At 43.0% G+C, this 71,225-nt stretch overlaps 6 protein-coding genes, 1 long non-coding RNA gene and 1 pseudogene across 15 annotated transcripts in view; 5 read left to right on the forward strand and 3 right to left on the reverse strand.

The window, feature by feature from the left end:
* On the reverse strand, window positions 2,363-9,139 carry LOC8083044 (putative disease resistance protein RGA3). Of its 8 annotated transcripts, none has more exons than XR_002453338.1 (6): window positions 8,809-9,131; window positions 7,882-8,684; window positions 7,673-7,723; window positions 7,408-7,451; window positions 3,135-7,150; window positions 2,363-2,958 (listed from the first exon to the last, which is right to left on the reverse strand). XR_002453338.1 is itself a non-coding variant. In XM_021461252.1 (4 exons), exons 3-4 carry the CDS (start codon window positions 7,115-7,117, stop codon window positions 5,053-5,055), a joined length of 1,956 nt encoding a protein of 651 aa, XP_021316927.1. In that variant the 5' UTR covers window positions 7,118-7,801; window positions 7,882-8,684; window positions 8,809-9,139; the 3' UTR covers window positions 4,911-5,052. The 8 variants fall into 8 exon arrangements, 1 of the variants encoding a protein (XP_021316927.1); XR_002453339.1 differs by having other exon boundaries at window positions 7,715-7,801; XR_002453336.1 differs by having other exon boundaries at window positions 7,673-7,801.
* On the forward strand, window positions 16,449-18,768 carry LOC8083046 (annotated as a pseudogene).
* On the reverse strand, window positions 21,526-22,332 carry LOC8068750 (40S ribosomal protein S16). Its single transcript, XM_002450144.2, has one exon. The coding sequence runs from the start codon at window positions 22,232-22,234 to the stop codon at window positions 21,788-21,790; it is 447 nt and encodes a 148-aa protein (XP_002450189.1). The 5' UTR covers window positions 22,235-22,332; the 3' UTR covers window positions 21,526-21,787.
* On the reverse strand, window positions 25,143-29,349 carry LOC110436032. The gene is made up of 6 exons (XR_002453728.1): window positions 29,039-29,349; window positions 28,844-28,906; window positions 28,573-28,669; window positions 28,345-28,401; window positions 26,601-26,648; window positions 25,143-25,496 (listed from the first exon to the last, which is right to left on the reverse strand). It is a non-coding gene; the product is annotated as an uncharacterized LOC110436032 (long non-coding RNA).
* LOC8083047 (mini zinc finger protein 1) lies at window positions 39,923-40,722 on the forward strand. The gene is made up of 2 exons (XM_002448880.2): window positions 39,923-40,502; window positions 40,575-40,722. The coding sequence occupies exon 1, from the start codon at window positions 40,160-40,162 to the stop codon at window positions 40,454-40,456; it is 297 nt and encodes a 98-aa protein (XP_002448925.1). The 5' UTR covers window positions 39,923-40,159; the 3' UTR covers window positions 40,457-40,502; window positions 40,575-40,722.
* LOC8069253 lies at window positions 46,361-49,560 on the forward strand. The gene is made up of 3 exons (XM_021461373.1): window positions 46,361-48,028; window positions 48,137-48,395; window positions 49,474-49,560. Exons 1-3 carry the CDS (start codon window positions 46,361-46,363, stop codon window positions 49,476-49,478), a joined length of 1,932 nt encoding a protein of 643 aa, XP_021317048.1. The 3' UTR covers window positions 49,479-49,560.
* Window positions 62,398-67,682, forward strand: LOC8069254 (pentatricopeptide repeat-containing protein At4g14820). Of its 2 annotated transcripts, none has more exons than XM_002448882.2 (5): window positions 62,398-62,819; window positions 63,576-64,090; window positions 64,639-66,048; window positions 66,490-66,957; window positions 67,042-67,682. In XM_002448882.2, exons 2-3 carry the CDS (start codon window positions 63,657-63,659, stop codon window positions 65,921-65,923), a joined length of 1,719 nt encoding a protein of 572 aa, XP_002448927.1. In that variant the 5' UTR covers window positions 62,398-62,819; window positions 63,576-63,656; the 3' UTR covers window positions 65,924-66,048; window positions 66,490-66,957; window positions 67,042-67,682. The 2 variants fall into 2 exon arrangements, with proteins under 2 accessions (XP_002448927.1, XP_021316397.1); XM_021460722.1 differs by having other exon boundaries at window positions 66,523-66,957.
* The window catches only part of LOC8069255 (cell division control protein 45 homolog), a 2,314-nt gene continuing 1,337 nt past the window's right edge, over window positions 70,249-71,225 (forward strand). The window contains exon 1 of the mRNA XM_002448883.2: window positions 70,249-71,225. This exon is cut by the window's right edge and continues 1,337 nt beyond it. Within this exon, the coding sequence (XP_002448928.1) occupies window positions 70,258-71,225 (968 nt within the window). The 5' untranslated portion in view covers window positions 70,249-70,257.

Below are 71,225 nucleotides of genomic sequence, written 5' to 3' on the forward strand. Positions count from 1 at the left end.
TCTTCTGTCATTGCGAAGGAGGCCTCAGCTCTTGTGTTGGGCACTCGGCAGGCACTGCCCTTGCTTCATCTCTGCAGCAAGCATCGATTAGCCTTGCCCTGCTCACCTGCAGAGGCTGGAGGGCCTGCAGCAACGAGAGCACCGATACCTGATCGGACCCTGTGCGCTGGCTGTCATGTCTCTCCCTCCCTCCGACGAGATCGATGGGGACGAGAATATTATCAGGAGTTCCCTCTGTTCCGGCTTCAAGCTGCAGAGGAGTGTACCGGAACGGAAAGTTCCCTCGTCCCTACTCACCGGAGACTGCATCGAATTTATATATTTTTACTTTTAGGTGCCCAACTCAACTCATGTAACTTCTGTGCCTTGTGACAAACCTGTACTGTAAAATGTGGCATTAAAGCATGCATTCGATCTCCACCATAGGACATATATAGCAGCAAGCAAGATGCAGTGCACAACACCATCATGAGAAGCGTCCTCCAGCACAAGAAATTTTACGGTTTCAAACCGTCACAAATGCTTTTCAAAATCATCACATCTGTGCATCTGCCTGCCTTCTTATTCTTATGCCCAGTACAAGCAGCCATGGTGCTGAAACTCTCTCTACCTTGTGGTGACTGGTGAGTCACACACACACAAACACACACCTGTATTCTGATTAGGACAGGCCATGCAACTAGCAAACCACAGTCAGTATATATCAAACAATTTTCCATCTTTTTTTTGAGAGAACTGGAGGGGCTTTCGCCCCTACAGGTAATTTATTAAAAGGAAAAGACAGTACAACTATAGAAACACATACGTACAATAAAAACAGAGAAAACAACAGGATCCACTCAGGGAACCTTAAAAGAAACAAAAAAACACAGCAGAAAGAGACTACCAGCTAACCAGCTACCAGCTAAGCAACAGAGAAAAGCCATTGAAGAAACGAATGTTCAGATCTTGAATTTACTCTGAACTTGAGCACTTTGAGCTCCTTGATAAAGCTGGTCCTGCTAGAAGAGACTTGGGGCTGAATGTTGTCAAAAATGAAAGCATTCCTGGTAGTCCAAATTGCCCAGCATAAGAGAATTATAGACTCCATGAAGAACCGAGAACCAATTGCATCTTTTAGGAAGTGCATACTAGAAGGCATTTCTGCAACTGCTGGAATATCCACACCTATTGACTGCCAACATTGCTTGGCAAATTCGCACTGAAGGAACAGGTGATGGACTGTTCCTTCGATACCCAGATTACATAGAACACAACTGTATGATTGTAAAAGTTGTATGATTGTAAAGCCATGTTTTTCTGTCTCAAAATATTCCTTGTGCTGAGCCTATCTTTCAAGAGCAGCCAAAAGAAAACCTTATGCTTTGGCTGACAAAAGCAGTTCCATATCCACTGTATGGACTGATGGTGGTGGGACTGTCCCTTGATGAACTTGTATGCCCTTGACGAAGAGAAGTGCTGGCCCCACTGATATTTCCATTTGTCGTTATTCTCATTCAGGTTGAAGAAATCCCTCTCTTGATGAAGTGCTTGTAACTGATTAAAAGCTATTTCTGACAGAGGCAAGTTTAACAGATGTGTGAAGTCCTCTTGTACCCATGCTTTTGCCACTGATATTGCCTTTGTTTTTGCAAAGGAGCATAATTCTGGGAATCTTATTTCCAAGCTCTGTTGATTCCAACTATCCACCCAGAACAGACATGTCTCACCGGAGTTTACTTGAATTTGAACCACCTATTTGTAATGCTGTAAGTTTTTCTGGTTGTCTCTCCACAAAAATGATCCTTTCTTGGAAACACCTGGTAATTTGCCATTTGGATAGTGCTTCTCCCAAACAATCTGTACCCAAGGTATGTCTTCCTTATTGAAAAATTTATGCAGATTTTTCATTAGAAGTGCTTTGTTTTGTTTCTCAATGTCTATTACTCCTAGTCCTCCTTCCTGTTTTCCAATACAGACCATTTCCCAAGCTGCTTTTGGCTTCCCTCTTCCATTGATGTCTGATCCCCTCCAAAGGCAATTTTTTCTATATTTATCAATTTGCTTGATTACTGTTTTTGGGAGTTCCAACGAGCACATGTAGAATGTGGGTAGAGCTGAAAAAACTGCATTTGTTAGCTCTAACCTTCCAGCCTGAGTTAGAAAATTGGATACACTTAACAATCTTCTCTCACATTTACTGACCAGAGGTGGTTAAACCCAAAGGCAAACCCAAATAAGTGAATGGTAAAGTCCCCTTGGAGCAGCCAAAAGTTCTAGATAAGTGATCAAGTCTTTCCTCAGACAAGTTGACTGGTAACATCATGGATTTTCTATAGTTTACCTTCAGGCCAGTACAATTGGCAAAGGTGTTAAGCAGAGATTTAAGAAACATTAACTGTCTTGAGTCTGTCTCCATGATTATCAAGGTATCATCAGCGTATTGCACTATGGGGAAGTCCAGATTAGAATTTAAGGGAAAGGGCAATCTTAGCAGACCTAAATCCTTCCCTTTATTGACCAAAGACTGAAGGAAATCTGCTGCCAGGACAAATAATAAGGGGGATAAGGGATCCCCTTGTCTGACTCCCCTTTTGCAATTAAAAGTCTTCCCTGGCACCCCATTCAGTAAAACTGCAGAAGTATCGGACTCAAAGATTTTTCTCATCCATTTTATCCATAACTGGCCAAACCCCTTGGCCTGCATTAGGATTATCATTGCTTCATGTTCTATTTTGATATACACACAACGAAATTGCATAGACACAGACGAGCGTCATGTGAATTGTGACTGACGAGATGACGAGCTGGCCCATCATGTTGATTGAACAACAGACCACAAACGTCTGTTCTTCTGGAATCTGAAATTCCATACTCCTATGTGACAAAGATCAAAGCATTGCACTACACAGGCGCGCAGAGAATTCTTCATATCATTTGAAGCCAATTGAGGACACCTAGCTCCCAGGTGCAGTGGGCCTACAATGCAATAATAGGGAAATCCATAAATGTCAAAACTACATTCTCATCCAAAGTATTCAAGAAATCAAACCGAATTTTAAACAATAATAAGGAAATTGGCTCTCTAGTGAATGTACACATGAAAACAGGGGGACTGCCCATAGCTACAGCTACAAATAGCACAACAAACTCACCCGATTAAGCGGCAGCTTGCAATCGCTGGCCAAATCCTCCCCACACGGCCACACCCCGTTCATCCGTCTGATTCTGAACCAATGAAGATATCAGGGATGTGGGAGATGAGGTGCCAGTCCTCCCCTGTTCCTCTCTTGCAGCGCCTCTCCAGGTCGGGGCAGAACAAGATCGCCAATAGATTCAGAGACGTGAGGTCCTTTATCCCCTCCGGCAAGGATTTGATGCCCGGGCATGCGTAGATTCTGAGCTCTTGAAGAGAGGTGGTGAGGCGGCAGATGGATTGTGGAAGGCAGGTCAGCTCTCGCAAGTCTGTAATCTCGAGTTTGCGTAGAGAGCAGAGTTCTCCGAGGCAGTCGGGCAACTGTTGAACTGCATCGCAATATCCTATCTCGAGCAACTGGAGGGATGTGAGTTGACCCATTGTTTGGGGGAGGCTGGTCAGGCTATGGCAGTGATTGATTTTCAACTCTTGCAGACACCGGAGTTCCCCTAGCGACTCGGGTAACTGGTGAAGTGCTTCGCATGATTGTATTACGAGCTTCTGGAGGGATGTGAGTTGACCCATTGTTTGGGGGAGGCTGGTCAGTCTATCGCACCTGTCGATGATCAACTCTTGCAGAGACCGGAGTTCCCCTAGCGACTCGGGTAGCTCGCAGATATCATCCCAGTCATGCAGGCTCAGGGACCTCAGGGATGTGAGGCTCCACAAGCTCGCAGGCACCTCGGTGTGCACTCCAGAGAATCTAAAAATCTTCAATGACTCGAGTGCCGTCATGTGGTGCAACAGCTTCCACCCACCCATTCCTGTCACATTCCGTAGTTCAAACTCCTTCAGATTGTTAAAACTGGGGGAGGAAGAAGGCCCCTGGCATTGGCCTGGCAACTGCAGCAGCTGCTCACTTCCCTGCAAAACTAAATGCTGCAGTGACGGAGGAAGGTGCGGCATCACCTCCAACTTAGGACAATCCTCAATCTTTAACTCTGTTAAGCGGCTACCAACTCGGACTTGTTCGAAATGAGGTGTTAAATTGTAGTTGTAGCAGCCTCCCTCATTTTCTACATCGGGCATGGTCCTCTCTGGTACTATCCACACCCGTCCCAAACGAGGCAGTTTACACATCTTCAACTTCACCAGTGAAGGAAATGGGCCTCCACATATGCTCTCAACAGAAGGCATCCATAGGAGCCCAAGCTCCTCCAAACAAGGTAGTTCGACAAGCACATCTAGATGCTTCAACTTCGGGAGATCAAACAGCCACATCACCCTCAAAAATGGGAAGGGAGCAGGGCCCTGTACTCCACCACCAACTTGACTCTGCATCCACCCTGCAAATTGCCTACCTAAATACCCACTAATGTACAGCTCTTTAATACCAGGTGGTGGTTCTAGGCCATCAAGCACATCTTGCTGCAACTCAGTGTTTACCTCTTCCATGTTCTTCAACATCCAATTTAGTTCCAACCTCTGTAAGTTTATCTTCTGTTTCAAGCATGCCACATGTGCATCATTCGTATCCATCACATGTTGAATATCTATGATTGTTAGTTCCTCACCCAACCTAGATACATTTGCAAGCTCTGATATTCCAGCAAACTTTTCTCCCTTACCAATAGCAAATAAGCCCAACTTTTGAAGTCGACTGAGCTGTCCAATACCTACAGGCATTCCTCCCAATTTTGTACAACTTGTTAAGTTCAAAACTTGAAGCTTATCCAAGTTGCCGATGCCTTCAGGCAGCTCTACTAGCGAACGACAGTCATGAAGGTCCAAACACTCTAGATTTTCCAGTTTTGTCATACTTGATGGTAGCCTCTGAACTTTGGTGAAACCTAGTCTCAACAATCTTAGCATTTTGTTTCTGCCAATGGAATCTGGCAAGCATTTCAGCTCTCGACACCATGATAGGTTCAATGTTCTTAACTTCTGCAACTTGCAAATTGAGTCTGGCAACACTGTAAGCTGAATGCAACTGCAAAGATCAATACTTGAAATCATATGACAATCACCAATAGAATCTGGCAAACTCTTTAGCGCTATAGAGCCCGACAAGTTTAGTGTTCTTAACATTTTCATCTTACCAATGGATTTGGGTATCTCGACAAGTGAATTGCTGTGTGTTACATGAAGTGCTTGCAGGCTCCAAACATCTGAGATACCCTCAGGAAGCGTTTTACATCTTTGTAATAATGACATGGAAAGATATTTCAGATATTTAACCTGAGATATGATGTTGGCTCCTTCTTCATCTAGATAGCCCACCATGACACTACGCAAGTGCTTTGCATGCTTCAGTGCCATGACATTTGTATAATCTCCAGACCAAGGCATATATACAGCACGTGCCTTTCTAAAAATATTTTTGGGTGCCAGATTTTCTGGCCGTTCAATCAAAGAGAAGTATCTGCAGCCCTTGGCGGAACTGGTTGCCTCCTTTGGCACAGCAGGTGAAATTTTGTCATCCAAAATGGACAAGGCAAGATCATGAACCAAATCGTGCATCCTGCATTTGACTCTTCCATTCCAGTCTTCAGCCACATCTTGAAGAAAAGACATTTGCACAAGAGAATTGAAGTACTTGTCACCAATATCCAAGAACTCAACACCAGCTTGTGGAGTTATCATATCATGAGCAATCCATTGGTCAATCAAATGTTCTTTATCTATCATGTAACCTTTAGGAAGAACTGAACATATTGTGAAACATTGTTTCATATGGGAAGGCAAATGGAAATAGCTCAACATCAAGCATGCAGATACTGATACACTAGCTTCTTCACCCTCAACATCGAGTAAATTGCTGTCTCTCATGGCCTGCCACTCTCCAATGAGTTCCTTGCCACGGAGGACGCCTGCAATAACTTTAATTGCAAGTGGCACACCACCACATTTATTCACGATTTCTTTTCCAACCTCTACAAATTCAGACTCCAGATGTTTCACATGCATTCCTAAGCTTTGTTGGAACAGTTGCCAACTGTCAGCCAGAGATAAGAATGGCAAGCTAAATTGGTATGTTGATCCTACTGTTCCCGCTACATCACTACTACGCATAGTGAGTAAAATTGCACTTCCAGGTGTGCCACTCTTCAGATGCACCATGAACTGGTCCCACAGAAATTGGTTCTTAGTCCAAACATCATCTAGTACAAGTAGATACCTCTTTCCGGTCAGTTCGTCTGATATTTTTTTGCTCATTTGCTGCAAAGGATATTGTTCACACTTCTCACCAGCAATAGCTTCAAACAACTTCCCAACAAGCTTTGCAACATCAAACTCCTGTGATACATGAACCCATAATTTAATTTCAAAATGCTTGTTTATAATGCTGCCATCGTTGAAAACCAGTTTAGCCAAGGTGGTTTTCCCTGAGCCACCAAGTCCAACGATGGAAACTATGTTGATTGTCTGTTGGCCTTTCACTTCTACAAGTTTAGATATTAACTCACCCTTATCTTTGTCTCTTCCAAGTACAGATGCTGCATCAATGTTTGGCAATAATGGCATCTCCCCAACTGTCATGTTCACATGATGAACAGGGTGACCAGCTGGTAAACTATTTGTTATTATGCTAAAATCCTTTCTTTGTTTCACAATTCCAGCAAATTCCTTCTTGATTGCCTTGATCTTGCTAGCAGCTTTGCACTGAAATATAATTGATTTTGGTTTATTACATAGATATTTGGACACAATACCACCACTAGCAGTAGCTTCATGTTTTTCAGCCTTCAGCTGGAATTCATCGACAATATCATCAACATCGTAAGCAATATTTTTCAATTGTTTGAGCCAAGAAAACGATGGATCATTCCCCACAGCTTTATCTCCTACACTTTCCAACCAACTGTTGATCTCTACAACTTGACCATGGAGCTCTTGGAGATCTTTTTTCGCTCCCACTATGGAGCTGTACTCCTTCATTAGCAGTGGAACTAACTTGTTGCCAACAATCTTCAATATTCCAGATGCTACAGCAGCTTCCATAGTTTAAGGCGTCTCTTTTGCCCAAATTAAACCCTAATATAACGAAATTTACTGTGACCAGTTAGAACAACAGAAATTATGGAAAAGTAGACTGCTGAACAATGGTATATACATTTTTTTTATTAGATTCAATGTAGCTACAAGTTTCAATTGATTGGATCTACCCTTGCTGACCATATTATTTGTTTTATTCTTTTTGCTGTCCTGAAGTATGACTAATTGAAACAGTTACATGAAAGCATCGGATTAATCAGTAGTCGATAGCTGTGGTAAACAGTCAATCCAACGACCTCTGCTGCCTCTTTGCAGATAGATTTAACCAGCCTTCTGGTTCCTAACATAATGAAGCAAAAAAGAAGAAAATATTTGATTGGGAATCATGAATATATATTTTATATGCTGCATACGAAAAATGGAAAATAAATATTGTTTTCCTTCAAATCCATGATAAGCCTCTAATTAAGCAAACACTTTATACTCGAAGTGCAGCAAAATGGAATAGATAACATAACATGAAAGGGGACAAACTATGTAATGATGTTAAGGTTAGCATACCAGAGTCAAGCACTAAAGCGATTGTCTTTCTAGTTGGTATACCTTCAGTTCCTGAGAGGCCAAAGGCTAAGTTATTGTCCAGAACTCCAAATGATTACCGTTGACAGTAGAAAGCGTAGAAGACATAATCTAAATGGACAAACATAGCAGGAGCAATGAACAAAACAATATAATACCATATTCTTGGTAAAGGAAACAATATAAAATACCTGGAACTCGGACAAATAAAGTTTTCTTCAGTATAGTTTCCAATGCCAAGTACTGGGCAGATCAGATCTTTGTGGAGCTCAGATGTAGTGCACACCAGAGCTTGAGCCTAGATCTAGATAGCCAGGGATGAGAGCACTTGGGATTGGGAGATTCTGCTAGCTTTTGAGTTGTGACCTTCCTGGTGAGCTAATCAACTGAGACCAAGGAAAGCAACGTAACAACTAGCAAGGACACAAGGAGTAATGCAAATCTGTTTGGCCAACTGTCCGAGGGCCCCCATGGACCATAGTCATAATTTAGAGGACTGGGACAGCACGCTGAATGGAGCAATTTTTAACTTGGTCCCTCGTGTTAGAATCAATTCGAGTATGTCACGTAACATTATGCTTTCAACTTTCAAGCACTGTGAATTTGTCATGGATGGGCAGATACAGTGTTTTGGACCTTTTACATCTCCGTGATCTCAATGGCTCAACCTAGCATTTTACTTTACCGTTGCTCGATACACATGGCTCATGTCCTCAGATTAGAAAGCAAGATTTATTGAGTTTAACCTTGTATAAACATGTCTGAGTGTCTGACCTTACAGCTTGTATGTAAGGGCCTAAGGGAAAGGATTTATAAGGCTTCTAGGATTCTGCAATTCTTCCATAGTAATGTGTTGTCATTGCAAACGTTGAGGACAGGAGAGAATCAGCCAAGGGTGATTGACCGGCTCTGAGTCTTGACATCAAGTGGCAAAGAAATTGATGAAGCTTGCCAGAATTTTCGCAGAGAGAAAGGCCTGCCTCCATGATTGATGCTACACAATTGAAAGATGGAGGGACCCAAACAAAGCAATCATGGATTCGCACTCTTCTTCAAAAAAGAAAAATGACATGTCGAAAAATATCAGGGAAGATGCCGTGGAGTTGTGGCACACGTACCATGGCGACTGCTGACAAGCCAACTAACCAAGTCCAAGTTCACACTTCACTTCACTTCACTCGGCGCTTTGTTTGACGTTGAAGCAGCAAGGCACCGTACCACCGGTGGGCGATGGCGCATTTCGTCGAACAGGAGGCGCGCACTCCCGGCTGGTTTGAGTGCCTACGCGGCCTCTCCCTCCGTAGGACAACGCTTTCCCCACCAAAGGCAAAGGGTTAAGGGTGGGCAGGCAGGTATAGGCAGGCTCGCGATTCCACGTGCGTGCGCAGGGGCCGCGCGTGACCAAGGATGCAGGCAGGCGTAGTCCATGCCCGTGCGGGCGTGCCATTGAAAGAGTCCGTAGTCGGCGACGACTCAACGAGACTGCCGACCAAAAAATAAAAACAAATAAAGCAAAATTAGATCCATACCATTAAAAGAATCAATATACTAGGTTGTGGTGTGGGACTCCTATGGATAGGTTGAAACGGCTTAGGCTTTGTTTACTTTAAAAAATTTTACAAAATAGGAATAGTAGCATTTTCATTTGTATTCGACAAATATTATCTAATTATAGACTAACTAGGCTCAAAAGATTCGTCTCGTCATTCCGATCAAACTGTGTAATTAATTTTTATTTTTATCTATATTTAATACTCTATGCATACGTCTAAAGATTCGATGTGACGGCTGAAAAATTTTGCAAAACTTTTGGAGAACTAAACAAGGCCTTAGATCAAGCGGGTTGGAGCAGTTTGCTTTTTTTTTTTTTGGTATGCGTGGGTTAAACTGCTGTGCTTTTTGACCTGTGGCCATATAAAACATTAAGGCCTTGTTTAGATCTAAAAAGTTTTTGGATTTTGGCACTATAGTACTTTCGTTTTTATTTGACAAATATTGTCCAATCATGAAGTAACTAGGCTTAAAAGATCCATTTCGCGATTTACATGCAAACTGTGCAATTAGTTTTTGTTTTCATCTATATTTAATGTTCCATGCATGTGCCGTAAGATTCCATGTAATAGGAAATCTTGAAAAGATTTTGATTTTTGGGTGAACTGAACAACGCCTAAATCACCCTGTTCTATCTTGATCCAAGAAACATCAACATAAGAACAACATTTATCTAGCAGGTGATCTCCTCATTACCAGACTAATTTCAGTCTTTTCAGTATGCAATATTATGGCCTTGTTTAGATCCAAAAAGTTTTTAGATTTTGATACTGTAGCACTTTCATTTTTATTTGATAAATATTATCCAATCATGGAGTAACTAGCCTTAAAAGATTCGTCTCGTGATTTACAGGTAAACTGTACAATTAATTTTTGTTTTTATCTATATTTAATGCTCATGCATGTGCCGTAACATTCGATGTGATAAAGACTTCAAGATTTTGGTTTTGGGGTGAACTAAACAAGGCCAGCATGGAGTAGTTACGATGATGAGCCACCGGTGAATCTCTGGTTCCGCCATGCTGTCATGTGCAGAGTTCGAGTGCTCAAGCTCCGTATGTTTTCCATGCGCTATCTTGAGCTAGATGACCTGTCTTTCGTTTCTCAGCACCTGACGAGGCTGGACCTAGTACTCGATGTTACGAGTGGAATGTCAAAGTAAGAACAGAGAAGAATAGAATGAACTCAGTGTTTCTTTATTCATTGATCACGGGTATTTATACAAGTCGGGGGGAGAGGAAACTCTCGCCCCAAGTAAACTCGAGCCCACGATGAGTCGTGGGTGATATCACGGAGGTGGAACCGGTCTCCACGGGTACGTGCGTAGTCGTGGGTGATATCCCGTAGGCGGTCGTGGAGGATGTCGTAGTTAGGATAGATCTCCCGTAAGGGGATCCGAGGAGATGAGATCACCCCGGATAAAATATCCGTAACACTCCCCCTTGATCGAATCACTTGTTGAGATCAATGAATCGTATTGCTCCTCCAAAAATTCCTGTAGGATAAAAACGAGGAAAAATACGTGTGTATATGTGCTATAGTAAAACTCCTTAAAACTGCTTGGGAAAAGAAGGAGAAAGTTATAGCACTTAATGATTACCTCATTGTAAACTAATATGAGAAAACCTTTGCAGGAGAAAAACTCACGTTGTAGTTTAGAGGACAATGTGTGTCTTTGATACCCCTTTAAAAACCCCTGTGGGGAAAACAAGGAATATGACACTCTTGTGTTAATATTATCTCATTAAAAACTCCTTATGAGAAACCTTGTGAGGAAAAACTCATAGAGAGAAAAGAGTATAATATGATGGTGTAGACAGGCCAATGTCTAGGAGATTTCTCCCCCTGAACTTTGCAAATCCCTAAGTCGTCGCATACCAATTTCTTTGACACATTTTTCAAATGATGAAGCTGGTAGGGACTTAGTGAATAGATCAGCGAGATTGTCGCATGATTTGGTTTTCAAGATATCAATCTCTCCTTTTTGTTGTAATTCATGAGGATAGAACAACTTTGGAGAGATGTGTTTGTTGATATTGCTCTTGATATAGCCTGTCTCCATCTGTGTAACACAAGCAACATTATCTTCATAGATAATGGTTGGAGCTGTGATAGCTTTAAGACCACACGACTGCTGTATGTGGTTGATCATTCTGCGAAGCCAAACGCATTCACGTGAGGCCTCATATAATGCGACTATTTCAGAATGATTCATGAATGTTGTTGCCAAGGTTTGCTTGGATGATGTCCATGATATGGCGGTTCCGTTTTGTAAGAATACGAAACCGGTTTGTGATCTGCCATTATGGGGGTCTGATTGATATCTAGCATCGGTGTATCCTATCATCTCAGGATTTGTTCCTCTTTGGAAGAATAATCCGAGATCCCTTGTGCCATTAACATATCTGAGGATCTGTTTTACTCCTGTCCAATGTCTCTTGATAGGAGCGGCACTGTGCCTTGCTAGCAAATTCACTGCGAAAGCGATGTCAGGCCTGGTGCTATTGGCAAGGTACATCAGTGCTCCGACGGCACTAAGGTATGGGACATGAGGTCCTAGGATTTCCTCCCCCTCATCTTGTGGTCTGAATGGATCAGTGTTTAGTCCTAAAGACCGAACGACCATAGGGGTTTTGGAAGGATATGCTTTGTCCATATTGAATCTCTCCAATACTTTTTGGACATATGCAGATTGATGCACAAAGATTCCAGTTGAAAGATGCTCAAGCTGTAGGCCTAAGCAGAATTTGGTTTTACCCAAATCCTTCAACTCGAACTTCGTCTTAAGATGTTTGCATGCCTCATCAATATCTTGTTTGTGGCCGATGATATTTAAATCATCAACATACACCGATATGATGCAGAATCCCGTTTGGGATTTCTTGATGAAGACACATGGGCAATCATCACTGTTGGAGTAGCCCTTCTGCAGAAGGTACTCGCTGAGTCGGTTATACCACATTCTTCCCGACTGTTTTAAGCCATAGAGTGATTTCTGCAGGTTTACACAATACATGTTGCGATTTGCGTTTTGATTCGGTATTGGGATTCCGTCAGGAACCTTCATGTATAAGTCCGAATCAAATGACCCATAGAGATATGCAGTCACTACGTCCATCAACTGCATAGATAGACGATTTTGTACAGCCAGAGAGATTAAGTATCGAAATGTTATTCCACCCATGACTGGAGAGTATGTTTCATTGAAGTCAATGCTGGGTCTCTACGTGAACCCTTGTGCTACAAGCCTCGCTTTGTATCTCACCACCTCGTTGTTCTCGTTCCGCTTTCGGACGAAAACCCACTTGAATCCCACAGGGAATACTTGTGGAGGTGTAGGTATTACTTGTGAGAATACTTGTCTTTTTGTGAGCGAGGATATTTCTTCTTGGATTGCATCCTTCCATTGGTTCCAATCCGAGCGCGTTTTGCACTCTGCCATGGTCTTAGGATCTGGATCATTTTCAAGGATTTTGGCAATCATTGCGGAGAAATATGAGTCGACAATTGTAGTCTTTCTATCAAATGACTCTCCAGTTTCTGCATAGTTGATGAAAATTTCATGGACCCTTTCCGATGCATCATCATTTCCCAAGATGGTCGCATCAGGGTATTCCGATGTCCCAGCATCAGTAATTGAGTGCACTGTTGATGTGGGATGTGAAGGTTGAACCTCCACTGGGTGTTTCTCAACATGAGGTTGAGCTGCATTTACTGGATCAGAAGATTTTGTCTTCCGTTTCCTTTGCTTGCTAGAAGCTGTATCCGTGGAGATAGCCGTACTTCTCCCCCTCTTACTAGGGAGTTGAGTAGTTTTGTTTGGTACCTCTACTCTTTCCGGTACATTTCTCGCTGGATTATAGGATTTTGTAACACCCTTATAATCAGTAAATGCGTCTGGCACGTTGTTTGCAATGTGTTGCAAATTTATGATTTTCTGAACTTGGAGTTCAGATTCTGAAGTACGTGGATCTGAGTTGGGTATGTCTGGAGCATCCCAATTGATTTCCTAGCATTGTTTGTGATGTGGTAAGTCTTCCCCTAATGCCAGGAAGTGATCTTCATTGAAGATACAATCAGCGTACCGGGCCGTAAAGAGGTCCCCTGTGGTGGGCTCTAGATACTTTATGATCGACGGAGATTTGTATCCCACATAGATCCCTAATTTTCTATGGGGGCCATTGTTGTACGCTTCGGTGGTGAGATCGGTACGTATGTAGCGCAACCGAACTTTCGCAGATGGGAAATGCTTGGGGATTTCCATGTACTAGTTGCAACGGGGACGTTGCATGGTATGCAGTTGGTCGCAATTGAATCAGTTCAGCAGCGTGTAAGACTGCATGACCCCAACATGAGGTTGGTAGATTGCAATTCTGCAATAGCGGTCTAGCAATGAGCTTGATTCTCTTGATGAGAGACTCGGCTAACCCATTTTGTGTGCGGACATATAGGACAAAATGCTGTACTTGTATTCCTAAGGCCATACAATAGTCATTGAAGGTACGAGAGGAAAATTCAGCAACGTTATCCATCCTAATGGATTTTATTTGATGTTCAGGATGTTGCGCTTTGAGTTTGATAACTTGCGCAATTATTTTGGCAAAAGCATGGTTTCGTGTCGATAGAAGAGACACATGAGACCATCGTGTAGATGCGTCTATTAGAACCATGAAGTACCTGAACAGTCCCGATAAAGGATTTATCGGGCCACATATGTCCCCTTGAATGCGTTCAAGGAAGTTGAGTGGTTTAACTTTGATTTTGAGGGAAGAGGGCCTCAAAATTAATTTCCCTGTTGCACATGCGGTGCAAGTGTAATCTGAGGATTGGGGAAATTTTGCATTGGTTAGCGAGTGACCAACAGAATTGCTAGTAATTTTTCTCATCATCCCTATGCCAGGGTGACCAAGGCGATCATGCCAAGTTTGGAATGCATTGACATTCTGAAAAATTACTTTGTACGTAACATGTTGTACGGGTTTTATGTATGAATAGTACAATCCAGACGAAGTTGAGGGAATTCTTTCGAGAGTATCTCTGCCATATCCGTTATCCTTTGTAATGAGGAGGAACTCCTCATTATTTTGGTGATGGGTTTCGATATGATACCCATTTTTGCGGATATCTCTATAACTCAATAGGGTACGAGTTGAATCAGGATACAGGAGTGCATCCTCGATTGTAATCGTTGTACCCATAGGGAGCGTAATAATGGCTCTTCCAGAGCCTGCTATTACGGCATCGCGTCCAACGATTGTTAAAACATTTCCTTTGCTCTTTGTGAGAGTTTGGAAATATTTTATTTCCCTGAGTATAGAGTTAGTGGTGCCACTGTCCACTAGGCACATTTCCTCATCCATCGGATTGACTCCCGTACAATCTATGAAAATAGAGAATATAAAAGTGAATGAAATTCTCAACATGAATATATATGAAATATAAACATTTATTGATGTTGAATTGTGCATAAGTCAATGAACATTGGGCAAATTCCTTCTTAGAAGAAACTTGGGCATCAGACTCTTTGGTGGCCATTGCCTACATGTTTATTTGCATAAATTTAATTAATTTTGGGGTTGTAAAATTAACAAGAATGTAATTGCATATTTATATAACAATGTAAATTGCTTATATAAAAACAATGTAAAATTGTATATGTAAAGCAATGTAAAATTGCCTATGTAAGACAATGTAAAATTGCGTATGTAAAGCAATGTAAAATTGCGTATGTAAATAACAAGGTGGACTTGTTTATGTGTAGCAAGGTAAACTTGTATATGTTTTATGGTATTTTGATTTCTTATTTTATGGAACATAGGTAGTCACCATGGAGGTGTAGACCTTTTTATATTTTCACTTTGGGATGTAGTCCTTGTATGTTTATTATTAAATTTGGGAGAGCATTTTGAGGAATAAATCCCGCAGTAGTATGAGTACTACCTTGTAGTCGCCAAAATAATAATAAAGTAAGGTGACATCTAGTGAAAAATAGTATTCCAAATAGGGAGAAAAATTGACCATAAAAATATTTACATATATACATGTGATAGGGAATTGTAAAGACAAAACGCGTTCGACATGTAATAAATTTTTCATTCATAATATGATTGCGGAATGTAAAAATATTTACAATGCAATATATACATCAGTGTCTAAATTTACAAGAAAATTAGACTAAGAAGCTGATGTAATTTTAGGGAATGAAAAATGCTATGTAAATAAATAAATAAAAATTAGCTAATGCATAAAAATGAAAAGCCAATGATAACTGGCCCAGGCTGAAAGCTCGCAGGCCCCAACCTAGGCCTGGGCCACCAATTTGGCCCAATTGAAGGAGGGGGGAGTGGGCCATATATAAGCCAGGGGTTAGGGTTTCCAAACCCTAACCCCCAGCTTCCCAACAGCTGCCGCCGCCAGGAGCCAGGCGGTTCCAACCGCCGCCGCCGCCAGGGGGGCGCCCTGCGCGTGGCGCCACGTGGGCCCGTGGGCCCCACTTCGCCGCGCCGTGGGGGGGCGACTGAGAGCAGTGGTGCGCGGTCGGGACGCCGCGTGAGGCCGCGGACTGGGGCGCACGCGCCCGCGGAGGACTTCGCCGTCGGGGGCCGCTGGGGCCGTCTCGTGCCGCGCCGTGATGCCCCGCCGCGCGCCGCTGCGGCCAGGCGCGCACGCCGAGAGGAGACGGGCCAGCGCGGCGTCAGGAGCGGGCGCGGGCGCTGCGTGTCGCGACGAAGCTGAGCGCCTGGAGGGGCCGCGCCGCGCGCCGTGACGAAGCCGAGCGCCGAGGCGCCGTGGCCGCGCTGAACCATGGCCTGGCGGGCCGCCATGTCGAGGCCGAGGCGCCGTCGCATCGGGCAGGGCCACGCGCGCCGGAGGCCGAGCGGGTGCCGCTCCAGGCCGAGCGCGGGGCCTCGGCTGCTGCGCCGAGGGCGAGCACCCGCCGGGAGCGAGTCGCGCAGGGCCGCCCGCTCGCCGCCAGGCTGCGGCATGGTCGCGCGAGCCCGCGAGTGGCGCCTCCTCCTCCTCCCCCTCTCCCCAGTGACGGTCTCAAGCCGGAGGAGCGCGTCCCCGAGCCGAAGGCCCGTGGGGGACGCTGATCCACGTGCGGCGGAGACGCGGGGGCGGAGTTGGTGGCGGCGGTGGTGGAGCAGCGAGCGCCGGGTCGACGAAGTACGCCGGCAGACGAGTCGGCGCCGATATCCGCGCCGCGATGGTCGGTGGAGATGGACGGCGCGGAGGCGGGCTGTGCGCAGCCCGCTCAGGAGACGGCGTCGGCGTCGGGTACCGAATCGGCGACTGCGGCTCTATGCCCAGTGACAGCCATTGGCTGGCCACCATGGATGGTGGCGGTGGTGGGCACGGGCCGTCGCCGTGGAGCGGACACCGAGGCCGGGGTGGAGCCGGCAAGGCGAGGACCGGCGCTGGAGGCGCCGGTGGAGTCGGTGCCCTCGACGGAGGCGCCGCTGGCGGAGCCGCGGATGTCGCCGCGGGCGAAGCCGTGGACGACACCACTGAATGCCGTGACGGAGGGGCGACGTTTGCACGTCGGTGTCCCTCGAAACGACGTCGTACAGGAAAACGTTCGGGGTTCCTATTGAGATCACGGCGCTCGGCCCGAAAGCCATAGCCGCGAGCCTCTCCAAGGAGTTCCTGGATGTCCACCAGTAGTTCCGCCTGAAGGCGGTTGTTGCCGAAGTGTGTGCCCAATGTCCGGGCACGGTTCATCGCCATCCAGACGATTTGAAGGATGAGAGAAGCCATTGAGGCAGGATTACGGCGAGGGAAAGGCATGATTCTACCTTGGGTGACGCCCTGGGTGAAGGTCGATCCCTCGACGATGTTTTATCCAACCGAGCTATTCCCCTCTGGGGTAGGAGAGAGCGATGTGCTGATAACGGGTTACGAGTGGAATGCCAAAGTACGAGAACAGAGAGGAATAGAATGAACTCAGTGTTTCTTTATTCATTGATCACGGGTATTTATACAAGTCGGGGGGAGAGGAAACTCTCGCCCCAAGTAAACTCGAGCCCACGATGAGTCGTGGGTGATATCACGGAGGTGGAACCGGTCTCCACGGGTACGTGCGTAGTCGTGGGTGATATCCCGTAGGAGGTCGTGGGAGATGTCGTAGTTAGGATAGATCTCCCGTAAGGGGATCCGAGAAGATGAGATCACCCCGGATAAAATATCCGTAACACTCGACAGCAGCTTTCTCAACTTCTCCAGCTGCCCGGCCTTGGAGCATTGGTTGAGTGTGGTCTCTTCACTGCCAACAAGATCTCATCCAAGAGCCTCCCTAAAGCATCTGAGCTTGACTCATTGCTTTTTGGATGTATTTTCTCGTGTTTACATTTATACCCCAAGTCTGGTCTCACTGTGTCTAGATGACCTCCGGCAGATGACTCCGATGCTTGACAGCATGTCATCCATTAGTGAAGGCATTTGTCCGGATAACCGAGGAATGTGTGGATGTCTGTGCAAAATTGTTAGACCCAGAAATTTTGGATTGTATCTGCCAATTGTGTGACAGTTCTGAGAACACTGATGGCAGTGGTAATTCTGTGCTCCTAAGAGGTTTATCGCAAGCTAATAAGAGCTTGGTGTTGATTTATGAACCAGAGCAGGTAAACTTACACTTTGCCTAAACTACATTCTTAATAACTCTATATGCCATTCTCTTGTTTATGCTACATTGTCTACATTATTGCATCTTTTTTTTCCAGATTATTTTCAAAAGTGATTTGAGATGGTGCCCTGTCTTTAACAACCTGAAGGCTTTATTTCTCAATGACTACTGGTGTACACCTGATGACTTCAACGTATTAGTCTGTATTCTTGAACACTCGCCGGTTCTTGAGAAACTTACACTTGAACTGTTTTGTGAGGTACGTTCTTTATAGATGATAAGCAATTTCTGCAAATGAGAATAGTTACACCGATGAGTGATCTTGGGAAAAATGATTTATTTCACTGCAGGGACCTAAGTATAGAGTTGAAATGAAAGGAAGCTTCAATCAGATGGAGCGACCGGCTAAAATTTCAGAACACCTTAACATTGTTGAAGTCAAGTGTCAAGATGTTGATGAGAGAGTTCTCAAAGTGTTAAAGTTCCTTTCTACCTTTAACATATGTAAGCTAACTTGCAACTTTCCTGGTACTTTTATTGACAAACAAACAACATGCACTATGTAGACATACATTTAGCTAGCAGATAAAATCACAAAAGTCTGAACTTTCACCTGCAGTTAGTAAACTACATGTCAAACAATCAGTAGGCTTTTGTATTCTAATAATAATTCGAAGTTGAAATTGTTGTAGTGTCATAATTAGTAAACTACATCAAACAATTAGTAGGGTTTTTTTTCATTCACTGTTAGGTCAATTGAACATATGACAGTTAATTGGATTAGCCAGCAGTTGTTCATGCAGTTTTAGGATTCTGTCAAGTTGCTGATTTTGGTATTCATATATATAACAGTTAACTCTGGAGTTACTATGATTTTCATTTTTGTACAGATTTTGGTGCCTGAGTTGAGGCGCTATAAAATTCGGGCTGTCAAGGGATCTACTATCTTTCACTGTCACAAAATGTAAGGCTGAAGTTGGCTGGAACAAGGTTGTCATCTCTGTGATTATTATATATGGGCGATTGGGTAGGTTATGTCAGCTATAGACCTGTAGCTATATGGATGTCTAACAAATGGCAGCACAAATTGTTCATAACTTTAAGTATCAGTAGTTGTATCAGGCACATCATCCTGCTGTGATTTCTTTGGCATGGAGATCACGAGTGTTCGTTTGACAATTCTGGACTGGATCAATTAATGTGCCTTTTAGTATGTTGATGCAGAGTTGAGCTGGTAACGTGACATCTTCTCTTGGAGCATAATCTGTTCATATCACTCTGTTGTCACTCTGCGTTCAAATGCACATGTCTTAGCAAACTGTAAAAGCAGCATAGCTGCAAGTGCGCATGGACCTGGGAGAACATGATGAACAGCTGTTTCAGAGACTGAAGTTCCCCTACCCAGTCGTGCAGTGCAGCATGAGAACAGGCATTGGCTTGGCAATTGCAGCAGTTGCTCGCTGCTCTCGGACAAGTGCAGGTTCTCCAGTGACAAAGGCATGTGTGGCTTGACCTTCAAAGTTGACAACGCTTCAAGCCTTGGACGCTGAAGCAACACGCTGGTCTTTCCGATGGCAAAACGGTGGCACATTTCGTCGAACGGGCTGGGGGTGGGAGTGGGAGTGCACTGCTCCATCCACCGTTTTCTCAAGTACCAAAAGAAACTGTAACATACACTGCTTGTTCTGATGAGTTGACTTCTAACAAGATGTGCCAATTATACAAGTAGACGGTGCAACATGCTCCAGTGGAGTATAACGGGCACAAGATGGACGAACACTAGTGATTAGTAACTGATGAAATTCTGATTTTCTTCGTGGCAAAGCAGAAAAAACTCGAGGATGCAACATAGCTTTAGCGTTGGTCACTTTGTAAATCAACTACTCAGAGTCTTTCCTGCTGTATATTCATGTTTTAGTCTGTTGCTCTCTTAGTCCTCTAGTTTCAAATTATAAGACGATTTCGTTTTCCTAGATACATTGGTTTACTATACTAACATACCGATTATTTAAATGCATAGTGTATTGACAACATACCTCCCACCATGAGAGGTAAACTGAGTTTTGTGCTTCTTATACTACTACGATTAGTAGGTAAACTGAGTTTTATGCTTCTTATACTACTATCGAAGATATACTACGATTAGTCTGGTTTCCTGGCAGGCAAGGTAAGCAGAAATGGCATAGGATGACCGGGGACTAGCGAAGATATCTGGTTCCTTAATCTATAAATATGAATAGAGCATTATTATCGCTGAGCCGAACCAACACCTGTATCACGATCTGATTCCCCTGAGATCACGTCACATTTCCTGTAACCAAAGGGTTCTACACATTGCGATATGCCAATGTATGAAGCATTTGCTAGCCACAAATTTAGTATACCTCCCAACACTCTCAAACAGTGGGAACACCATGAAATGATACAGCCAATTCAACCAACCATACAGCAGTATTTTTCTCCAACAACAAATCAAGAAACAGTCATTTCAGCCATAGCTTTTCAGCCAAGCCAACAATATAGAAACTGAGCCATTTTTACTGTTGGATTCATTTGGCTGATAAGCCATGGCAGAAAGCACTGTTGGCTGATTTATTGTGAGAGAAAAACACTGCTGAATGGCTAGCTGATTCGGCTGATAATCCCAAACCAACACCAATAATTGACTACAGAAAGAGCAAAGCCCCAATATAGAATATTACCCATTGAGTAACAGCAGCACAGCAATAAGAGACTCAAGTAGACTATAAGCAAGCATAAAACAAGATTTTGGATGCAAACACTGCAGTAGGGCCATCAGCACACTAAGAACCATCAGATAATTATCCCACTAAGGACCATCAGATAATTATCCCTCTGAAATACCCCCTCCATTCCTAGATATGACAATACATCTAGAAAAGTCAGAACTTGCAATTTGGAACATAGGAAGTAAACAGCAAACAAACATGTACAATTGAACAGAGCACTCCCTCTAGCGCTAGCACTATTGAGGATTTTATTGGGCGTGTTGCAAAACAAGCTCCCTCTTTTTCCATCAAAACAATCACGTGTGCAATCTATACCACAATACTTCTATGGCAAGTGACAGTATTTTTTTCTCTCCAAACACTATATTACTACTATGAATATCACCCCTTAAAACAAGCCATTCCAGTCACAACTATATCAGCAGCACCTACATCCAAATAATCATACCAGAGGTGGTAACAGAAGTGTCTGATAAAAAGGAACTACACTAATCATGAAAGCAACTAAGTTGATACAAAGGATTATATAGGCAGATTAACTACATTAATCATGAAAGCAACATTTGACACCCTAAAATTAAAGTGAATGGATGGAAACAAATCATCCAAAACTGTTATAAATCATTTTATAGCTCACTCCAGTGCGAAGGATATAGAAACCACATGCACAATTTACTCCCTAGTGCTTTCAAGCATCAGCTACAAGTAAGATCATTTCAACTTCAACCTACAAACATACTAAAATTCAATGTGCCATTATCTAATAATCTAACAGCACTAATGCAATCACTACTCTCAATTCATGCAATCAATTCAACTAGGCATAAACAAACAGAAAGTCGCACAAGTGAACTAAACACAAAATAGATAACGAGAAAAATCAGAAGGCAAATAATGTGCTAGATATAAGATAACAATCAAAACATACTTCAGGGGTTACTAATAGGCGACCATATCATAATTACTCGACAGAGATAATGACAAGAAAAACATACTTCAGAGACTAATTAATAGTCTTCAAAATCTCCTCACATTTAATACCACAATGCCAGTCTAAAACATTAAGGTAGGTAAAGCAGAAGCTAGATATAGATAAGCAGCTCCATGGACAGGAAATGAAGCCACGAACAACCAGAGCGATCTTGCAAATTTGCGACCCAGCAAAGCAATCGCTCAACGGTAAGACTTTTGGAACCTGGCGCGGGCTCCACGACCACCGAACTTCTTGGGCTCGCAGCGCCTGGGGTCGGCGACGAGGAGTGTGCGGTCGTAGCGAGAGAAGATGTCCTTGACCTCCTTCTTGGCGGCCTCGTCGACGTACTTCTGGTAGTAGGCGACGAGCCCCTTGGCGACGGCCTGGCGGATGGCGTAGATCTGCGACGTCTTCCCGCCGCCGCGGACGCGGATCCGCATGTCGATGTCCTTGAACCTCGACCGGCCGGCCAGCAGGATGGGCTCGAAGGCCTTGAGGCGGAGCATCTCCGGGCGGATCAGCTCGATCGGGACGCCGTTCACCTTGATCAGCCCGCGCCCCGGCTTCGTGTACGCCACGGCCACGGCGGTCTTCTTCCGCCCGAAGCACTGGACCGTGCCCGGGGTAGGGCGGCTCAGCACGGACATGGTTGCGGTGGTGGCTGCTGGGTTCGCAGCGGCGGCGCTAGGGTTTTGGCGGCGGCGGCTTTGGGGGGAGGGGTGCGGCGGAGAGAGGGGGCCGGCTGGAGTGAGTGGCTTTTATAGCCTCGAAGCGTTAGGGTTTTGTGTGGTGCTGATGCGGCTCTGAGAATGGCATGTGGGCCCGTGGAGCGTTTGAGATATATGGGCCGGAGTGCGTCTTGGGGGCCCATGTTGTTGTTGGACGAGACATTTATTGGGCTAGGCCTCTAGAGGCCCATGTCTTGTGATAAAAGGCCATGGGGGAAGGACGCGAAGAGGCTGGAGGGTTTCGGCCCTCTCGAACACTACTTGATGTTTTTGTTAAAGTCCACCGGTCCCTAAACCTGTACTGTCGTGTCATCCCGGTTCGTAAACTTACAAATCGATCATTTAGGTCCTCGAATTTGTTCGTCTGTGTCATCTCGGTCCCTAAACTTGTTCAGTTGTGTCATTCCGGTTCCTAAACTTAGAAATCACACTTAAATTTGTTCAGCTGTGTCATCCCGGTCCCTAAACTTGGTTTTGAATCTCATCTGGGTCAAAACAAAGCGATTTAAAACTCTATATCAAAAAATAATTCATAACTTTTTCATATAAACTCGAATAAAGACAAACTTTATACCAAAGTTATAGTCCTCAACACAATCTACAACTTTGTAGTTGAAAAGTTTTTTATTTGAAGTCGTTTAGTGTTATAAAATTTAATTTTAAATTTTAAATTTCAAAATCTATAAACTTATAAAAAATATTTTAGGACCCTAAATGATTTTAATTTAAAAACTTTTCAACTGCAAAGTTGTAGATCACGTCGCTGCCTACAATTTTGATATAAAGTTTATCTTTATTTGAGTTCATATGAAAAAGTTATGAGTTATTTTTCAATATAAAGTTTTTAGATTCGTCCTGTTTTGACCCAGATGAGACTTAAAAACAAGTTTAGGGACCGGGATGACACAATTGAATAAGTTTGAGGACCTATATGGGAGATTTTTAAGTTTAGGGACCAGAATGATACAACCGAATAAGTTTAGGTACCTAAACAGTCGTTTTGCGAGTTTAAGGACCGAGATGACACACCCAAACAAGTTTAGGGACCGCTGATGGACTTTACTCTTTTTGTTAACTGCTAAGTTCTTTTCAATTATACCAGTTGTACATAAGGTAAAATGATGGATTTAAACTGCTTCTACCCTTGTCCACATGAGTAAAATGTAAATCCTCTGCATATAAAAATGCACTCCATATCATCGTATCAGTAGTTATCTGCATCCTAAAATGGCCATTAAGCTTTTTATTATCATTGCATTGGCATATCCACATGCTAAAGGGTCACTAAAATACGCTCATGGTTGTGTTATGCTTATTATTATTTTTGGCTCATTGGCATACCAGATGTTAGTTAAAAAGGATGCAGCAAGCGGCAATTCTGTGCGGAATTATGTGTTTTGTGGCCTGGAGGATATGACAAATCCCCTGTTAATCTAGTGCTTTCACCTAATAGCAGAGAAATCTGGATTTGATCCTCCTTGCTGTCCAATTACAATGCTGCCTTTGGTAAGCTATCTGTTTGGAGTTGGAGCTTCTGGTTTAGAGAAAAGTCCCCAATAACAAGTGTGAAGTTTGCAGTTCCGGGTTTTTGTCAGAAGGTCAAGACATGAAGCCTTTTCTGGTGTCAGGGAGGACGGAGGAACGAGTTGCTGATCACGTAGCATTGGTGTTGGTTGCAAGTAGTGGTTTGCTGTGGCTAGTTTGCTGCCCTTGTTTTGAAAATTGGGTTGTATTTCTTTGTGGCTGTATCATAGTTTGCCTTTGCCCTAACTAATGTGTACCAGGGGACTTTCTTCGTGGTTAGGTTACTGCCCTTATTTCAGATGTTGATATCTTGCATCACTTGCTCTTACCAATGGAGGCTGCACCGCTGCAGTTGATAGTTCAATGAATGTCCTCTTGCAAAGTGACTTTATGCTATATTAGTTCTCAGAGGGTGTTGAAGTTCATCAGAGTCGTCTTGTTCGTTTGTTTGATAAGTTATGGCAGAAAGTACTGTTGGCTGATTTGTTAGGATAGAAAAACATTGTTGAATGGCTGGCAAATTCGGCTGATAAACTCAAGCGAACAAGGTATTTTGTATTTGACAAATATTGTTCAACCATGGACTAACTAGGCTCAAAAGGTTCATCTCGCAAATTACAGACAAACTATGTAATTAGTTACTTTTTTATCTATATTTAATACTTCATGTGCCGCAAGATTCAATGTGACGAAAAATCTGAAAATTTTTGCAATTTTTTTAGAAACTAAACAAGGCCTTAGTTCCACCCAAGATCTAAAATCAAAAAACTTTTCAAGACTTCTATCACATCGATCTTGCAATACATGCATAAAACATTAAATATAAATAGAAAAATATCTAATTGTACAATTTGTCCATAATTTATTTATAATTTGCAAAATGAATCTTTTAAGCCTAGTTAATTTACGATTAGACAATAATTACCAAATACAAATAAAAATACTATGATAGCCAACCAGTTTTTGAATCTAAACAATCCCTTATTTCCATTTCCAGTCTCAGATCGCTGCTGCACTCGTGTGGTGGGGTGGATGGTGGATCTCATCTGTCCACCATTATATCAACTAGTATAAACCGCGCGCATTTGCGCGTGAGCATAAGCGGACATCTTTAGGTTTGTACAGCTAGGATTTATACGTTAGATATATTGCTAATGTATATAATTAGAGTACGCGCCACGTAGAGCCACCCCAATATATAAGTAGATATACATAAAATTTGTATCAGCCTATAAACTTCCGTGTAAATTGAGGATATTTTTTGTGTCTACTGAAAATTTAATATCTAAGCAATACGTATTAATTTGTTCTGATCGTGCACATCAATTCAAAATATATTTTAGTTCAGCAGAGTTCCAATCGACATGAGTCTAAAACAAGCTATACATTGAGTAGGTACAATACATAGCCTAGCGCAGAATTAGCAAAGACGAACATCCAGATCAGCGGAAACCTCTCAAACGTCTAGATCAAAATGGGTAGACGAAGTCGCGTCAGTGACGAACTGGATGACACCATAGAAGTTGACTTAACATCCTGAGTTTTCATCACCTCATTTCTTCTGTGTTTTCGGCTGTGCAAGTCTGCGGAAGTTTATCTGCGACTGTCACAATTGTGGTTCTCTCTCTACTATAGTGGTCTTCAATCTTCATTATATCTATATGATTGTTAGAATTAGCCATTATAATGAAAGGCTAGGAAAAATTCATTCGAATTAAGTTTCAAAACAGATTTGCTTTTCTACACAAATTGACAAAGTGAAAATATGACAATATGCAATAAGAAGAATTAGGCAGTACATAACTATTATCCTGAAATGAATATGACAGTTTAAAAATAAGAATGAACTAAGTATTGTTCAGTAGAGACCTCTACAGTTGAAGAGAATGAAGTATACACCCTATAATGTCTCAGAAGGCACCAGTTCAATATTATTGCCCGAAGTCATACCTTCCCAATTAATAACACAGAGGGTGGAGTCTTTTTTATCGTAGCAAAGTTTTGTATGAATACTAAGATAGGTTGTACGCATTAATATCGCACGTATGGTAATAGAGACTGCAGTATCTGGAGAGGCGAGAAAACAATGTGTGCAATGTCTGGAGATATGAGAAAGTGGAGATGAGGCTCACTAAAGAAAACAGAGACTTAAAAGAAAACTATAAAAAAAACTGTAATCCTGAAAGAGTACCATGACTCTCCAAATTTCAGTGCTCTATCTAATCTTCTAAGCATGGTAATGGCAGCACAACAACCACCATTGAACCCTCAAGCACTCAATAGTACCGACAAGATTAGGGAAGGAACCTTTAAAAAATGGAACATCAGTGGCTACTCCTAAGATCCTGTTTGTTTTCAATTTCCACTACGTAGTCTGTTAGGAAGCTGTACAAAATAAAACAACAATGGCTACTCTTAAAATACTATTTGTCTTCAATTTCTATTACATTTTGTCCTTTCTGTTTTCATTACACTTCATATATTGGTTGTCAAATATGTCTCGTAAAATATCCCTATAGAAAAAATTTCAATAGCCATATTCAAGTTTTGCTCAATAATCACTCCATTAGGTAGAGAGAAATATTATAATCACACTGTAGAATTTTTTTTAGTAGTCTACATAGTAACATAGAGATTTACACTCACGTGTACAGCTTATGTAGCATATCTAAAAAAGTAGCATACAGATTTATACTAATGTGTACAGCTTGGTTCACTTAGGCAAAGAAAACTGAAAGGATGGTAAACTAAAAATTAGTACCTTTATCTTAACTCTGTAAAAAGATCTACAAATGATATAGTGCTCGGCCTGAAAAGGCAAACAAAACCTTATCAATGCTCTGTATCCTTATCCAAGGAACGAACCGAATATACAGAGAATAACTAAAAAGAAGCCGCTACTAATCAAATTGTGTACCGGTCAACTGGACCAATTGTGCATGAACAAATTCAAATTGATAAGTTCCATAGGTTTGTGTTCTTCTGTTTGCATAAAGTAAAAGAATACATGATTTGAAGCCTATCATCATTTTATAACTGGAGAAAGGTTTATTGCAATAGGAGAGAACTGATTTATGAATTATCACAAATTAATGGGAGGACCATTACCTCCAGGGGTATAGGATCGGAGCACAAGAACCATTCTAGTATTAATTATCACACATGCACCCCAGCAATAGATGCATACTGATTTGCCTGAATTAAGTTTGCTAGCATCACATAAAAGGCAATCATAAAAAACATATCATTTTTATCACAACCTAACTGTCGCTAAGATATACTCAGTCAAATTAACTCTAGAGAAAGTTCTTGAAAATTTTATCAACACTTTTGCGGACTTAAATGTTACAACATGCTGTGGAAAAAATAGTATCGTGTGAAAAAAACAAAAAGAATTATGTGTACAAATAACTTGCCTCTGCGTGCTTACAAATATTAATTTATGGATGCACACCGTCTTATCTCTTTTTGTGAATTGATATGGTTCATTACTTCTAATCCACGACTAATAAAATAGTGAATATGCTACAAAATCTCTAAATTGTGATAAAAGAATAAATATGGTAGCCATTAGATAATATTTATGGAGCTAAAATAAGGAGAAAAGACTTTTTCAAACACCTATGAATAGGAATCTTTGAATTAGCACCAGATAAGTTATAGTCATAAAAGGACTTCAATATAGTCAGGGGCATATAAACTGTCCCTTTCCTGCAATCAAACTTTGGGAGCAACATGAACTCTTTTCAACTTTAGCACACAAACTGAAGGTGGGCGACGATACATGTAAAATCATAGGCAACTATATGTATTGTCCTTGCTCAAGGATGGATATAAATATACTGAATATATTACCAACACACAGGAAATTGTAGGTTATTGGTAAGTGTCAAAGGCATACAGAAGCATACATAGACACAAGAAGTAAATGTGTTGTGGAAAATAATTGAATCCGAGATAATAGAAGGGAAAATTAGGAATATACAAAGAAACATCTTGCAACATAAATATCTCTATTTTTTTGACCGAAGTCAACAAGAGAAATCCCAGCCTATTTTTTTTTATAATTTTTTATAATACAGACCTGTTTAAATTCGCTGCCACAGGGAGTCAAACCCAGGTCTGCTGGTGCTACTCAGGTGCTCTAACCACTAGGCTAGAAGCCCTTTCGCAATACCTCTATTTTTAGCCATCTAAAAATGAGGAAGATCTTATTTTTTGAAGGCCAACACCTGTATACGCCTAACACTTAACACCTAGCACCTCTAATAAAATACTCAATACTTAGCAAATGGAGGGACCAATAACACTTTAACACAAGATGTTGCATCTGCACCGAAGGAAGCAACTCCACTATACCAGTATGGATAGCACCTTGTCAAACAATCTCAAGACCATTTTTTTGGTCCTGCACTGGTTTGTTTTTACTATTCTAGTCACCATCTTAACTATGCAGAAGGCAGGTAGCTAACAGAAAAGAACGAGGTGGGATTTGTACAGCATACCAGATATGCCACACTTCAGAAAAAGAGAAATAAGCCCTTCAGTGTAGCCATAATAACCTACATAAGCAGGAGGAAAAATGCAACGTTAGATAGCCACATTTAGAACAATCAGGTGGAAAACAGTATTCCAATGGCATCAAGCACAAAATGAGGAGGCATTCAGATCAAACAACCCAAAAAGAATTATGTAAATCACGGGGATCACAATAAATGGAGAGAAGCTGTCACCTTTTTTGAGGAATTTTTACTGCACCGAAGGCAAAGACTTCATTATCATCCTGGTTTTAAGAGGGTAGAACCTGAGTTTGTTGTAGTCCCCAAATAACTAAACAAAGGGATAAATCAATCAATTAATCAAAAACAGTAGTAGAAAGTATGCATTTCCATTGTATGTATCCAAAAGTACCTTATCTGGGAACATGTACTTGAATGAAAGGCAGTTAGCACAATATTTTAGTTGAATAAAAGGTAAATAGCACAACATTTATAGAGAATATACCTCTAGTTCCACAACTAAGTGTTGGAGTTCTCGTTCCTTCAACTTTAGCTTCAGCTCCTTAATCTAAGTAAAGTTGAAAAAAAAACATGGTTTAAGAAGGGAAAAATATATAAAATAAATACAAGACTGTTGAGAAATCATAATTTTTTGTTTTGAAAATAAATGGCAGGAAGTTGGTTACAAAATCGGTTATACAGTATATTTGAAGATAGCACATGATTCAAGAGTTGCCTTTAGTTCTTGCTCCTTCAGCCTGAGCTCCATCTGACGAAACAAATAATAGTAATATTAACAAAACCCGATCCATAACATGTTTGTATAGCAGAAATTTAATTCTACAACTGATGGTTCATGTTCTTGTTCCTTGAACCTGAGGTCCACCTCTTTGATCTGAGAAAAGCAAAAAAAATAAAAATAAAAAGAGAAATGATAACTTGTAAACTATTATTTGCTTGAGAAATTGAATTCTCAGATAAGTTTGGCCGTGTAGGTTTGCATTTTAAGAAGCGGTCATAGACAAGATAAAGACAACTTGCGTTAGCAAGGTGCTGCCGTTGAATATGTTGGAAACCCAACACACTGCAACTAATGACCCTTGCTCACAGTGACCTAAAAAGTAGTAATAGTGGCTCATAAGCAGACATACATTCAGTAAATGCAACCGCAGTCTGTAAATGCCATGTATTAAGCACACAGGATTGCATCTACAAACCATACAACATCAAGATATTCTCTAGGAGGACATTTTGGAAGGCACCAGTTCCATGAACTCAGTATACAACCATCGATCATAGTAAAGTGGAATCATCCAAGCATGTATATAGGTGAAATAACAGAGCAGGTTCCTTAACCCAATTACCATTAATCTAAACAACATCAGATTCTCAATAGGAAGCTTTTTATCAGCACAGAGACATATGAACTATATAATTTTTTTATCAGCACGGGTGATGCAAAAAAAACTAAAGTAAGGTAGTAGATTTGTAACAAAAAAGGGTAAGAACAGTAGATCTAGGCTCAAATTGAGGATTTCACCAAATCACAAAGTAATGCGACTGCAGACTTAGTGTAGTAAGGGGGGGGGGAGAGAGAGAGAGAGAGAGAGAGAGAGAGAGAGAGGGAGCGAACCAGCAGACGGATCGAGCAGGAGCCCGCGTACGGCGTGCAGGAAGCCGTGCAGGCGAGAAGCTGGGCGGGCGACAATCACGGCCACCGGTGTTGTCCACCGGCGCCGCGTCATGTGGCCGTGCGGCCTGGGGGCGGCCACCACCAGGGCTTGCTGTTGCGCCACCACATCAAGGGAGAGGTAGAGAGGCAGAGGAAGGGGAGCGGGAATGGGAGGCGCGGGCTGGGGCAACGATAACGGCGCGAGCGGTGGCGGCGGCGGCGGCGGTGTGTGAGAGGAGAGGGAGAGGTCGGGCGTGGGAGAGATTTTTTTGCGAGAGGGAGGAGCCACCAATTTATTGGATACAATCTGGGAGCGACGTGGCTCAACCGTGTCCACGGGAAGGGAATTCTGAGCGACGTGGCCGAATACTGGCCAAGTGAATCTATTCGGGGAGACGTGGCTCGATGTGGGAATTTCAGGTGACGTAGCCAAGGGGAGAGGCGTGGGTTCAACATGCGTTTAATATGTTTAATGCATAGGTACAAGTCATAGGAAGAGGGTCCTTCCCATGTCAGGCCTTGTTTTGTTACCAAAAATTTTCAAAATTTTTCATTATATCGAATTTTACGGCACATGCATGGTGCATTAAATATACATGAAAACAAAAACTAATTGCACAATTTATCTGTAAAATCACGAGACGAATCTTTTAAGTCTAGTTACTCTATGATTGGACCATGTTTGTCAAATAAAAACAAAAATACTACAGTATCGAAATCCAAAAAATTTCGCGAACTAAAGCCCAAAGCCCTCAGTGTCCAACCAAGTCTGTGGCGCGTTGCAGCCATGCGAGCTGGCCGACGGGAAGAGGCAGGAGGCCGGGGAGGCCGGGGCTTCAATGGCATAGACTCCTTTGTGAAGATAGGTGAACAAGATTCCGTTCCCTAGCTCTCGGTTACGTGTTATATATGCACGGTGAACAGCCCACCGGCGGTGGCTTTACAACATATTTGGTAGGTTACAAGCAGTCCTACAATCTAGGATCTAAGTAACTAAGTCTTGGTCTCATAGATACATTGTACCAAGACATATACAAGGAGTACACAGTTTAACACTCCCCCTCAATCTTAGCCACTGGAAAGGTTAAGATTGAACCTAAAGTTTTTCATCTTGACGGCAGACACTGCTTTGGTGAATCCATCAGCAATCTGATCTCCTGTATTTATGAACCGAATGTCTAGAAGCTTTTGTGCTACTCTTTCTCTGACAAAGTGGAAATCAGTCTCTATATGCTTGGTTCTTGCATGAAAGATGGGATTGGCAGACAAGTACTTTGCACCTAAATTGTCACACCACAACCGTGCAGCAGGAGGATGACTAATCCTAAGCTCGCTTAACAGCTTCTGTACCCACATTACTTCGGCTGTAGCATTTGCTAAGGCCTTATACTCAGCCTCTGTAGATGACCGAGATACCGTGGCCTGTTTTCGAGCCGTCCAGGAGATTAGATTGTTCCCTAGGAACACAGCGAAGCCATCTGTTGATCTTCTATCATCTACACACTCTGCCCAGTCTGCATCAAAGAATACACTCACCATCATAGATGGTGAGCGTCGTATTTTCAGTCCTATACCCAAAGTACCTTGGACATACCTGAGGATTCGTTTCACTGCACTCCAGTGAGTTGTAGTAGGAGCATGCAGAAATTGACAGACTTTGTTAACTACAAATGAGAGATCAGGTCGTGTTAATGTCAGATATTGTAATGCACCCACTAAACTCCTGTACCGAGTGGAATCTTCTTCCCCAAGTCACTCGCCATCAGAGATACTAAGTTTTTCTGACACAGACAGCAGGGTATCCACCGGTTTTGCCTTCGTCATACCTGACCTTGTGAGAATATCAGCTGCATACCGACCTTGAGAGAGTAACAGACCATCATCAACTTTCTTTTCTTCTATGCCCAGAAAGTAGTGAAGTTTCCCCAAGTCCTTGAGTGCAAATTCCTTCTGGAGATCCTTTAGCAAGGTTTCAGTTGCTTCAGGAGAAAAGTTGGCAACTATTATGTCATCAACATACACAAGAACAAAGACACTGAGCTTTCCTTTGTTGTAGAAGAATAACGATGTGTCAGCCTTAGAAGGAATGAAGCCAAGAGCTACCAGCCACTTGCAAAGTCTAGCATACCAAGCATGAGGTGCTTGTTTAAGTCCATAAAGAGCTTTGTCTAGTTTGCATACAAAGCTTGGATGCCTCGGATCTATATACCCTGGTGATTGATACATATACACCTCCTCTTCTAATACTCCGTGTAGAAAGGCATTCTGCACATCTAATTGCCTCAAAGTCCAGCCTCTTGATACGGCAATAGAGAGAATTAATCTTATGGTAGCTGCTTTTACAACCGGACTGAAAGTGTCCTCATAATCTATTCCATAGCGTTGTTTAAAGCCTTTTGCCACAAGACGTGCTTTGTATCTATCAATAGTTCCATCTGATTTTCTTTTTACCTTATACACCCATTTACATCCTATGATATTTCTGCCCTTTGGACGTGGTACAAGATGCCATGTCTGATTTTGAGCAAAGCTTGATACTTGGCATCCATGGCATCACACCACCTTTGATCGCCCAGAGCTTCATCTACTGACACCGGTTCCTCTTTAGGACCCTTTGCACTCATCACCCAGCGTACAGTGCCATATGTAAAGTTTTTGGGACAGCGAATTCCTCTTTGCAATCGGGTCACTAGTCTTATAGGCACAAGATGACTTTCAGCTGGTGTCTGCACAGGAGATCCGGGTGACTCAATCTACTCGGGATCTGGCGCCGTAGACTCCCCCAAGCTCGGATCGCCGTGTGCTGGAGAGCTCGGTGTGGCATCCATCAGAGGCGGAGAGACGGTCGTTGCGGGCGTAGAGGATCCAGGCGGAGAAGGAGGGAGTCCCCCGGACGGGGCACCCGACACTAATCCCGAGGATGACGCGCCCACAGAAGGAATGTCGCCAGCGGGTGAATCCTCCTCGGATCCGGTGATGTCGCCAGATGGGGAGCATAGGAAATGTCCCTCCCCATGCCCCGTTTCTGCTACATTTGGTGCAAGATTTGTTCCTGTTGCATCCACAACATCAACTGCACTTGAAGATATGTTAGTAGGGGCAGGAGACAACATACGTTGATCACTCAATTTTGCATCTCCAAAGGAGGAAGTGGAAGGATTTTTAAGCACATCTGGCAGTAGGGCGAGTTCAGAACGGATACGAGCCTCGGAATTTGGATGAAGTGCGGCAAAAGGAAAGATGGTTTCATCAAAGACAACATCACGTGAAATGTAAACTCGCCCATCTTTAGGAGCTAGACACTTAAAACCTTTGTGAAGGGGACTGTAGCCAAGGAAGACACATTGTTTGGATCGAAATTCAAGTTTCTTTGAGTTGTAGGGTCTTAGGTTTGGCCAAACAGCGCAACCAAAAGACCGAAGAAAGGTGTAGTCTGGTGGAGCACCTAGCAAACGTTCATAGGGTGTCTCATTTTCTATGACTTTGGACGACAATCTGTTGATGAGGAATACAGCCGTTAGAAAAGCTTCATCCCAAAATTTTAGAGGCATGGAGGACTGAGCAAGAAGTGTGAGCCCAACCTCAACAACATGACGGTGTTTCCTTTCGGCCGAACCATTTTGTTGATGTGCATAGGGACATGACACATGATGTTCTATTCCTATGCGCTGAAAAAAGGAATTGAGAGACTAGTATTCACCTCCCCAGTCGGTTTGCATTGCTTGGATTTTTGTATTGAACTGTCGTTCAACAAGATTTTGAAAATCTTTGAAATATTGAAAAACCTCATACTTTTGGTGCAGCAAATAGATCCAAACAAATTTACTGTAATCATCAATAAAACTCACATAGTATGAGTATCGACCAGCTGATATAGGAGCTGGTCCCCATACATCTGAAAAAACAAGTTCTAGAGGACGACTCGACCGACTAGACGATCTAGGGTAGGGTAGCTGATGACTCTTACCCTGTTGACATGCATCACAAACTCTAGAATTATTCTCATCTAAAGCAAAAGAGAGGTTATGGCGGCTAAGAATTTGCTGAACCACTTGTGAGGATGGATGTCCTAGCCTATGATGCCATAGCGTCTTGGAGGGCTTGATGGCGCTGCAAGCCTGTTTATTGTTGGGGGGTGGACATGACCCGCAAGGGTTATAATCCCCCTTCACATCTGCCTCTGTGAAGGACTTTCTTCGTCACCTGTTCCTTGATGGAAAAATGATCGGGATGAAATTCAAGAAACACATTATTGTCTCTGGTGAGACGGTTAACCGAACATAGGGACTTATGTGCTTGAGGAACATGAAGGATGTTCTTAAGATGAAGATTTGGAGAATGCAAAAAAGTATGACCAACATTGTTAATCTCCATACCTTGCCCATTTGCAGCGTGGATCTGTTCACGACCGTGATACTTATCACGGAACATCATCTTCTCCAGATCACTAGTAATGTGATCAGTCGCTCCAGTGTCCATGTACCAGTTCATGTCAACCCCATACGAACTGGTGACATTAGAGACGCTCTTCTGTGGAGGACCTGAAACAGAGTGATCAAACCTCTTGTAGCAGCGATATGCTTGATGTCCTTCCTTGCCACACACTTGGCAGAGGACGCCGGCCTCAAAGTTGCTGTTGCGCCCACCGCCACGGCCACCCTTGTGGAGACCACGTCCAGGTCCGCCGCTGCCACGTCCACCGCGGCCACCGCCGCGGTTGTTTTGGAAGTGACCTCGCCCGCCTTTGGCGGCGATGTTGACGGAAGAGTGAGATCCCCCATCACGGATCTCACGCCGTTGCTCATAGCTTACGAGCTAGGCTTGGAGTTCTTGAAGAGAGATGGAGTCCGCACGGCTTGACACGCTGGTCACGACTGGATCAAACTCCTCTCCAAGTCCCATGAGGATGTAGGACACGATCTCGTCATTGTCCAACTTCTTGCCTGCCGACGCCATGTCATCGGCAAGGCCCTTCATTCTTGTGAAGTACTCTGCCATCGAAGATGACCCCTTCTGCGCCGTGGCAAGGGCCATCCTGGTGGCCATGATCCGGGCGTGAGATTGTGACGCCTGCAACCCCTGGATCGCAGCCCAGAGTTCTGCCGCAGTCGTTGACATCGCCACCTGGGAGAACACATCTTTGGACAAGGATGAGAAGAGATAGCTGCGAACTTGGCTATCCTTCGCAAACCACTGCTCATACTCCGGATTTGGTACCGGATCAACCTTCTTGCCTTTGTCAGCTTCATCAGCTTCTAGGAACTCCGACGGCGGTGAGTAAGTGGACTTGGTGAACTTCCACAGCCGCGCCCCCTGGAGGGTAGCAGTGACCTGGGCTAGCCACATGGCGTAGTTGCCACGGGAGAGTTTCTCTGTTGGCGGTGGAAGGAAGCCGAAGGCGAAGGAGACGTCGAAAGAAGAGGAAGACGCCGCCATGGATCGATCTAGGTTATTCCGTGGGAAATTTTTAGGCTCTGGATACCATGTGAAGATAGGTGAACGAGATGCCTTTCCCTGGCTCTCGGTTACGTGTTATATATGCAGGGTGAATAGCCCACTGGCGGTGGCTTTACAACATATTTGGTAGGTTACAATCAGTCCTACAATCTAGGATCTAAGTAACTAAATCTTGGTCTCATAGATACATTGTACCAAGACATATACAAGGAGTACACAGTTTAACATCCTTCACATGCACAAGGGTTTCGGCCTTAGCCAGCCACTCAACCAATCAATTTAGGCCTTATTTAGTTCACGAAATTTTTTAAATTTAGCTACTGTAATATTTTTGTTTTATTTAATAATTAATGTTCAATCATGAATTAATTAGTCTTAAAAGATTCGTCTTATAAATTATATGCAAATTATGTAATTACTTATTTTTATTTATATTTAATATTTTATACATGCGTTAAAAGATTTGATGTGACTCAAAGAAAAATTTTAGAAAGTAAACGGGCCGATGGATGCGCCAACCACTGTTGTGTTATGATCCCCCACGTGCATGCAATTCAGCAATTGCATACAGCAACCACAATGGCCGTGTTTGGATCCTTCTAACTCGGTTAGAGTTAAAGTTATTTTCTAACTCTAATCTAACTTTAAATTAACTCCAACTCTTGTGGAGTTTGGATTAAGAGTTAGATTGGATTAGATTAGCATGTTTCATTCATCATGCAAGTGGATTTGATGTGTCTAACTAAATCTAACCCCTATAATCATCCCTTGAAGGGGTTAGTTTTTTTAGGTGGGTTAGATGCATCTAACCCTATTCTAACTCTCCTGTTTGGATGCTTTAGGGATATTTCACCTTCAAATAGCCAAATCTAACTCTAACTCAGGGATCCAAATAGGGCCAATGTGTATGTGTATGCACTACTGTCTTGTTCACATTTGCAGCTAGCTTCCCTGCCTGCCCATTTCTTGGTTGAAGCAACTGACTGATCTGTGCGTGTGATCTTCCATGCCAGTAGCTGTGGCTGGGGAAGTACTCTGATGCCCAGATAAGAAGATCAGGAGAGGCCTAGAGGGCGGAGGGAGATGGCATGCAGCGCATACCTTATCAAGGTTTGGTGACGGTAAAGTTTAATTTGTCTTTGAGGGCATGTGCTCTCACTCTCCCACCTATTGGATTCGCTTTGAGAAGTGTACAAACACACATCTCGAAGTGTGCAAACACACATCTCAATGCGAAACTGCTTTGAGATGTATATTTACACACTTCTCAAAGCGAATCCAATGGATGAGAGAGTGAGGGCATATGCCCTTAAGGGCAAAAAAACCCGCCTCGGTCAGTGACAGACAGTGTGTTCCATGTTGGGGTCTTGTTTGTTGCATGCATGATGCATCAATTATTTGATATTATACTGTACTCCATATATGATTGGAATGAAAGGTGTGGCAAGAGACTGACATTCTGCATTATCCACCAGCAAGTACTTTAGTACCAGTAGGGCCCCTTTTATTTCCTCCCTGCTCAGGGTCAAACAAATTGAGCCCTTACAATTGTAGAGACTAGCTAGTAGCTAGCATTGTTTCTTGTGAAAAGTTTCTAGTGGTAATATAACATACGATTGTTCATTCTTGTTGCTTGTGATGATGAAAAGCTAGCAGCTAGCATTGTTTCTTAGTACTTGCATGGATATTATTTAAGGCTACTAAAGTACTAATTAAGGAAAAAGGATCCAACTCCGTTTTGACATAAGTATCAAAGTCCATCAACTTGCTAAGTGGATATGTGGTCTTAACTCCGATCCTAAGTACCTCACTGTAAACATGAGTCCTGAAAAGGATTAGTTCACAACCGTCAGTGCTTATTTAAACATAAAAGAACCTGTGTATTCATCTAGGAATATATAATATAAAGCCAAGAAGAAAGATTATCCATGGAACAATGGTTATGACATATAGCAAACAATTCAAGTTTACAAACCACAACGCTGTGATAATGAGATGACAGGCATTCGCATTTTCCTGCCTGAAATATGTTCCCAAATCTTCCACTTATTTGGGGAAGTTGTCAAGCCAAGCAGAGTAGGAATAATACGTACATGCATGCATACCCTCTTTTCGCCAGTACAGCAACAGTGATGTGAATATATTCCCCAATCTTTCTTCCTTTCCTTTTTCATTTTTTTATAAAAACATGAAAAACGACCATTCTGTATCATTGTCGCTACTGTTGGAGTCTACTACTCTACTGCTGGCCTGGTCGATTCTACCACAGTACAGTGAATCTTTTTTCCTGTTAATTTCCTGAAGAGATCTCTCGATCGAAGTTGACAGGCAGATACATATTATGGTATCTTCCATGTATCCAGACAGCATCTATCAATTTAGGATGATGCCACCACCCTACATTGCGTTTGGTACATCTTTCATTTTCCTATATGGAAGACTCTTCATTCCTAGCAACTAGCTACGTTGGCTTAGGTTAATTATGATAAACCTGGCGCTCATGTCATAGGTTCAGATGTGATCAACTGATCATGCCGAATATATTCCCACAACAGTCGTTAATTCTCTCTTTCATTTCCTATTTCTTTTTGAAAAAAAAACAGGAACACTGTTTGGATCCACCATGCATGCAGAAGACAAATTTGGCTACTGAAAACGACCATTCTGTATCGTTGTCGCTACTGTTGGAGTCTACTCTATTGGCCTAGTCGACTCTATTACCACAGTACTGTGAATCCTTTCTCCTGTTTTCTGAAGAGATCACTCGACCTTGACAGGCAGATATAAATCTATCATGGTATCTTCCATAGTTCCATGCATGTATCCAGCCAGCATCTATCAGATCAATCTGAGTTATGACCACCACCCTACATTGCGTTTGGTACATCTTTCATTTGCCCACCAGTATATATATGGAAGACTCTTCCTAGCTACGTTGTCTTAAGTTTTGACAAAACCTGTCACTCATATCATAGGTTCAAATGTGGCCAAATAGGTACAAGATCTGATCTCTGAAGCAATTAATATTAATGGTGCCTTACCCACAATGCAGTAGCTACTATACCTTCAGGAAATGCTCTGGTTTATTGCATTTATGTAAGCTGTTCATCACACAGGTAGACCTATACAAACATCACTCACCAATAATGGTGACCTGATGAATAAGAGCACATGATTCATTTGTTCAGATAGCTAGATGTCTATCAGAAGGAAAAACAGAGGGAAGGTGGCAGAAGCAAGTTCCACATATCAGGACGAAGAGTCAATTGGAGAGGAGTGCTTCTCTGTCCAACCTCAGATCCTATATGCTCCTTTTTCACGCCGTGTTCCTAGTTGGTACACAAGTCGCTGGAACTCCCAAAAATCTTAGCCAATTGGGTGTGGAATTTTCCCCTATTGTTCATGGTTCTCTGTCAAGATGTCAGTGCCAGAAAATAAACGAAAACCTTTCTCGGTGCATAAGTCCCAATCCAAACTGAGACCCATTAGACGTTTTGTCAAGTCAATTCAGATCTAATCTTGTCCATAAATGAACCTACTACTACTAAAAATGTTGGTTAGTTGGTCATGCTGGTCTTTGACAAATAATAATACCAGTCACCAAACTGCCACCTTTAGAGGCTCTCATATGGTAGGGTAGCAACACCACAGGATAGGATGTAGCCTTTTGTTAGTGCTAATGAATTAGCACTACCAACAGAAATAACGACCTGACTCGTTCATGATAATGTGCCAACGCACTCACTCATCAGAAATATTAATTCAAAATAAATAGACAGGCATAATGATGAATATTGTGAGAATAAGAGTAAGACAAGTATGTATTAATATTGTGAATAAACAGGTAAAGAAACACTTTTTCAATGCAAGTTTCAGATTGTTTCTAAGAATAAAACCCAAGACTTAAATGAGTATTCATTAACATTGGGGAAAGCAGATGGTCTCTCTATACTATATTACCCTAAAATGTGATTTATAAGTAGTATTGGATTGCTACCTGATTGATCATGATCCATCAAAAAAAAAAGTATAATGAAACAAATAAAGATCATACTTTGTCCTAGTGCTAACAACTTTGGAAATGACCGTGGCAAGATGAGGTAAAGAATAGTCGTAGTGCGGTGATTCACAAAGGTAATATCAGATCGTGCTCCATGACTCATGGTCTACTTGGGAAGTAAAATTCACATAAATAAAAGATGGCTAAAAACATACATCACCGTATCACGAAACATGAACCGCAACTAGGCACGCTCGGGAAAAAAAGCCATCACATGATTCTTAGGTGTCGTATTGGATTGCTACATGACTCACTATACATATCTCTTTCTTTGATAAAGAAAAAGAAATTACGTGTAAATTAGCGCGATACCCGAAACGACAAAATGAACAAGACACATTGGCATTTGGGTATTTTGCCGAACAGAAACCAGCAGCAAGGCAGCCGGTTGCTCTAAGCCAACTAGCCAAGGTTGGTTCTCAACCCGTTATCCCCATATAAAAAAAGTCGTCCACCCTCCTCCAAAGCCGTGATATAATGCAATAGAGAGCCTTTCATTCCCACAACTCCTTCCATTCCATCTCTCAAAGTCTCCACACCACACCATCTTCCTCCCCATCGCGTAGCATCAAGAACCGGAGGGAGGAGATCGGAGGTACGTACGCCGCCATCGCCAGCGTTCATCAGTTCCTATGGGTCCTCAGCAAGACCGATCGTCGTCCATGGCGAACGGCACGGCGGCGGCGAGGAGCAAGGAGGCGAAGGTGGTGCACTACCGGGAGTGCCAGCGCAACCACGCGGCGTCCATCGGCGGGCACGCCGTGGACGGGTGCCGGGAGTTCATGGCGTCGGGCGCGGAGGGCACGGCGGCGGCGATGGCGTGCGCGGCCTGCGGGTGCCACCGCAGCTTCCACAGGCGCGAGGTGGAGGCCGGCGGCGACGACGACCGCGACTGCTCCTCCACCTCCACCTCCACCACCTCCGGTTGATGAGCCGTCGGCAGCAGCTAGCAGATGGGCATTGAAATATGGTTTGGTAGGTGCATTATATTCAGCCGTATATATATGGACAAATATTTCTTTTTAATTTCTTCCTTTTTCCTTTCAGATCCCCCTCTCGTTCTTGTATAATATTCAGTGAAAGTTATGTGTGATGTAACATATGTGTTGATCGATGGTATATGATGCTTGTAACTGATGTGCCTGTACATGGTTTCCCCTGTTATTTACTTATATAGAAACAGACATCTTATATATTTGTAGATATACTTATATATGTGGTTTTTTGTTTGGAATTTGTGTGTTTGTTCTTTATCCTTTTTTTCTCCTCAACTCTGGTATCTCGCTTTGGCTTCATCTGATCTTAATGGAGAATCGATCCATTCAGCTAAACTCGTTTTGTTTTGTTTAAGGGCTTCCCGGGATCATTATTCTTGGTGAAAACTTGCTATATAAATTACACAAGAATTCCTGGTAGAAATGGTTCTAGGGCGTCATTCCCTCGGAACCGAACGGTGCCTAAGTGAAAATAGGATCCATTCTCCATTATACATGAGTATATGTTTTCCTCCCACTGACCAGGATGATGCGTGGTTCATCCTGCTGTTCATCGTCTTCAGTGATGAAAAAACATATATGTTTTATTCAAGACTCTCTAGCCCATATGGTTGTCAACGCATTGATGCTACATATGATGAGTAACCTTAAGTCAGGAATTTACCGTGCATTTTTTTTTTGAGGAAATAGTTCAGATATTCAGATTCAAGAAATGTAATCCTACATGACGTGGCAAAATTTAAACTATTTTTTAGTGGAAAAGTTAAAATTAGGAATGTAGCTCAAATTGGTAGAGCATTAATGTAAACTTGGTTGGGAAGCGTTCAGTTCCTTGCATCACCAAAAAAATATATATTTTTCATTTGGTTCCCTTCAATGGAAAAAATAATTAATTTGTACTGCAAAATATACTACAATTTGGGATGTGTAGCACATTTGATAGAAACATTCTCCCTTATTTTTTTCTCTTCATTGCTAAAAAACTATAAATCAGTCTGTAGTGAAAAGTAAACTAGAGTTGAGGATACGTAGCAGTAGACACTACGGGAAACACTAGATTTGTGTAGAGCTTTGAGGTTTGCCGAGAGCTTTTTATCGGGCTCTCGGCAAACTTGAAATTTGCCCATGGTGACTCTCGGCGAAGGAACACTCTCGGTAAAGATGTCTTTGCCGAGAGCCTAACTGGAGCTCTCGGCAAAGAGCCTGATGGGGCTAACACCGTTTTCTTTGCCAAAAGCTCCGTTAGGCTCTCGGCAAACTTAGGTCTTTGCCGAGAGCTATGACTCAGCTCCTGGAGGCTCTCGGCAAAGACTATTTTCAAAAAAAATTTATCTCTTTGCCTAGAGCCCTCCTGGAGGCTCTCGGCAAAGACTATTTTCAAAAAAAAATTTATCTCTTTGCCGAGAGCCGCTCTGGAGGCTTTCGGCAAAGAATTTTTTTCAAAAAAAAATAAAATAAATCTTTGCCGAGAGCTTGGCCTGACAGCTCTCGGCAAAGTTGCCGTCAGCCCGCCGACGCCGTAACGGCTACTTTTTTCTGCCGAGAGCTGGCGGTGGCTCTCGGCAAACCCTTTGCCGAGAGCCCGATGAATAGCTCTCGGCAAAAGCCTCTTTGCCGATAAAAGATGTGTCGATAGGCCTTTAACGAGAGCTACTCTCGGCAAAGGTTTTGCCGAGAGCAAAACTGTCTTTGCCGAGCGTCTGAGGCTCTCGGTAAAGCCCCTGTATGCAGTAGTGAGACAATCAATTAATCCATATGCATGATAAAGGGATGTGATTCGATTCATCGCATCTCCAATAACAAATATCTTTTGTTTTATTTCTCTTTAATAACAAAACTTGTAAATTACTTTTAGTGCAAACAAATTAAATTTAGGGATGTAGCTCAATTGGTTGGTTGTTAGTCTATAAGCATGATAAAGTTAGTGGGATTGATTCCTTGGGTCTCTAAAATATCCCTTTTTTTATTTTGGTTTCTTTTGAGTTGGGCATGTAGCTGAATTTACCGACCAACACCGTTCGTGCACAAACTTTACTATCATCACCGCAGCATGAGAAGGTAGATCTTCCGCGGGTAATGTAATTGCGAATGTATATACTGAAGTACTGAACCTATTTTTGACTTGTTGTGTGTTCGGTATTACTAACAGAGTTTAGGTGTAGGTTATCGCGTATTGGGCCCACTCTTATTTTCCAACTGGGCCTGTAGGAATGATTTGGTTGGTTAGGGCCTGTTTGGTTCATGTATGAGTAAAGCATGGTTCGTATCTCAGAGCCAGGCTTATATGGGACAGGCTGAGTATATGCAAGTAGTCGTGTTTGGTTGACTGTATCTACAAAGCCTGGCTGAGAAGAGATGTTGTTTGGTTGCCTACATGAAGATATGTTACATGAGATAAAAATATTATAAAATCATGATTATGATTTTTATTTTTTTACCGGTACACTCTTAAAGTTCTTATTTTATCTAATTATGTCTTAAACATCTTTAAAATATATTAATATCACTTACTATTTACTAATCATACACTAATACATCATTAGTCTCCTAAATGGCTGCACCCGGCCAGCCTGGCCCAACAGAAACGGCTGATTCCAGCGTTTTTCTAGAGCCTGGCTGTGGGATGCTTGTTACATGAGCAGAGTCTGGCTCTAAGCCACAAACAAGTAATCAAACAAGACCACCCTACATCCGGTCAGCCTGGTTCAGCCGGATGCAAGGAACCAAACAGCCCCTTAGTGCATGGATTGGGCCGTCTCTGGTAGTCTGGTGGCTGGATAGGTTTGGGCCTATCAATACGTTCTCGCATTTTAGAAGTCGCGGAAACGTTACTTAAACTCGATTCATGGAAGTTTTTTTTAATCTAAGCATGCTAAAGGTACACTGTACACTTCATCTTATCTCCAATGATATTTTTTATTTTGTTTTTCTTCATACATATATTTATTTGTATTACAGAAAAAAAGTTGGGGCACAACTAAGTTGGTAGGGTTTTAATCTAAGAAGTAACGTTTGTTCAATTCCTCATGGCTCCAATATTTTTTATTTTGTTTTTCTTTGATGAAAAAAGAATAAATTATTTTATAGTGCAATACTATAGTTGGGGATGTAGCTCAATTAGTAGTATGATAATCTGTGCATGATGCATGATACAAGGTCAAGTGTTTGATTCCTTGCATCTCCAAAAGAATTCTTTTTTTTGTTCTACTTCAATGACAAAAGAACACAACAATTTGTAGTGCAAAAATATATATTCCACATTTCCACGGTTGGGCATGTAGGTCAATTAGTAGACGGTTAACCTATGCATGATAAGGCGTGGGTGTTCAATTCCTCATATTTCTATTGTATTGATTCATTTTGTTTCCATCATCATGCTAAATTAATTTTCCTATTCCTTAGGAAATATAAATATATGAAGCGACTCTCCAATAAGAAATGAGGATATGAAAATAAGGTAGCTTTATATACTCAACACACTTATAATCTATGATACCGATCTGGTAACATTGAAACAAAGATAAGCATGCAGTTTATTAATGAATTTGTAAGTTTATTGGACCTATATGAAGAAGGTTTTGATTTGCCCCGGATTAGAGAATAGAAGGAGATTTCAGAATTTGTCCAACCTAATCACACCAGTTAGTTGTTTGGTGATTAGTGTAGTAGAGCAGCTAATTCAACTAAAGTGATGTAGTGATGTTTTTGTGTAGAACATCTCACTTTCAAGAGAGCTATTATGCTTATTTATTTTGTTAGCTTGAGTTATTATGCTTCTTGTTGGTTGATTTGTGCTTCTAAATGGCACCGTAGCGTTAGCACGGGTAATATACTAGTATCTCTAGTAATACTTTCTTTGGTATCTTTTAGTGACAAAAAGTTATAATTTTTTAGTGCAAAAAATGAGCTCCTTAAAATAATCCCTTATTTTTTTGTTTAAAACAAGAAAATATATTTATAGGAAACAGTGTCGCTACGAGTTCGTGTAAATAAAACTTAAACTTTAATTAGATTTGTAGAATTTTTTTATAAAATTTGCATCTTTAAATAAGTTTATTACAAAAACATATTCAGTAGTTCATCTAATAATACTGTTCATCTAATAATACTAAGCCTAACGCACGATCGCTTTTTCTACCTCTCATCAGATATAATTCTTGTCCTAGCCTGTCTTCTTCTACCTCTCATCAGATATGATCCTTGTCTTTCGCTGAAAGGTCCAAATGGCTAGAGGAGGGGTGAATAGCCTATTTAAAATTTTACAAACTTCACTAAAGCGAAGCTATTCTAGCATTAGCACGACTAAGCTATGCAAGCCACCTACACAAGTCTAGCAAGAAAGCTAAACACTAAGTCACAACAAGAAAGCACAACTAAAGCAAACTACACTCCTATCTAAGAAGACTAAGCTACACAAACTAAACAACAAGTAAGATGTGCAAGTAAGTAAAGGAGTGAAGAATGATTGTTATACCAACGTTGTAAAGTAGAGATATATTTAATCAATCACTCACAATCACAATCACAAAGAGAATCCTCGACACAAGATGACAAAATTTTTACCGAGGTTCACTTGCTTCTCGGCAAGCTAGTCCTCGTTGTGGCGATACACCCACTTGATGGATCACGAGCTAATTGGCAATTCAAAGTCAAACTCTCAGTGGGTGTCGCACATCCACTCACAAGATGGGGATCCTCCAAACCACGAGCAATCCACTAGAGTAGCCAATTGCGATCTTCCGCGGGAAAGGCTCAAGAACCCCTCACAAATCACTTGGTGAGGCTCGAAACAATCTCCAATCATGAGCTCAACACCTCCACTGCTTCAAGCCGTCTAGTATGTCGGGAAACATCCAAGAGTAACAAGGCAGCTTTTAGAACTCTAGCACTCAGGGGAGTTCGGTTCTTACAATATCCTCAAGCTTGCTTCGCTAGCAAAGCGAGATTAAATAGCTTGTGTCACTGCTTTTTGATCTCCTTCCCGCCCGTAGACAAGCACTATTCCAGCCATCCCTCAACCATACTCCAAACCCAGTCCTTCAAATATTTAAGGCTCTGTAGCGGTCTGAACATCTGAAGGCATACCAAGATATTTTTCACTCAAATCCTCATCATAAACCTCTAGCTCGTTCTTGATAACGTCACAGATTTGCTGCTTGACGCCCTTTTTGCAAAGTGTATGGATGATTTCTGCATATTGATCCTTTGTCTCGACGCTGAGCAATACGATTGTAAGACCCCCCTTTATCAACAAAGCATTCTCCTAATTTGCCCAAAAAACAGCATTATGTCATCTGGGAAAGAGAAGGTGACTCACCATCGGGCCTACGAAGCCACCATAATACCTATGAGCACTGATGACTGAATTCTTGATTTTAACAGGCATGAGAGAGGCCCTCTCCTGCTAGAAGGAACAAGTAGTGAAAAATTGAATCTCCTTGTTGTATGCCGCGTGTCGGTCTGAAACTTTCAAGTTTATCACTGTTAAGTTGAACTGAGAACGAAAGTGACCTAATTAACAAACCTCATGATTGTGTCCACCCAACGATGATGGAAACTAAGCTGGTGCATTATTGTATCGCCATATTTCCATTCAACTCGACAACATGCCTTGTTCATGTCCAGCAGCTTCAGAGCACAACATCTCAAATCACATAGGCTCGTGGCGTGCTAGGGCTGGGAATCTGCATTTTGCTCGGCCAAATCACATAGACGTCGTCACATAGACGTCGTCGTGTTCGGCTCTCGCCGTGCTCTGCTCTGCTGCCCCCGTCCCCGTTTCTCGCTCGCTCGCTCGTTCGATCCGCTCCCAAACCCTAACCCCATCGCCGTCGCAGGATGGAGGTGGCCATGGGCGATGATAGCTCGGGGTGCAGCCTCCGTCGCGTGGCTCGGCGTCCGTCGTATATGTACGTGCCTACCTCAAAGGAGCACGCGGAGACATGGTCTCGCCTGATCTCCAAGATCGAGTCTTCCTACAAGGAGGCGCAGCTCCGTCTCGCCGTCGCCGTGCGGGGGACGAAGCGGCCCGCCACGACGCTCCTCGACGCCGGTGTCTGCATCGGCCTCCTCGACCCTGTCTCCAACATCATGGTCAACACCATCTGCACCTCCGACCGCTGGCCGGAGCCGGACCTCCAAGAAAAGGTCTTATTGGCCGCCGGCGGCTCCGTCGTCGTCGATGACGACGATGAGAGGCTGGACCAGATGCGCCGCCGCTCCCTGCTGGGTCTCGTCGCCTTTCTAGTCTACTTCTTTCCCTACCTCGCCGAGTGGGAGGCCGTGCGCTACCTGCTCCTCGCCGACGCCGACCTGCTCTGCGCCGTCCGCACCATCGTCGCCGACCGCGGCATGTTGCTGCGCTTCTCCCTCGACTCACCCGTGTCCGCCCCGGCCGTCGAGGCGGCGCTCGCGCTCGCTGCGCAGGTCGCCAAGCACCCCGAACCCAACCACCTCGTCCGTGTCTGGATGCTGCTCTCCTCCCGTCCGCACCAAGCCGCCTTCTCCCTCCTCTCCGATCAGCAGCACTCTTCGTCTCCCATCGAGGACGACCTCGATCGCCGGTGGTTCAAAGCGATGCTCCATGACCCCGTGGCTCCCAACCTGGCCATATCCTGGGATCTCGCTGCTTCACGAGCTCCATACAGCAATGCCGCCATTACCAATATGCCATATCAGCACACCCGATCTTTGCAAATGGTGCTCCTTGACACGATCCATGGATTCTACCTGCAGGCGCTTGCCAGGCTACCGTGCGGCGAGCTGCGCTCTCACCTTCACCGCAGCCTGCTCATGGCCGGTTACTGCTACGGACCCATGGACCCGGTCTCAAACATCATCTACAACACCATCTGGCACCATGCCAATTTCCCAGCAGCAGTCACCCCGGTGCTTGAAGTTATCGGCCCAAAAAGCCTCACCCGCCTAGAAACCCGCTCCTTCTATGGGCTTGTCTCCTTCATCCTGACTCGCTACCATCATCTGTCCGGGCACCAGGCCGTGCAGTGTCTGATCGCTGCCTGTGGTCAGCTGTCCCTTGCTGATCCTAAGCTCACGATCATGTCTGCTGGAGATGATCAGGTGGCCAAGGGGGAACAAGAACAACAACATCATCACCAACGCCGCTCATCAGACAGTCATCATCTCTGTCACTGCATGTGGAACCACTACGATGAAGTCATCAGAAATGTGGAGCAGCAAAGCCCATCTACCAGTGTCCAAGAGGCTTACATGGCCGCAGCCATCGCGGCATGGCATCCAAACCCTGACGAGCACGCTACATTCCTTGCTTCTTGGAAGGGAGATCCGGTGGTGATGAACCAGCTCACCTCTGAAGATGTGCACCATTGGTCTAAGCTTATGTCTCCAGAACAGCCACCAACTCCTGAACGAGTATGCAAGTCCGGTTATCCTGTCAGATGTGGAAAGAAGCGCTCCCTGGCTCAGCAGAGAAGGGTATCAAGAAAGGTGAAAGCTGCATTGCACAAGCACCTGCTGCAGGATGGGGTTGGTTGAGTACATCTGATCTTCATTGAACTGATGGTTTTGCTTTGTGTTATTGTGTTGTTGCATACAATAAAAGGTTTTGCTAATTTATCCTGTTTTGTTTTGTAGAAACCTGCATATGATCTTCATATCATCTCCTGTGTGAATGAGGATGTATGTGGCCCGGAGTATTGCGATGATATTGATGAATCCCTGTCATGTGCTCCCTATCGCTACCTTTACACTCATGTCAACTTCTTGGCCACTCGGAAGGATTCACTGTCCAGTGCCTCCTATCCGACACTCTTCTTTGCTGAATTTGATAATGAAAAGGAGGATAGTGCACCCCTTGTGTGCTGCCCAGTGCAGGAGCCAATAGCTTTTGCCGGTACATGTACATTCTTCTTTCCACATTACTTCCATGTCGGTTTTCACTTTGGCAGCTACTGACATCAAGAGCTGCCTTTGAACAAACAAGTTTAGTGTTACAGCCTTGGCAATATCATACAAACAAATTTAGCAGCTACTGACATCAAGCCGCCTTTGAACAAACATGTTTAGTGTTACAGCCTTCGCAATACCATACTAAGAAATTTAAATAAATAGAGTGGAGGATCATATATAGTAGAATTATTTTTTACATTGTTGAGGTCTAAATTAACATAGCGTAAGGTAACAGTATAACAGTGCAAGAAATAATTTCAGACGAATCCATCATAGCATACTAAGAACTGAAAGCCAACAATAAATAGCTTTGGTCCAAAGTGCTGTAACAAACAATGCACGTTGGAAAATCACTAGTATTTGCATCTATCTTGTGGCGACACAAGTAGGAGGTAATTCATTGTGTACTACTGATTATATGCAAGGTCTCTTCTCTTCTTTCTTGAACTACTAACTATAAAATCTGTCAGCATACATACAAGGGGTGTCGGCATATATACCACAAGGGGGAACCAATTTCATTCATATTCATACCACCACACCACAGGGAGCGCATTGTAGGTTGTTTGTCCTGTGAAGGAGTCTGGGGATGAGAAGAGATATCTAAGACTTAAGACACCAGTTGGGCAGATTTTTCTTCTTCCAAGTACCACCTAGCCGTTTTGAGTTGCTTGCTCATTATATGTTACTGTGACAACAAATTTTAACTGAATGGCTGTAATACTTGCTCCTTCCCTCTGCAAATGGATGCAATTCTCACTTCTCAAGATTGACCAAATTATATAAAAAAAAGTACTAACACTTATGATACAAAATATGTACCATTAAATTAATTATGAAAATATATTTTAGCTGTAAATTTAGTTGGAGACTTAAATAGTAATATTTATATTCCCCTATAAACTTGGTCGTGGTTAGGCTAGTTTGACTTGTACAGATCCCATTGTTGTATTCTTTTTGAAACAGAGGGAGTAGTGTATTATTTTTGTCATGGCATATTTTTAATCATCTTTGTATGACAGCATAGCATGTTCGATGCCTATACTGCGAGGCTGCAGGAGCAAGGGTTGTGCATCCAACTTCTATGGAATTCCATGGAGGAGGCAGCGAGTTTGAGAAGGTTATCCGTGGAGAACATTCTCTGACCAATGTGTGGCTTATCTGCAAGAACGACTATGCTGTCAGGCACATGGGTGCAGTAGAAGAGGATTTCATGTATGTTGAGGTCAATTAGATCGATTGAATCATTATGTAAACCCGCAGTAATTAAAGTTGTGGTGATGACTGATGTCGGAAGTCAGGAAGGAAAAACCTAGCTAAATGAGTATGTGCTATTGAAATTAGCCAAAATATAGAGCCCTCTTTGGTGCGCTCTACCAGTACCAGTCAAGATACGGATGAAGGAGAAGAGACGGATGAATGATTTCTTTTTACGGATTTCGCTGAATTGCAGGTGTCATGTGTGCAATAAGCACCGATCGGAAGTGATTGCTGAAGCAGCAACCACACCGTACTGTTCATATGCTGAAGAAAACCAGCTGCAGCGGGCAAATGTAAATATCTCTCCAGACATGTCACGTGCAAACGTGCAATATCCCCTGGCATGTCATTGCCAATGCATGTGCAAATATCTTTAGCCACAGGAAGACCACCGAGTTCATCCAAAATCACGTGAGATATATAACGCTCAGTCAGAGAAACAATGCAAATACTAGGGTTTGTGCAATATTGACATGGAGTTCCTTTAGTTCACCCTTCAAATATTGCCATGGAGTCCTTTAGTTCATCCTTCAGAGAAAACTGTGAAGAAAACTCAGTATTAGTTGAATGTCACCCAGATCATCTAGTAATAACCAAATTAAAACCTGCCAGGCAGGAACGAAGCCAGAAAAAAATTTAGGGGGGCTGAACAAAAATTCTACATCGACTTAGCTCTACTATTATCCCTCGTAATAAAAAAAAAATATGTTAGTTTAAAGTAGTCTTAGATTAAAAATATAGACCAATAATAAAATTCATAAAATATATCTAAAAAATAAAGTTCTCAGTCCACCCTACTTTATAAATTTATGTCTAAAATTAAAAGAAAAACACTAGAAATTTCACTAGGCCAGCAGCGGTAGGGGGGGCTGGAGCCCCCTAGCCCCACCGCTGGCTACGTGCCTGCTGCCGGGATGAGCTCACTCGCCTAGTGCACTGTATGATATCAAAGTATCAAACCCCCCAACAAACTCTCGGCCCATTCCAACATGCCGCCGTCGAGGCCCGTGACCACGGCTGCGACCAAGAAGCTGTTGCCACGAAGCATTAGGCGGAGACAATTACCCAGGTGATTGCAAACGACGCGATGACTAGCTTCAGCGGTGGTGGTGGGCCGGGGTTGCTACTGCCTACCGCCGTCAGCGGCATAGGCAGAGACGCACGCCGCCGCCACCGCTACTGGAGAGTTCGTCGAGGTCGTCAAAGCTCTAGGTGACAATGAGCTAGGCGGCCTCGCCCGTGGTCCGTGGATCAGAGAACTCGTAGCAGCCACCCCATGTCGTCAAAGCCGGCGTGGATTGCCAGATCACCAAAATCACCTTCCAATACCACCCTAAGGGTGCCTGGTTTCCAAAGTTTAGAGTGCACAATTATACACCGGCAAAGCCAAGATCTGGCCACCCTGGACAGCTGGGCTCCCACGGTACAGTAGAGGCGGAGTGGAGAGGGAGATGCGTACGCAGAGTTGCCAGCTGGTGTATGGAGGATGGAGGCGAGGGTGTGAGGCGACTAGCGAGAGGCGGGAGGGGGAGCTCTTGGCGCCGCCGCCGAGCCTAGGACTGCCCCTCCGTCGCTGAGGGCCCGAGCCTGAAGATGGAGCAAAAGATGGGGCGTCGCCGCTACGAGGAAGGACACCACATATGGGCCACTAAATAAAAGCCTATGCAATCCCTTTTCTTTTTTTCCATTTTTTAAGCAACTTCTATTTAATATCTATATACCTAGAATAACATATTTACAGTGATTTTGTGAATCCAGACCAGTGCCTATTATCCTCTATTAATCCGCATATTTATAATTAAATTCCTTACTCCACTAGAAGACTGATTTTAAAGCTCGACTGATATCCATTAGGCTTTCTAGGCTTCTGTCATGGTTTCACAACAATCAGACATATAGCTTGAGAATTGGAGATTTAGGGAGAAAAGCAAAAATGGGAACGAAAATAGAGATTGATTTCTTTGAGGTTTTAGAGTTTCAGTTCTTCACTACAAGACACAATGGCCTCAAACGTTATATACCAGCCCGATTCTTACTATAACACTCGTTAACTCACCACTAACTCACACCACTATGGCTTAGCTGTCAACATTACCCTAATTTGATCGATGTCATTTGCTCTATTGCCAAATGCGTAACGATACTCTTGATCCTTCTTGCCCTCTCATTCATGGCCTTGACATTGCCCCTCCCTCAAAAAGTTGGTTGTCCCTAGCAACAGTGGATGGAAATCGCCTCGAAAGATCGTGAACTTCCTCCCACGACGTCAAGGTTGGTGACTTATCATCGAACCACTCCACCTAAATTCGTGACTATAAAGAAGCCTCTTTATATACCATATGTGAAGCTATAAAATGGATGGATGGGTTGGACAACCATCGAAGAATAATGTGGAACCAGCCATCAAAGAATTATGTGGAACCAAAGTGACATCATTATCTTTTAAATTCTAGCAGCAAAACACATAGGAAAATCATCTAGTTTAATATATCTTGGATGCTCTGAGTTCTATGTTGGAGATGCATTATATGTTAGGACCATACTAGTGTCTCCAGGGCCCAATTACATAATAGTGAGATAATGATTCCTCTAAAAATATTTTTTAAAATACAAACTCTATTAGGGGAAATTATGAAAATTTTGTCTTGCACCTTTCCTATAAAAAGGAATGAGGGGAGGTAGACAAGGACTTATGGATTCATTTGCACCATGGATACCTTAGGGGTTATATAGACTTTTTTTATATTTAGGCTCCTTGTCCATAATCACTATCTTAGAGCCATAGATTTCCTATAAGTAGGAACATCAAATACAACAATCCCCTTTTTTAACCTCAGGTGGCAAATCCAAGCCGATGTTTTCTTTGTATTTTAATAAAATAGGGGCTAAAGGGTTGTTGTTTTCTTTATATTTCAATAAAGCAGGGGCTAAAGGCTTAGATATATTGAATAAAAAGTCAGTTTATTATAACATAAAATAGAAAAACTCACGTGCTTTGCCTTGGTCCTAAACTTCTTCTCCCAGTAATGATTTCCCTCAAACCTCGACCTCTCCCAAGCAAAACTTGAAATCAAGTGCAAGCTGAAATATAAAGTAACATCGGCAATTAACATAAAACACTATAAAAGAATGCAATACTAAGTGCAATTTTGGTTTGTATCTAAAGTTTAACAAAAATATATAGGTAACAATAATAAGGTTTATGATACCAAACTAGTACGAGTATTTTAGATTGGATTTGAGAGAAACTAAAAATAAAGAGATATTTTGAAACCTTTCTTTCACAATTGATACATTGAAAAACTGGTAAAACTGGTAAACTGAAAATGTGATGTCGTGTTGGATTGTTTACAGTTCCACATCGACACTTCCATGGTTTCCCATCATTCGAGCTACTAGAGACTTTATGATTCATCATATGTGCAACCTATCAATTCAAGCTACTAGAAACTTCCATGGTAGCTCGAAGATGCGGAAGAGGGGCAATGGAAGTAGAAGGCACGAATGGTTATGTTCTCCCCATGCAACAAGTGACAAGTGGGTAATTTATAGGATCAAAAGTAAGGGGTTGTTTAGTTCCGCATAAAATACAAAATTCCAACTACTTTGGAATGATGGAATGCAAAATGTCAACTACTTTGGAATGATGGAATGTATAATGCCAAAATTTTTAGGGTTATGTTTAGTTCCATCCAAAATACAAAATTCTATTGTGCTTATGAGGGCCTCTTGAGGCTCTTTTGGAATTTTCTTTGGCCTCTTGAGGTCAAAATCCAAAATTGAGAATAATCACTTTTTTTGTCAAAAATCTTGCATGGTGTTTACTTCCATTATGCAGAGTGATGACCAAAACCCAAATTTTTTTGGAATAGAAGGAGAACTAAGACCCCCCAAAGTGAAAATAGGAGAACCTAGATAAAAATAATCGATAACCGAAAATCAAAGTGAAATAACCGAAACTAAACTAAACTAACTGAACTTTAGTTTCTAGTTGTTAGGAACCAAAATAATGTCAAGTACTTTGGCGAGCAAAACCAAAGAACCAAACATGTACGCATTGGCCCAATGGCAAAAGAGGCCCACCCAAAATTCCAACCCTAGATACATAACACATCCCCTTAGCTATCTCCAACAAGAGACTCAGAGACCAAAACCCAAAATGGGTCTCCAACACAATACCTATAGCCTGTAACAGAGTACTTATATGAGTATCAGGAGAGATATAGCCTAAATATGAGTATCCTCTCTCCTCGAGACCATTTGCAGGAAGGATTCTCTTTTGGGTCTTGTTGTTGGAGAAGACTAAAAATGAGTATATAACCTTTTACCTGTAGCGCTACCCAAACTTCAAATGGGTCTTGCATTTTGAGTAAGGGTTGTTGGAGATAGTCTTACAACCCTATATGCAAAAGAGGGTGAGGATGAGTCTAAGTCGATGCTGCATCCGGTGCATGCCTGTTACTCTATACGTCGAGTCACGAACTGCTACTTGCTGCCAGCAAGGGCCATGCCCCATGCAGCCTGGACTAGAGGTTGAGGTACTGAGCCGCCGCCGCTCACCCCTACACGCGCAAGCCCTCCAGCATCGTGCCTGGTTAGAGTCCTCCTCCTTGAAAGCCCTAGTTTAGTTTTGGATAATTGATGAAACCCAAGTACTAACCTCTATGCTAAGTATGTGTAGATAATATATGAGGTGGGTACATGCCAAGTGATGGAGTAAGAGATGATCATGGTGATGATGGTGATGACCACAAGATGATCAAGTGCTCAACATGAAAAAGAAGAAAGAGAAAAACAAACCCTATGAAGATCAAAGCAAAGGTATTGCTAATAGTCAATTCACCCCCTCTAGCCATATTAGGACTTTTCACTCATCTACTTTTGTTGTTGGCAAGGACCAGTTTTATTTAGGACAAAATAATACTCTACAAAACCTAGTCTAAAACACTTTACTTTCCCCTTTCTTTCTCTGCACCAAAAAAGCCTTCTTCGGGACAAAACAACAAGCGCTAGGTCATTCAAAGCAATCCCCATTTTTTATCTTTCTATGGAAAAGAGTATGAAAAAATGACCCAAGATTGGAACAAGCAATCATAGCCCATCCTAGGATCATTATACATTTTTATCAGGATTTTATTGCTATTTCAATTTCCTATTGACATATGGCTTCCTAGGAGGAGGGAACCATATCAGAGATACAGATACCCTTTCCTAGGGGTAGGGAAGGGTATCGGAGTAAGCCCCCTTGATCGAGGGGATAGGGGGTGAAGCAAAGAGTGGCTTGACCTGAAGCCAAAAACATATGGTCAAAGCCATGGAGAGAGAACAGAACTCCCCCTTTAGGGGGTTAGGGGGTGATAAGCTATATACATAGACTTTCCCTTCGGGAAGGGAAGGCATATACCCTTTCATTTTAGGAAAGGGTATCAAAGATGAGATATTGTTTCCTAGGAGGAGGGAACAATATCAAAGCTGAGCTCGGGCCTCGCAGGGCAACAAATCTAGTGTTTAATAATATCGTAAGTCCACCTTGAGGGGAGGTTGAGCAAGCCAATCCCAATGAACTATACATTAAATATCTTCTCATCTAGACGAAGGGCGACTGCGGCCATTTTTTATTTTCCCCTTCTCTTCCCTTCTGTTTCGCTGATGTAATGTATGGCTCGGTTAGTTTGTTTCTAACTAAAACTGAACCGAACTAACTAAAACCAAAATTCCTCGAGTCCAAGTTTCCTAGCTAACTGATCGGTTCCCAGTTTTATGCTAACCAAATTTCATAAAGAACCAAGGAACCGAACTAATCAGTTTTGGTTAACCGAATGCCCATGGCGAGCAGTGGAGGTTTTTTGGATTTGTACTGTAGTGAAAGTTGTTTTTGGGAAAAAACACCGATGAAAGCCTGGTGTTCGAGTGGCACGTCCGGTGTGTTGCACCTGACATGACATGTCCGACGCATAGTCCCTAAGGACTTTAATGTTTAAGTGACCGTTGGAGATCAACGGGTCATGTTTAACTGAGGACATGTGGCAGCCATTCATGGGCCTGTCGGACGCTGAGGCCTCGTCCGACGCCCCCGATAGGGCAAGCCCCAAGAGCCTAACAGCTCTATTTGTTGAGGGAGCTTATAAATACTTGTTGGCCGGCTTGTGGCTCACTCTCTTGGCATTTTTATACACTTGACATCCTTGTGAGCCTAAGCAAACACTTCCCACTCATCTCCATCAATGATTAACCATCATAGTGAGAATGAGAATGATTCCAAGTGCATTTGATTGAGTGATTGCATTTAGTGGCACTTCGGGATCATTTGAGCTGTGGATTTCTTGTTACTCTTGATGATTGTCGCCACCTAGACGGCTTGGAGCAGTAGAGGAGCATTGACATGAGTTGGTGATTGTTCGTGGCCATCTCCTGATGATTGTGAGTGGGCTTGTACCTTCTCCGGTAGAGAGCCGAAATGTAACTCTAGTAAACTGCTTGTGTCATTGAGTTACCTCACTTGTGAGTAGGTTCTTACGGTTGCGGTGTCCTAATGAGGACGAGGTTCATGCTACACCTCTTAGCCACTGAACCACCAAGTGTTGGTCGACACAACAGGAACTGCTCGTATCGACAAGCACGTGAACCTCGGGAGAAAAATCAATGTCTCAATTGTGATTGTTTGGCATTCTTCCGGTGATTGTTCATTTGTATATCGGTGATTGGTTCATCCCCTACACGACGGTATAAAGATATCATCCTCTCCTTTTATTTACCACAAAGTAGTGTAATTAGTTTAGTTATTTTCTTTGTCTTGTGTAGCTTAATTCACTAGTGTAGCTTGTAGTGACTTAGCCTCGTGTGCTTAGTGATCATAGCAACTAGAATTGTTGAGTAGGTGGCTTGCAACCCTTGTAGAGCTAGAGCAAAATATCTTTTACACCTTTTGTTGTACTAATCATTTGCTCTAGTGGTTTGTAGAATTTTAAATAGGCTATTCACCCCTTCTACCCATATTAGGACATTTCAACCGATGGCTTTTTGAGCCTTTCAGTTGTCTTTTGGCTTTTGCAAAAGCAAACAGGTTGGAAAAGCCCAACCACACACCCTCTAACTCAAGCTTTGCCACTAGCAATAGGTAAAACTAGCTGCCTAGATCCAAATAAGATCTTAGTTTTTCTTAACTACTTACTCCCACCTTAAAATATAAAGATACTATAGTTATCTTAAGTGAAACCATCCTAGGTCTATCTGTGTTTGATGAACTCAAATCAAAGAGATAAATTATGAAAATACATTTCATAATGTATGATGATGTATCTATAGACTCATTTGATGTAGTAAATATTATTGTCCATTTGTATAAACCTAGTCGAACTTGCAATAGTTTAATTTAGGACAACTAAAAATCTTTTATATATCAAGGTATTGAAAATTCCTTTGTAAATTTAGCCAAATCTATCATAGTTTGACCTAAAATGGTAATGAAACATCACTTTTTAAGATGAAAACAAAAAATGTTATGGGATGGAGACAGTAGTAGAAATCATCGCATAGCATAAGAACTAAATCAGCCAAATGCAACTCTCTCTATCTTGTTTGGTTACCTCCATGCGGATGTAGTGGCAAAGCGTGGGGACAAATCAAGAGGGGTATTATGCATATGTAGATTTGTGGTCCAAAATCTGTAACCAGAAAAGCATATGCGACTGCTTGCTACCACAGTTCTGCTGCACTACTTCAGCATATTATTTTTCTCTCACAGTATTTCAACATAAGTCAAATTTTAGCAAAACAATAGTAGTATGTGTTGTGCACAAGGTGGATACACTTCTCCTCGATCGAGGAAGCCTGCCAAAAATGTGAAAGAATAGCAACTTGGTAGCGCAGAAAGCTAATGAGATGTGAGGAGATAATGCATATAGCCATGCAAAATTGCAAGTGCGCTTAGGGCAGCTCCAACAATTGGCTTTGAAGCTACCTCTAAATATTTTTCTCATATTTTAATAGAAGTAAGAGAAAAACTAGCTCTTAATCAGGAGCTAAGCTCTTGCATATATTTCAAGGTGATGTAAAAACAGCATGTGGAGTGGAGCTATTCATGTGTAAAAGCTAAGTGCTAAAAGTTAGCACTATTGGAGAAGTTGACTTAGAGCTAGTAGCTAAGGCCCTGTTTGGTTCCAGGTGATTTTTTTATCAAACATCACATCGAATATTTGGATACATATATAAAATACTATATATATATATATATATATATATATATATATATATATATATATATATATATATATATATATATATATATATTATTTGCAAAACTAAAATAACAGCTAGAGGATAATCCGCGAGATAAATCTTTTGAGACTAATTAGTCCATAATTGGACACTAATTGTCAAATAAAACGAAAATACTATCGTGTCCGTTAAATTTTATCACCCTCAACCAAACACCCTCCGACTCTAACCCACCCCTTAGTAGTGCTGCATGTTTGCATGTAGTATGTTCGTTTATATTTGGTAATTATTGTTCAACTACAGACTAACTAGGCTTAAAAGATTCATATCGCAAATTACAAGCAAACTATACAATTAGTATTTTTTAATCTACATTTAATGCTTCATGCATGTGCTGTAAAGATTCGATATAACGGGAAATCTTGAAAAGTTTTTAAATATTAGGGTGAACTAGGCCTTGTTTAGTCCGTGAATTTTTTTTGCCTTGGCTACCGTAACATTTTCGTTTATATTTGATAACTATTGTTCAATCATGTACTAACTAGGCTCAAAAAAATCGTATGTGCAATTAACTTTTTATTTTCATCTATATTTAATATTCTATACATGTGTCTAAAGATTTGGTGTGACGAAGAATCTTGAATTTTTTTAAAAAAACTAAACTAGGCATAAACAAGACCTCAACTTAGAGATAGTGAGCACAGCTACAAGCCAGAGAATTGGCAACCAATAAACAACTGCTGTTAGGATCCTGGCGCTGCCGCGCTGCAAAACAAGGCAGCCAAACACCAGTGGCCTGCCGCATGGTTAGAGCTAGGCCATGTTTAGTTCACTCCAAAAACTAAAATCTTTTCAAGATTCTCCGTCACATCGGATCTTACGCCACGTGCATAGAGTATTAAATATAGACGAAAATAAAAACTAATTGCACTGTTTACCTGTAAATCACGAGATGAATCTTTTAAGCCTAGTTACTCCATGATTGGATAATGTTTGTCAAATAAAAACGAAATTGCTACAGTTCCGAAAACTTTTCAATTTTCGGAACTAGCCTGACCAGCGGCAATCTGGATGTCAGATGCCATACATACAGGCTATTAGGCAGAGGAGAGAAGCAAACATGCCTGCCCACGTATATGCTCCATGTTTCGTAGAATTGTAGTGCTATTTGGCTACGGAGACAGTAGCTGTCCATGCTCTGCTCGTTCGTTGTCCCAAATTGGCTGTCTAGCCGAACCGGAAAGGTAGATCCACCAGGTCGTCGTATGCTGTGGCCATGCTTTCCAACCACCACCACCACCCCTACTGATTCTGACCTGCTTCGGCTGTACTTTGGTCGATTGCAAATTAAACATCGTTTCATCAGCTACTTAATCACTGATTCGATTTGCACTGAAATCTTGCTATAATATTTTGCACTGAAAAAAGCGAAAATAATATATGTGGAGGGACACATGCTCGCACGGATGAACCGATGGATCCAAGTTAGTAGCTCAAAATTTTGTACGTACCGGCACCGGCAGCAGCTATCAGAAATTTGTCCTCTTTGCGCGTGCCGTCCCTTGCCTTGGATTTGGATCCAGCTCGACCTCGGGGTCGCCAGGCAGCAGGCACAGCCGGCGGCAGCCAGCTAGCCAGCCATGGCCCATGGCCGGGCCTGTTTGGTTGAGCTTCCCATAGTCACCCTTGTGTTGTTTAGATGCCTGCTTAGGCCTCCAAGCCTCCTCCAAGGAGGCCACCGACTACCCTTAAGCCAGGCCTGCTAGAAACGCAAGGGGTGGCCGTTCCCTGCAAGCCAGGTATGGTCAAGCTGTCGTTTCGCATCTGCTCACCCCCTTGGGTTCATCCTCGACACCCTGACCACCAAAGAGGAAAGAAGTGTGGGCGCTCGCGTCCGTCGCCATCGCAAGGAGCGGAGGAGCGCGGGGCAAGGATGGCCGTCGGTGAAGAGAGTAGGTGAGGAGGGACATTGTCGCCTATGAGGACGCGCCACCCGTTGGTGAGGCTCGGAGGCGAGGAGAGGCCCCGACCTCGCTTAGGAAGTGAGGAGACGCCACCCACTGCTGAGGCTCGAAGGCGAGGAGGGCTGCCACTACCTCTAAGGAAGCGCCACCCGCTAGCGAGGTGAGAAGGCGAGGAGGACCGGTGTCGCCGCTGAGGAGGCACGACCTAATGGCGGCCCAGATGTGAAGGTGAGGATGCTCATCCACCTCGCCTCCGACTCCGATGGCCATCCACCTCACCTACGACTCTAATGGTCATCTACCTCGCCTCCAGATCTGTAGGCCAGAGCAAGCCTTGCAGCCGGCTCACGCGACAAGGGAGGGGGGACGGGTGTATCTACGTCGTCGTGTAGTGAGAGAAAGATGCGAGCTCGCAGCATGATCGTGCAAGATAGCATCAAAGATGATGAATAGAGAAGAAGATGATGGAGGTAAGGTCAGCATAACAGAGAAGATGTAAGGGTATCAGGCCAACCAGTTAACCAAACAAGAACTTGCCAATACAGGCTTAGCTAGCACATGACAAACGAAACAAGTGTATGTTGTATCGATTTGGACTGGCTTGAGGTAGCCTGGTTTATTTTTCTAGCCAGGCTTGCTAGAGAAACACAACCAAACACACCCTTCGTCTCTTGGGGATCTGACGGGGCTGGGGGCTGGTCGGACCGGAGGCCTTAGAGGGCATGAGTATAGGTGGGGAATTGAGAGAGAGTGAGCATAAGTTCGGAAGGAGGAGACTGGACGCAAGGCCGTTTCATTTTTAGCTTTTTTTTGAAAGATTCTCTTAAATACGTTTCTATAGGTTTGATTTTAGAATCTAGACCCAGGGCTTGCCGCCGTGGTCATTAGCCCCAAGCTAACACATCTTGACACCAACATCATTAGCGTCAAACTCCCATACACGTGGATGTCAATGCAGAGCTGGCAATGACGTGTTAGGTACCTCAACGCCATCCCTACTACTGGTGCCAAGCTTGACGCCAAGATCCATGACATCAAGCGACGTGCATTGCCAATGCATGCATGTCAGTGTATAGTGTTGCTCTCTTTTCTATGAGCTGTTGCATAAGGCCTTGTTTAGTTTCTAAAAATTTTAAAGATTTTTCATCATATTGAATTATTGGACGTATGCATGCAGCATTAAATATAGACGACAACAAAAACTAGTTGTATAGTTTGTCTGTAATTTGCAAGATAAATCTTTTGAGCCTAGTTAGTCCGTGATTGGATAATAATTATCAAATACAAACGTAGATAAAGCCAAAATATTGACAAACTAAATAAGGCCTAATTTTTCATGCTACTGTATGCACGTAGGCCAAGGAAAAGGACACAAAAAATTTCTCCATGTGCGTAAATCGAGGAGAGCTTTTACGAGTACTTGTTTACTACATTCTCGATATGTGTCCGTGAGTACAAGTGTAGGAAATTTTCCACCGCAGCAAACTAGGGCCTTGTTTAGTTCGGAAAACTGAAAAGTTTTCAGAACTGTAGCACTTTCGTTTTTATTTGAGAAACATTATCCAATCATTGAGTAACTAGGCTTAAAAAATTCATCTTGTGATTTACAGGTAAACTATGCAATTAGTTTTTATTTTCGTCTATATTTAATACTCCATGTATGTGGTGTAAGATTCGATGTGACAGAGAATTTTGAAAAGATTTTGGTTTTTGAGGTGAACTAAACAAGGCCTAGGTGTTATTTAGTTTCCAAAAGTTTTGTAATTTTTTTAAGATTTTCCGTAACATTGAATCTTACGGTACATGCATAAAAAATTAAATATAGTTAAAAAATAACTAATTGTATAGTTTATCTATAATTTGCAAGACGAATCTTTTGAGAATTTTTTAAGTCTAGTCTATAATTGGACAATAATTGTAAAATACAAACAAAAGTGATAAAGTAGCCCAAAACCATGTAAATCTGTCGACACGTTACTACCTACGTTACGGTAGTAGTACACTAGGGTCAATTTTAGATAACAAAATGCCTAATTGTTAGCTCACTAAAAATTAGCCTAAATTTACATCACGATGAATATGTATAATGTCATGTCATTGGTTATTTGGTTTACCGACATTGAATTTTGGTTAACACTGAGTTTGAGCCTTAAAGAGATGTCCCATCATTAACTGGCACGATCAACAAAAAAAAAAGATAACGTAATTTCAAATCTTAAGGCACACGAAGACAACACGGACTTCACTCACTCAAAAATGATCTGAGAAACCCTCTCAAAAAAAAATTACTGTATCTGAGAACAAGAAACATTGCAAAAAAAAAAAAAAGTGTCCTAGGGCAGCGGACGCTGGAGACCGCTTGTCCCCATCCTTCTGCGTAGTCGGGCTGCTAGGTGGACATGGGCCCAGGATAGAGGCTGCAGCCCCTCGAAAAAAAAAAAGTGGAACAGGTCTTCAAATTGAGCCCACGAAGAGCCCATAGGAACGAGACTCGAGACTCTCGAGCGGCACACCGCGCCGCCCCTCGCCTCCGTTCCTCACCTCCTCTGTTCTCCTCCCCGTCGGCGCTCCCGCCTCCGGCCTCCCATCGTGGCATCAGCGGCGTGCGGCGACCTGCCGGCCTGGGCTAGCGGCGTGCCGATACATCCCGTGGCCCGGCCGGCCGCCCTGCTGCAGTGCTGGTTGCTGCCTCCTGGCGCTGGGCGCTGCCCGGGCTCAGGTGGCCAGGTCGCCCCCAGCGGGCCAGCACCCGCGGCCCCTGCCCTCTGCTGGCCTGCAGCTTCATCGTCTACACGCGGCTCGCCTGTGCTCCTGCTGGCTGGAGCTTGCTGTCCTGCTCACTACTAGTCGCAGAGAGTTCAGAGGCACAGACAGAGTCCAGAGCCACAGACAAGACGGGAAAGATCTAAGATCAACAGTGAGTCATTGTGAGTAACCGGGTATCAATTTCTGATTTTTCATTTCATATGAATGCCAATGTCTAGTTTCTAATAATTGCATTGGAGTTTGCTGTATTTGATTTCTTATTAGGGCGTAGGAGACAAAGATGAAATACTGAGTGGAATTTGATTTCTTATTAGCAGTAATAAATAGCATGAGATGCTACTGAGTGGAATTTGTTTGCATCGCTGGAACTGGAAGATGAAAAATATTCTAAAGCGCTTTGTGGCAGAGTGCTGACTGCTGCTCTGCATCATCTCTGATGAGTAATTGGTGATTGTGAATTTGTGAATTCAGCATATGAATGCCACGTAGAAGAGTTTATCTTTTGCTGTTAGGAACTTGCAATTGTGTGCTCAGGGAGAGAAAACAACATTTTTTCCACCTGTTTTTTGCAAAGTATTCTGTGATTTTAGTAGAGACATAGGATGCCTGCCAGTTTCATGGCATTTCCTGAAGTGTGTATGATGACAGTGATTACTATGACCAGTGACCCTTTATGGTTTGGGTCTTGAGAGTGACAAGAAATGATAAGATTGTTGAAGAATGCATTGCAAACACTTCGTATCTCATTAGCTACAAATGATGCACCTAAAGGAAAAGCCCTAGACTAGTAATGAAATCTTCTATTCGTACCTTATGTTTGAACAATTTTTATTGTCATTTATGCACGTTTCAAACTTATTTGTTGAGTTTAAGGTATTATTATGAGACCTTTTATTATATTTTCACTTATTATGCAGCCAGCAATCAACTACCAACGGCTTAATCGATCTCAGCCATCCAAAGGCACCATCTGATGGCTTAACGAGACACTGGCACCAATGAACCCGCACACGCACCACCACCACCTGCGTCAGCTCCAGGCCGTCCTCCTCCGCCGCGGCCACCAAATCCCCTCGCCACCGACGACCCACCTGGATCCTGACCGGGCCTACCTCGCCACCATCCGTGCAGCCGCCACCACCCCACGCCTCGTGCTCGCTGCCTGTGCCTGCCTCCGCCGCACCGGCCTGCCTCCACCGGGGCCCCGAGCGCTTCCAGCCCTGCTCCGCTCCGCTGCTCGCTGCGTGGGTGCTGGCGCTTATGTCAGGGGCGCGCACGCGCTGGCCTTCAGGGTTGGGTCACTGGACGATGGATTCGTTAGAACCGCGCTGGTCGGGGCATATGCAGCGTGTGGATGCGTGGGGGACGCGCGGAAAGTGTTTGACGGAATGGCCGTGCGGGACGTCGTCTCCTGGGGCGTCATGCTTGATAGGTAATACTGTCTTGAGCCAACATGTTTGTTTCTGCAGTTGTTTGTGAAAAGTGGAACAAGTTGATGTTGTGTGCCACGTTGATTAAGGTGATTCAGATCTGCTCTGCCCAGTATGTGAAGTACCATAACTCTGTTCTTGAATCTGGAAACATTGTAGCCAGAACTTGACTTGGCATTTAGTATTATTTCAAACCTTTAGAAAAAAACTGTGTTTCTGCCAGATCTCTCCATTTTTTTTAACATATCTTGGTAATTTGCAAGGTGATGTAATCTAGGGACCTTCAAGAAGGTAGAATATAATCTGTGCATCATCCATGATTCGGACATATACTTGACAAATGGCATATTGATACACAGTATTTAGTTTTTTTTTTCAAAGATCTTTGTTTACCCTGCAGAAAGCCTAGGGATAGCAAAATTCCGTCTAATGCAGTCATCTTTACAAATAACTCATTTGCTGCTACTCTGTATTCTCCATTCTGCATGCTACTTGGCCGTTGCATTTTTCACTACAAACTGTTATAGACCTCTTTGATATCAATTGGCAGTTATTGTCAGACTCGGAACTATAAAGAAGCTTTGCTTCAATTTGCTAAGATGAAGAATTCTGGAGTTCTTTCAGACCAATTGATCCTTGCTACTGTTCTATCAGCTTGTGGGCATATAAGGCATTTGAGAACTGGGAAATCCATCCACTCATACATGTTGGTGTCAGACATTCTTATCAACGCTCACCTCAGTAGTGCTCTCATAAATTTGTATGCTAGTTGCGCGAGCATGGAGATGGCAGAAAAGCTATATAATGGGATGCCAAGGAAGGACTTGGTATCATCAACTGCCATGGTTTTTGGGTACGCCAGGAACAGAAAATTTGAGATTGCTCGCTATATATTTGATGGAATGCCAGAGAAGGATGTGGTATCTTGGAGTGCTATGATATCAGGATATGCTGATAGTAACCAACCCAATGAAGCATTGAGTCTGTTCAATGATATGCAAGAGTGTGGTATCAGGCCTGATGAAGTTACCATGTTAAGTGTCATATCTGCATGTGCTAATTTAGGTTCCCTTGATAAAGCCAAATGGATCCATGCCTTCATTAAGAATAATGGATTGAATAAAATATTGCACATTTGCAATGCTCTTATTGATATGTTTGCCAAATGTGGGGGCATTAACCTTGCATTGAATATCTTCAATGAAATGCCTCAAAAGAATGTCATCACCTGGACAAGTATGATTACTGCTTTTGCTATGCATGGTGATGGAAAATCTGCCTTATGTCTGTTTGAGCAGATGAGAAATGAAGGCGTTGAACCCAATGAAGTGACATTTCTTAATTTACTTTATGCTTGCTGTCATGCTGGTCTAGTCCATGAAGGTCGTTCATTGTTTAGCTCTATGGTTCAGCAATACGGGATTGAACCCAAGCATGAGCACTATGGATGTATGGTGGATCTTCTAGGAAGGGCTAAACTTATGCAAGAAGCTGTTAATCTCATAGAGTCAATGCACTTACGGCCCAATGTGCCTGTCTGGGGATCTCTGTTAGCAGCATGCTGGATGCATGGTGATCTCAAGCTCGGCGCATTTGCTGCCAAGAAAATTTTGCAGTTGGATCCTAATCATGATGGAGCATCTGTGCTTTTATCGAAGATATACATGAAATCTGATAACTTGAATGATGCTCAGGAGGTGAGGGATGTAATGAAACTCCAGGGGGTCTCAAAAGAAACAGGCTTGAGTTGGATGGACCTGAATGAGCCTTTTCATGAGTTTACAGCTGGAGGTGAAAAATATCCTGAAAATGACAAGATCTTTCAAAAGTTGTGAACTAAAGATGCACAGCTACCCAGGATGTTGAGATTGTTTAAGTATACTTGTGAAACGAGGATATGAGAGAATCTGTTCTGCTGCATTGTGGAAACTTGTTATTTTTTTCTGCCTGGTGATTCAAGGTATGGGATACCACATCTTGCCAAAGAGTATCCAACTTTTTTGAGAATTGCCACTCATTTCTGGATTGCATAGTGTGAATGCAGGTCTTTCTTATCAGTTTTTATTCATTATGTAGTATTGTGCTATCCAACAATTTTTCTTTGCTCTCCACTTAACAGAGGATCCTGTGATTAGTATATATTTATAACTTGTCATTTTTACTGCAATAGGACGACCCTCATGTTTACTGCTCTTGCAATAGGAGGCTGCTTGTATAATTTTTTTTTGCACTTGCATGTACACAAATGCTCATGTTGAGAGACATATGTAGATAGCACAGAATATTGCACTTGTATTGCAAGGTCATCATGAGCTGCCTGTCATCTTATTCTCCATGATCATGAACAGATTAGAAAATGAACAGTGTCTGTCATCTTATTTGCAAAACATCTCTTGTGCAGTACATCGATTTACAGTATCTCTTACATGATCAGAGACTATGGAAAGCAATGGTTATTTTTCAAATCTGATGAGTGAGACATTCAACCCACTGCATGACCTTGAAGGCTTGAACTGAATACCAATCCTTAAAAGCAACTGTCACAGAATGTGGGAGCAGCACCCACTGAGAGAGCAAACCAGAAAAGACCAAAGCATTTCAGCATCAGGAAGATGCACTATTGGTGTCGTCAGCATGACTCGAATACCCGATGTTAGTATGGATCTTGTCAAAGAAACCAACCAAACTAGGAGCACCTATTGGAATCGAATTTATGATTACTTCCATTCCAATGAGGATTTCTCCTCAACCTATGACCAAAAATTTCTGATGCATCATTGGGGCACAATATAAGATAATTGCAACTTGTTAGTTGGATTTAGACACAAATTAATGGTAGAGGGCAAAGTGGTATAACAATACAAGACAGGTACAGATTCCATATGTTCTCTAATTCCATTGTGCATATTTATGCATGCAATTCATGCTGTACTAATTTCAATTTGGGTGTCAGATGCCGTGTACAGATTGTGGAAGCCTGTGGTGTGTTCTAGTCTGAAGATCACAACGAGTCTTTCCAATTCCTTCAGTGTTGGAATCTCTTCCTCTTGCGCACACAGCCAAGATGGAAACAGAGCACGAGTGCATGCCTGTGTGGGCAGCCGGGCAGTGAGCCCTCCACTACCACCAATGTGCAGGTGGTGTCGACACATCACCGTCGCCCTCCTTGGTTTACCTGTCCATGGATTAGTTCATGTGGCTGACGTACGACGAAGGGTGTGACTGTGGATATGGTTCTTCAGCAAGCGCTCGGTTCACATCCCAGGTAGAAGTACAGCTGCCACTTTACCCAACGTTTTAGGGACATTGACAGACCATACACAAGTATAGCAAAACGGACATGGACAACAGGAAATGAACAGTTGGGTGGATTCATAGTCAGGTTACAGAGGTTTATATCTGTGTTCGTTGTGCAGGCGTAGGATAGAGTGTCCCCCCTACTGAATCTTTGTGCAAGAAAGCCTATGTAAAACTATGTGCACTCGTGAACAGAATTGTTAAGACCATGATGAAGGTGTTGCAATCTGCATGTGCAGTTTTTTTTTTTTTAAAAAAAACTGTCTCTCAATTAAGGAAGGAAAGAAATTTATATCATGGGCGGATTTAGGGGTATTCCCCTGTATTCCCGGGAATACCCAACTATTTTGGTACACTTTTATGTAAATATGTATATATACTTATATATATAAATGTATAATGCTATAATATATAGTATTTTCGCACTGTTAAGCTCAAAACATATAAAAAACTGGCATTTCAATTAGAAATCTATATTCTAGAAAGCAAATTTTGGTTTAAAGTTGCTGACTTATAGTGCAATTAGCTATATTTTAAGTCTATAGATTCGATTTTGTGGAAGTGGAAATATCTAAGTTTTAAATCTTGGCTCCGCCACTGTTATATGTACAGGAATGCCCGGATGTCCCGGAAGCCCCATCGGGCTCAAACACAGAAACACACACAAAAGCCCTCCCCCTGGGGGTTAATCTGTGAAAGACTAAGTCGGGTTGCTAATAAAGACCATAGAGTGCATATCAATGTCTTCTTTAGCTTTGAATGCCACTTGTTGAGCATTCATGGCCACATTCTGAAAGATTCTTCTGTTTGACGGCATCCAGGCCTATCGTATGAAGTGCTGAAGAAGACTGATGCAAATCCGGCAATAGGAGAAGAAGCAGAGTTGAAGTCTGTTAGGCTTAGTTAGGCGGGTTAGGCGGTTGCTTAGCTGGTATTCTATCGGTGGCGTGGCAAGATAGCGTGGCCGATCCTTCTCGTGTTGCGCCATCTATATAAGGCATTGTAACTGAACTGAATTGTTAACAAACTCCTGATTCCCTTCCTCCTGCTATTCTCCTACCCCGGCTTCTACAGTCTCAGCGAGAAATAGATAAAAATTAACATGGGTTTACTTACAGTGGAAATAGATAAAAACTAAAGAGGAGCTATGCTAGATAGTTTGGGGGTTATGTAGACTCTTTAATTTTTATCTATTTCTTAGTTATAGATAAATCATAGATTTAACAAGAATAAAACTAAATAAATTGATAACTAAGTTATACGTGATCCACTAGGTACGAAACTTTTACCATAGTTCAAGCATACAATAATGAGCTCACCATAAAAATTTCACCACAATTGGATCATAGGAACTGCATATATCAATTATTCGATTTAATTACAGAAAAACATAGATTTAAAGCTACAACAAAAACTTTATACTAAAATATACCATATTATATATTCACTGTGTAGATCTACTCATCAGAAGTCCAAAAAAATTGAAATTTTCATTTTATGATTTTTCTATAATTTATTATGATTTTTCAAAAATTTAGCGGAAATAAATAAAAAAGAAAAAAGACAAAACCACCATCCAAAACCACTCTAGGGGGTTATTTGACCGGTTTTGAAAGTTCAGGGGGTAGAATATCCGATTTTATAGTTCGGGGGTGAAGTAGTCCACCCTTAATAATTTGGGGGGTTATGTAGACTTTTTCCTATAAAAAATGGTGGTTTTACTTACAGTCTCAGCGACAGCAGCTATGCTGCTAACTGCATGCACATTGTGAGTGACTAGTCGCATGGGTGGGTTAACATGGGTTTGGGTCAATTTTGGATCCACCCATTTATGGACTGTTTAAATGGATTAGCTTGGGTTGGGTTATTCGATTCCATGGGTATACAAATGGAAGCAGCATGTTGATACCTCATTCAGCATAGTGTGTTGTTCGTCCCAAGATCTGTTGCTGCTGCCGGGCAAATCGGCTGAATGAATGTAATTTAAGCCGTCGGTATATACAGTTGGTTAGGTTTAAGCTGTCGGTATGGATGCTCGTATTTTACTAGATTTATTATATGACTTAATGACATCTATGCTTTCACTAGTAGATGATTTATCAACAGCGAGACGTATGTAGTGACTTTATCAATCTTAAGATGTGCCGACATAGTCTTTTGAAGATGCATATAAAGATAAGGCTTGCGTATGTGAGCGTGTGTGCATATTGAGCGTCTGTATCTGTACTTTGTAATTCGCAAAAAAAAAGAAGAAGAAAAAAAGAGTGAAAGGCCCTCTCCAATCTGGCCACTAGGGATGAAAACGGATCAGATACGGACGGATATCACCGATATCATATTTGTTTTTATATTTCTGGTCGGATTCGGATTCAAATACGGATAATGTCAATCATGTCGGATAAGATATGATTGGATGTCGACATCATAAATATACGATTTAAGTATTCGGATACGAATACGGTATCGGATGTTAAACATTCGGACTCGGATACGGACAGATCTAACCTCTCTAAACGAATTCGATCTCGAATACGGTCAGAAAATATCCGTACCGTTTTCATCCTACTGGCCACGCGTCCAACCGGCAACCCGCAGCTAACTCGTGAGTGCATGGACCTAGCGGGCCAAAAGACCAAAGAGACTATAGCCCAAGTTCTCTTGGCCCAACCCGTGGGCTGTGGATGGACTCTCGCCCGCCCGCGAAAAAGTGGCTTCCCTTCCCTCCCAAACCCCAAACAAATTCAAATTTCCAATTCCAAATTCAATCCCCGCCCCCGCGCCTTCCATCTCCAATCAGAAACGCCTTCGGAGCCCGCGCATCTCCCCATCTGCTCCCCAATCCCGACCTCGGTTGGTTGGCACGGGCGCGGCGATGGTGCGCGAGCTACGCGTCGACGCCTTCTACGCGCGCCTCCGCTCGACGGCGGCGGCGGCGGCGGGCTCCTCCTCCTCGGCGCCGGTCCTGATCCTCCCGTCGGCCGCCGACGCCGACTCGCTCTGCACGGTGCGGGCGCTGGCGCACGTCCTCGCCGCCGACTCCGTCCGCTTCTCCGTCTACCCCGTCGCTTCCGCCGCCGCCGCCAGGGCGCTCCTCGCCTCCTTCTCGGCTTCCGCCTCCGCCTCCTCGCCGCTCTGCCTCGTCCTCGTCAACTGGGGCGCGCACTGGGACCTGGTGCGCGCCGCCGTCCTGCCCGACACCGCTACCGCCTTCGTCGTCGACTCCCATCGCCCTGTACACCTCCACAACCTCTGCGCGCGCAACGACCGCGTCGTCGTCCTCTTCACCGCCGACGACGAGCAAGCCGCCGACCTCTCCTATGATTTCGACCTCGCCGCGCTCGCCGACGCCTCTGACCTTGCCGCCGAGGGCGACGCCGACGCCGACCCCCTCCGCGCCGCTTCCGGCTCCGACGCTTCCGATTATGAGGACTCCGACGCCGACGAGGACGAGGATGTCAGCGGCGGCGGCGGCAGGAGGAAGAGGCGCCGGCTGTCCGACGACGCCGACGCCGACGCCGACTCTGACCCCGTGAGGCTGTTCGGGAGGCTGCGGCGGGAGTACTACCGCGTCGGCACGTTCCACGGCAAGCCGTCGGGGTGCCTCATGTACGAGCTGGCCCACGCGCTGCGCCGCAACACCAGCGAGCTGCTCTGGCTCGCCTGCGTCGCGCTCACCGACCAGTTCGTGCACGACCGCATCACCAACGAGCGGTACCAGGCGGCGGTCATGGAGCTGGAGCAGCACGTCAACGGCTCGGGCGCCCTCGACCCGTCGGGCGCCGGCGCGGTCGTCACGCTCAAGGACGGCACCAAGGTCCGCGCGCCCGAGGCGTCCCGCAT

Source organism: Sorghum bicolor, chromosome 5 (genome assembly GCF_000003195.3).
Source record: "Sorghum bicolor cultivar BTx623 chromosome 5, Sorghum_bicolor_NCBIv3, whole genome shotgun sequence".
NCBI lineage: Eukaryota > Viridiplantae > Streptophyta > Magnoliopsida > Poales > Poaceae > Sorghum > Sorghum bicolor.

Bases quoted from the DNA above. Each gene is read 5' to 3' on its own strand.
- LOC8083044 (XM_021461252.1), bottom strand. From the start codon at position 7,117: ATGGAAGCTGCTGTAGCATCTGGAATATTGAAGATTGTTGGCAACAAG. The intron at 5,106-5,214 runs GTAAGATGAAAA...TGATCTTTGCAG, and splicing joins CGAGATACCCAAATCCATTG to TTGCATTCAGCTTACAGTGT.
- LOC8068750 (XM_002450144.2), bottom strand. From the start codon at position 22,234: ATGTCCGTGCTGAGCCGCCCTACCCCGGGCACGGTCCAGTGCTTCGGG.
- LOC8083047 (XM_002448880.2), top strand. From the start codon at position 40,160: ATGGGTCCTCAGCAAGACCGATCGTCGTCCATGGCGAACGGCACGGCG.
- LOC8069253 (XM_021461373.1), top strand. From the start codon at position 46,361: ATGGAGGTGGCCATGGGCGATGATAGCTCGGGGTGCAGCCTCCGTCGC. The intron at 48,029-48,136 runs GTTGGTTGAGTA...TTTGTTTTGTAG, and splicing joins AGCACCTGCTGCAGGATGGG to AAACCTGCATATGATCTTCA.
- LOC8069254 (XM_002448882.2), top strand. From the start codon at position 63,657: ATGAACCCGCACACGCACCACCACCACCTGCGTCAGCTCCAGGCCGTC. The intron at 64,091-64,638 runs GTAATACTGTCT...ATCAATTGGCAG, and splicing joins TGGGGCGTCATGCTTGATAG to TTATTGTCAGACTCGGAACT.